The sequence below is a fragment of the Phasianus colchicus genome, chromosome 5 (genome assembly GCF_987193195.1).
Source record: "Phasianus colchicus chromosome 5, bPhaCol1.hap1.1, whole genome shotgun sequence".
NCBI lineage: Eukaryota > Metazoa > Chordata > Aves > Galliformes > Phasianidae > Phasianus > Phasianus colchicus.
In genome coordinates, this window is record NC_143440.1 from 15,899,228 (window position 1) to 15,971,316 (window position 72,089).

Here is a 72,089-nt window from a genome sequence, read left to right on the forward strand (position 1 = left end):
AAATTGCTCAAGCAGCTAAAACGTCTGCCTTACCTGCATGCTCTGAAGGTATTGCTGAGCTATTTTGACCCCTGTCCAGATAAAATACCGTCACAAACACCCTGTCTCATGGAACATGCTATCTGGGAGTAAATTGCTTGTAACACAAATCACAGTTGTGCTGTGGAGCAGTGGATCAGAACATCGGCCTCTCGCACCAGACACACAGGTTGGAGTTTGATGTTGGCTAATAATGAAAAAATAGCAAGAGGATGTGATTGTATTAATATTGTAGTGTACACTTAAAGCATGTTTTTACACTCCTGATGTAGTGCTTGCTGTGTAGAAGTTAAAAGGCACCTTGCTTTTCTCCAGTGACCTTGATTTTGTTGCCAGAGTAGGCCTGGGACCCCTGGGGAGCAGATCACCAACGTGTCCCTGCACTGAGACCTGCATTTCCAACTGAACCACCCCCGTGGAAGTGATTAATGTTCCCCTTCTGAGGAAAATCAGTTGAAGCATCTCATCATGATTTTGTAATGTCCACTTTCTTCAGGCAGGACTTTTGAAAGGCATGCACTTTCTCCAGAGTGCCTTGTGATAACCTTGGTTTATACACCACTATGGGATTAAAGCCATTAGCTACCTTGCCCCTTTAGCAGCATCGTTGAAACAAGAGAACAAGTTCTCTTTGAAATGCAGTTTATTCTACAAACATTTAGAGCAAAATCTTCAGCTAATTTCCATAACTGCATATAATATCAGAAAGAAAAGGCACAGGAGAGAAGTACAGTCACTTGAAGGTTACTCACAGCTGTTTTCTAAACTACCCGCTTGCTAGAGAAACATGAAACAGGAGTTGAAATGTATCCTTCAGTTTATGCTCATGTTCTTCTCTTTGGACATTTGGTTTCCACACATCCACATTCATCCACGTGCACATATGTGAATTTGAGTGTCTTATGCTCAGAGCAAACCAGTTCCACCTTCTCTACGTGACTCTTTTTTTCATGGCAGCAAATGCATTTATGTTCCATTTCATTGTTCTCAAAGGAATACCTATAGAAATGGGATTTGCACATTAGTCCACCTAGAAAACCAGTCCACTGGTTTTCTTCCTAAACCAGTCTGTATTTGCCACTCTGAACAGAGATACTTCTAATGAGCAAAGGAACAAAATTTACTATTTATTTTTCTGCTTATTCATAACAAGCTTTCCCCAGGATGCTGCTAGCCATGCAGAGCCAGATCCTCTGAAATCAGTGAGGAAAATACCAAAAACTTGGGGGATTTGGGATTTAAGCCCATTGTGGCAACATAGAAATGAACAATTCATGCAGAGGAGACCAAAGAACAGGAAGAAACTCCATCAAAGCCCAGAGCCATGAAAAAAATGAGTAAGGATGGGAAATGAATAAATTAAATGGCCTCTTTTCAGAGGGGCCTATTTTCGTGACTAAGATAAGGCACTGCTATCGCACCAAGGACATTTTGTCACGTTGCTAACAGCAGCTGCTCTGCACACCCAGTTTCCCAACCAGGAAACTTCTTTAAACAAGAAGCCAGGAAGACACAGAAAAAGGTTTCTTACTTACACAGAATAGGTACTGCACGTCCCTTCACAGAAGGGCACTGGGACCGGAGCAGCAGACTTACAGTGCTTGTGAACAATGTACTGCTCTTTCACGCTGCGTTTGCATTTATGTGGCAAGTCAATACCTGTGGGGGAGAACATTGCTGTTAGACTTCTTCAGATGGTGGGGTAAAAAAAAATTTGGAAAGACATCTGCTGGGAAGCCAAGGGCAGATTGTTCTACTAAAATCTCTTGTAGTTTAAATGCAAAACGTAACAAAACAAAACACAACACGCAACACACACGCACAAAAACAAAAAACAACACAAGGAAAAACAAAGAGAATGCAAAGAGGCACCAATTCAGCAAAGCAATTCCCCATTTGTCTAGACTCTTCTCTGGTGACTGGCTCAAATAAATACTTATGATGAAGTTCATATAAGGTGCTGCCAAACGAAGACAAGGAGACATGAAGTGTTCTGTTAGCTAGTTAGTTAGTTTGTATTTATAACTGCTGTAAGTGATGCTTGTTAACATTTATTCTATGACAACCTCTAGTTTTATGGTGGATGCTATGGTGTCCTCATTGCAAGAACGAAGTAAGCTTTGAGCCTCCACAATGAGGCTCTGCTGATAAATGAACAGCCTTCCATTCTATGGAAAGTGCAAGCTCTCAGTGCATGCAGAAGGGCTACAAGCAGTGGAGAACCTAGCCATATTTGAGTAGGGAATCAATGATTTAACATACTCACAAGTCTTACAACAGCCATCTGAAGTCACATCAATAGTCCCCTGTATTGAAAGTAAAAAAAGAGAAGTTTGGATACTCATGTCTAGCTTGCACATATTGTTAAGCATCTGGTAAAAACAGGGGGAGTTCAAAAACATGCCCTCATCCTTAACCAGCACACCAACTCCTCATCAGACCTATTTGTGTACCAGTTTTATGCAGAACAACTTTAAAAAAAATCCATCAGGGAGTATCTTTTCTTTAAATCTACTCACAAGCTACGTGGGATGTCCCATAACACATGCCTGACCTTACCTAGGTTCTGTTGAAGCCAGCACAAAAGAGGCAAATTTGAAGCCAAAGGAAGACACCTGCCCCTGAAATTGAACAGCCTGACTTACACAAAACCTACCTCAAAGGTCAATGCCTGTCAGTTGATGAAAAATCCTGCTTTGTCATTGTCCCATGACTCCCCTCTTTCAAGTTCTAATGCTTTACTTCACAAAAACTGTGCACACTGCTCACAAATACTTTTGTTATGCTTCCAGGGACAGTCCACCCAGAATTGAAAAAGCACATTTCCTTCAAATAGGATGGTCAACTCAGAAAGGTCAAGAAAAAGTGAAGTGACCCATTCAAAAGAGTAAAGAAATCTCCTATAGCAATGGCATGGCTCATTTCAGGAGGCTTTTTTCCTAGTTCTAAAATACTTACTGGGACACAGTTTGATTCCTCAAATGGTAGGCAGACCTTTACTGTACTAGTCAAGGAGAACTGGCCCCCTGATTCAGTGCACGTGTACTGAGTACAGTTATCATATGGTGCTTTATAACTCTTTCCAACCTGAAAAACAACAGGAAGAATAAATAAATCATAACATAGTGTGACAATACAAACAGAATAATGCAATAGTAATACAGTCCCTGGCAGAAGGGCTGGGATGTTCAAATCAATCTGATAGTGCTGAGATGTAGAGTCTGGTAGTGAGTGAAATCAACAAAATCCGTTTTCTGGTCACCTACATGGAAAGAAGCACAAGCTGGTGGCAGAATAAATATAGACGTATGAACAGAAATGCTAAGAGATACCACGATGTATATCTGGTAATATGGGTGGGATGAATTATAAACAAAAGTAATTCTACAGGATTTCAGCTGTTTTTTAATAGATGGAAGAAAAGCAAATAGTTTGAAAGAGGAAAATAATCTTCATAATAGAGTTTAATGGATAAAACCTCCTCATGGTAACCACCTTTTAAGTGGAAGCATAAAATTTCTATATTGTCACAAGAGAAGCCAATTGCAACATAAATTTTCAAGGAAAGAAAGGATGAAACAAAAAAAATGCAGAGCTCAAGAGCTACCAGAGGAGAAATATCACATAAGACAATAGCCCCTGGGAGAGACAGCGTCATTAACTGTTCACAGCAATAGCAGGAGGTAATAAAAGCAAACAGCCAGCCTGAGGCTCAGCTCACATCTACGCAACACTAAGCTGAAAAGACGTAGTGTATTACCTGGCTGTGTTACTGAGGTGCATTACATACACTATAGCAGCTATGACACTTTCAATTTCTGCCCCAGCAAATTTGTAACAAGTGTTAGTACAGTTACATGGCTTGCTCAAACTATTCAGCCCTGTATCTTCAGGGCAAGCTAATGACTCTGTTTCCAGTACTGGAGCAATATAATGTGAATCCAGCTCACTTATCTCTGCAAAAGCAGTATTACACGATCTCACCATCCCCTACAAATTCCTTCTCTCTGCTGCATGCCAGGAAGAGGGAGTGGCATGATTTCCTTTCCTGACAGAGATAAATTATTTTCAAAACAGCAGTGTCTGCAAGATGCACACAGCAAAGAGAGCAGTCATATAGACTCTGATACATACTTTGGAAATACAGATACTCTCTAATCTCCGAAAGGTCTTCCCAGCCTCAAAATGTATGGCACTACTTCTAAAAGCATTGAAGTCAATTCAGCTCGGCATGCAAAGCAAGGGAGCACTCACCTCGATGGTCACACTGCCAAATGGAAAGTTTGCCACACAAGCCACTTGCTGACACTGGCTGCAGCACTGACCCTCCTTTTCCACATAGCGGAAACCCTGTGGGAATAAGATCACCATTTAGCTGTGTTACCTTGTTCATGAAACACCTTTGGATCAAAGCCACACTGGAGATAGCAGCAGAAATGAGCCCACCTCTGTTTTCCTTTAGAAAACTGTTGAAACCACTTTAAGCCTGACAATTAAAGCTGGCAATTTCTTTCCAGTCTTTAATAGTGACCTCTGGGGCACTTCACTTACCATGTAGACCCTGCTTTCAGCTACTCTTCTTTTTGCTAACACACAAGTTAGAACAAATAAATTAATTCATCATAAGATTATTTGCAAAGTCTACCACCAGTGCTTGATATGATTATTCACCAGAGTCGTCACTGTCAAACACATGAAGATCATGCATAAATTATTTCCTTCCCTGTGCTTTATGTATCCATCAGTCTTTTCATGGGTGTTGCTGGCTTCAAGATAAAAGATAATGGTTTTATCCATTTTTTAGGATGTGTAGAGAGTCTAGCCTTATCTGGATGTGAAAGAGAAGGAACCATTCTTTGCTTATGTTCAGAAATAGACTGAGCAGTTTTTGTTCAGACTCTCAACTATGAGTACTGAGTAATGTCTGGAAACACATACACAGGTGTGTGGTTTCTCAGTAATCTAATTTTTGAGCCGAAAACAACACCAACAGAATGGCATAAAGATCATCTTTCAGCAGTAAGACTTCTCCGTAGTAGCTCTGCAGCCATTCATCTTCAAGGCATCTCTCCAAGGGTAATAATTTCTTCTGTTTGCTAGAGCAAAAATGGCCAGCACTGTAAAAAGGACTTTACAAAAATTGAAAAAAAGATTATATCCTCCTATCCTTCAGGAAGACAGCACTTGTACTACCCCAGATTTACAGTACACTCCCTCAGCAGCCATTGTTGGTGGCGGGGACTGCGTGCAGCACTGACCTGCTGGCAGGTGGTTTGGCATTTCACTGGGATGCATTGGATGCGGTTGGTTTGCGTCAGAGCATCCTGCTCATCTGTGCACACACAGTCTTCACAAGAGCTTTTTGGCACCACTGCCCCAGGCTGAAAAGATAAAGGAAATCAGAGAGAAAACAGGCAATGGCAAGAAATTGGTGGGTGTGAAGAAACATATGTCCCCCGGACTATTGAAAAATAATGATCAGACTCAGTATTTATTTTTGGCAGAACTTCCTGGAAATAATGTCTCAGATCTTTAATTGTGAAACTGACGCTGTCGATATCACAAATTTTGCATGAGGTTGACACACCCAAATGCACTGAACATATTGTGTGAGTTGTTACGTTATCTCATAAACTCCGTACTTCATTTTTTCCTCAGTTTGATCTAGTTATTAATCTCACAGCATCTAATAAGCTTTTAAATTTGTGTTCCATCACAGTTCTGACTTTTACTCTCTAAAGCCTAAGAATCTCTAATTATCTCATTTTACTAATGAAGCTACTGATCTCTAGGATTACCCTTTCATTAATATTTCCAGTAACACATAAGGTTACTGGCAGGGAACAGCTATGGACCACTTTAATCTTGTTTCTTACATGATTGTTGACAATAACAAGTTCATAAAAATCTGATTCAGGCTGCATTAACCCGTGGAAAGAAGTGTCTGGAAGAAGACCTACCTTAAATTCAACTCCTTCAGAAACACATACACCTTTTGGTACTGTAAGAAAAAGAAAATGAAAAGGATGTGCTAGGAATGATATAACCGTTACAGTACTCAGCTCTGAATTCTTGGTGTTTTAGAGAAGGCAGAGAGTAGGACTGAATTTATTTGCTAAGCCTCTATAGCCTGCACAATGGAAGGAAAAGCATAGCTAGTACACATTGCTAACTGTCATTCTGAGCTCACGTGAAACATCTGCTCAAATATTATGCACAAGTTTGCGGTAATTCTGTGTCCTGGTATTTTCCATATGGCAAAACTAATTTACTTCACATAGTTTTAACCATACTTGAAATTAGTTGAGCTTTCCTTTATTGTTAGTCACCTTGCTAGTTACTATGTAAAGGGGAAGCTGGGTGAGGTATGCAATTCCAGAAACAAGATTTGGCAGCAGCACTTCTAGACAGGTTCACTGTAATACAAATTCAGTATTTGATCAATCACACACTGATATTTCACTGAATATTATCTATGGAGAACTTACAGCACTTATTCTTGCACCACAAAACGTACCAGGGAGGGAAGGAGAGAGGCTACTTCTTGTGATTTTCACTCATTTAGAAAAACTGAAATAGTTCAAGGAATTAAAAATCATAATATCATAGAATCCTAGAATGGCTTGGCTTGGAAGGAACTTCAAAGATCACCCAGTTCCAACCCCCTCCCGTGGGCAGGGCTGCTGATCACCAGATCAGGCTGCCCAGGGCCTCATCCAGCCTGGCCCTAAGTGCCTCCAGGGATGTGGCATCTGCAGCTTCTCTGGGCAGCATGTGCCTCACCGCACTCTCAGTGAAAGATTTCAAAGGAGCATGTGAGGGAAACATGGTACTTACTACAGGAGAAGATAGGACAACAACCATCCTCAGATATAGCTACCACTGGCTGGAAACCTAAGTCGCATGCTGTTTTGTTGATAATGCAGGTTTTTATATCACATTCTGCAATGGACAAATGGAGATAAAGTAAGTCAGATCATCCTGTCCAGCAGGTTTACTCGCAGCCTAAAGCTCGAACATCCAGAAAATAGATGATTCTCAAACCAAACATCTTTCAAGGTTGGGTTTTGTTCAGGTTAAGTTTCTTGAAGCTTGACCTACTGTAAAGCTCTTTCTTTACTGTAAAGCATGTAGTTCTAGTCCATGTTTCTCCTTCTGTTCCCCTACTGGATGTCATCTCTAACAAAATATACATGCTCATCAGAGAAAAAGTTATATGACACAGAAAAGTGTTGGGTTAAAAGCAAATGAGTTAGAGTGGAAAAAATGAAGAGGTATTGGTTGAGGGTCAGAGACATAGAAGTAGGGAGATGCAAGGCAGAGCGCCCTGCTCTGAGCAGTGCCCACAGGACATCCAAAGGAGCCCAATATATCTTTGTTTGGGAGTATGAAGTAATGAGGAAGATGAAAACATCCCAATGCTGCCAGGATCCCTTGTCCTGCAGCATCCTATGGATGTTAGGAATGAATGTCTGGGGCCTGAGTAGACTATAAGGAGAAGATACCTACTAGATCATAGCAGCAGTTTAGAATACAAGTTGAACTAGAGGAGGTCTCTTTTGACAGCAAGAATAAATGACTACTTCAGTATGCTTGTTTGAATCTGCTAGCTGTTGGGTCACCATGAGGCAAATGATGCTACTTGATGACATGATGGCACATGAATCATTGACGTACCACACACTGTCTCTGTGCAGCATGGATCATCCAGTTGTGGTTTTATTTTGAGTACAAAGCCCTCTTTAGTGCAGTTGATAGGTGGGGATTTAGCACAAGGGCGGGGGAAGCAAGAGATATTGAAGGTCTCTTCATCACAAGTACAGTATTGACAGTCATGCTCCCAAGCCTCTCTAGGCTGTAAAAACAGTAAAGGTAGTCATTAGACAACAAAAAACTAGAATCATTAGATTAATGGATGCCTGCCTGCTATGATGCACAGGTCTGGATTACCCTATTTCACATGTCGAAAAATTGGAGTTCAAATTCCAGAGGAAGAGAAGAAAAAATGCTCTCTGCCACTTTCCTTTGTAGGTTTACGTGTTACCAGAAGGGAAATGTGGCACTTCTATCAGAAAAGTGATTCCCACAAACAGCTAATTCTGTTTCCATATCTCTAGTAATTAATAAAGTTCTAGAGTTAACAAAATCTGCTGTCTTCTTCCCCACTGTCATCACAGTTCACTGGTATTTAAGCTTAGAATTAGAAGAAGAAATTCGTGCAGTTAATTTTACAGTAGGTCACAGCACCCAGCTTGTATCAAGTCAGAGTATAAAGTTAGCATTTTCCTTTTCCTTACCTGTTTCACCGATCCATCTTGTGCAGTGCAACCTACAAAACAAATTAGATTCCATTAGTGATAACTGAGTGGGGGAAAACAACAGAAGTAGCAGGACAGAAATAAGAGACTCTTGAAATCTGAGAAATGGACACAAAGATTGTGTGAAAATTCACACAGGTTATGTAGCCAAAATATCTTATATTAGCTTAATAGTTTAAATATCCCTATCTTTGATCTTGCTAAAGTTTCACTTTATATGTAAAAGTAGTAGGAAACTGTCAGTCAGAAGATTTCCAGCCTACCTAGAAAGGGTCCGTATGAAGACCTCCATCATTCCCTCTGTACCTAGAACATCTCCCTTATGTGCACTTCTACATAGGGCCTTATCATCCCACCTCATCCCAATTTTTACATTATTTCTTACCACAGACAGAAACACAGATGCCATCATGTTCATTCAGCAGAATATTTCCATCAGGGCAGTAACATCCCTCAACAAACACTGGTGTGTTGTTTTGCGAGGGGAGGGTGTCCATAACAACTTCTCTGCACAATTAATATAAAAACAGAAATGAATGAGAGGCAGAAATGAGCACAGGGACAAGCAGACACCTAAAACCAAGGGGAATGTTATCTTTGAGCCTTCCTTGGCACTTCTCAAGTTATGGACCTTTGCCATAGGAAATGACTCACCTGCTGAAGCAAGTGTTTCTTTTTGCTTCCCCACATGGCTTGTAGACCTGATCCCGAGCACAGGTGGCCTCTGTAGAGCATCACAACACAGGAGTTAGAAAGCCCAGGACCACTTGTACCCTTCAGTGCATGATGGACAAGCAGCCAACACAGCCTAAGCTCCTGCCCAGCAAGGGGTCCCTGCATCTTCAGCAAGAAGAACTTCATGCATTCCGCAAGTGTTTGCAGCAGTACCAGCAGTGCTTAAACAGAATCAAAGGCCCCTGCACAAGCAGTGAGAAGAGATTGCCATCTAGTGATGAAGTTGTAGCCAACATGAAGAGGAGAAAAATGAGAAATGTCCCAACCCACTCCTTTGCGAGCTTCTCAGGAGCCCATGGACCTGTTTCCCACTTGTTTTGCACCATTTCTAAACTGCAACTTTTTCATTTTTTATTTTTTATCTTTTATTTGTTACCGTTTTCCTCGGTTCTTGAGCAGCTAAAGAAATACTGATGCAGAAGAATAAAAATGCTTGTGTACGTTATGAAAGAGCTGATCAGAGCCACTTCTGCAGCAGGTCTTTGCCAGGCTTACCGCACTGCCCCTTCGTCTGCCCCCTCCAGTCCACACAGACCCCGTGGAGCCCGCACAAGGCTGCGTATGTCTGCATGCTCTGGCACTCAGTGCTGGGGTGCTGCTGCGAGCACCTGCTGGCCACACACGCCTCATAGTAGGGCTGCGGGGGGACCACGTGGTGGCACTCAGTCAGGTTCCTTTGCAAAGAAAGGAAACAAGGAAACAGATATAGCAGTTTACTTCCTTGAGCTACTTGGGTTAGAATTCAACTCACAGCTGAACTGATCCCCACTCAGAGGAAGCATCAAGGCAGAAATACAAAGTCAAGTTGCTGTGATTGGCCGTACGCCCACTGAATGTATTGGGGTGCTGGCACAGGCTGTCCAGGGAGGTGGTGGAGTCATCATCCCTGGAGGAGTTCAAGAACTGTGGAGATGTGGCACTGAGGGACGTGGCCCAGTGAGCAATGTTGGCAGTAGGTAGATAGTTGGAACTGATGATCTTAGAGATCTTTTCCAACCATAGTGATTCTATGGTTTAATTAAGAATGAGCTTTGCCTCCTGTTCTTTACAATGCTTTGAAACAAAGCAATTTTACATTGGAATGACATGCAAAGATGAGTCTTCTGAGCAGTTCACGACTGTAATTCTATACACTGACACTGTAAGGTCAACATGGTTGGCAGTCCTATTTTAAACAACATTGTTTAAAAAACAGACATACACATTTGCTTGCTATATTCTGACTGTACTCTTTTTCATTCACAGCATTCAGATAGATGCTGAGTGATTGCCAGTTTCTGCTAAACTTATCAAGAAACCACAGGCAGAGGGAGTGCCAAGCAGCACACACAGTTAAGGGAGGTCTGATCTGCTGCAGCTGAAAAACACCTGCCAAAACTTGGGAACATTCACACATCAGTTCACTGCTCACTTTTGCAAGGTATGCTAGAACTCACATTTTTATTGTGTCCTATAAGCAAAGTCATATAGTTAAGCACAAAATTATCTTGTGGACTTATTATTTGGCCTCCATGGAAGTTATCTTACCAGATGACTTTACACAGCTCAGAAGGCTCACAATGCTGATAATTTTCAATCTTAGCTGTTTCTGAGATGCCTGGATTACAGTATCTGTTGGTAGAAACTGGGACTTTCCAATCCAATGCCATCTCTTTGAAGGACTCAATGACCTCACCATTCCTCTTCCTAGCATCATCGGACTTTTGGTTGGTACATGTACCTGGTTGCAAAATATAAGCAAAGAGACAATGCTGATAAAGCTGTTTTTACATAACACAGCAATACCTGGTGGGAAGTTCTTGTGGGAAAGAAATGACACACAGTGTCCTGAGTGAGCTCAAAAGAGCTTTGTAGGAGAAGGCTAGAGGGAATAGTTTGCCATGAAGATCAGAGCTAAGGTGTTGCCTAGTGCATTCCTATGGATGGCTAAAGCAACTGAGATGGCTCTGACTAGTTGAAGACCCCCCATAATGAGTAGGTATGATCAAAAGTAAGAGCTTAGAAAGAGCATGTCTCCAGCAAATGTACAGAGTGGAAGGAAGTGACTCAAAACATTGTCTTCTGAGACTGTCTTTCTATCAAAAAGAGATGCATTTGTAACATAGCAGTCATTGGAGTTGCAAGAATTTGGAAATGTTTGCAAGGGGAGAAGAGAAAGGAGGAGGAAAATTCTGCATTCTTTATTGTCAGCTCATGAACACACTCACCACACAGTCCCATGGTATTGTTATAATACTTTCCAAAAGGGAGTTTTATGTAAAATGCAAGTCGACTGTAAGAGACATAAACTTCTAATTCAGGTATTTCAACTATAATGTAAAGGCCAGAACTGGCTATCCTGATACCATTCTTGGAAATGTCTGGAACAACTTTCTTATCATTAAACAAAACCTAAAAAGAAGAGAAACAAAAGGTCTCTATGGACATTCTTCTGTTCAATAATATATACAGTTCATGTAACTCAGAAGAGCTACTTCTCAGCTCTCAGGTGCACAAAATGAAATCTGAGAAGGCAGTCATTTAGGCAGTTCCTGATTATTCCTTTTTAATATGTTGTAATTTACACCTAAATACTTACATTAAGAAGAAAAACGCAATAAATTGTGTGATGATTTCAAGCTTTTGGAATATACAAAGTTTTGCTGACACAGAGAAAAAAGTTCTACAGTTCTATTTTTCTCAAGCTTCACCTTCAACATGGCAAAGCATTTGGCAGTAGAGTAATGGAACTACAGCAAAGTAACGAGAGCTCATTTTAACAAAATACTTTACCAGGTTTGTTTCTTTTCCATGTTCCTTCGCTTGTGTCAGAATAACAAGAGAATTGGAGTGAAAAATGAGTAGGGACATTGAGCAAATTGCTCCATCGGTGGCATCACAGTAGTAGTTGTCTATGTGAATCCAGAACTTTTGAGAGCTGGGCTGAATTAACTCCACGAGGACATACGTGCAGTTTTCTTTGAAGTGATAATATGTTCCATCGAAAGTCACATAATGCTCATTTCCCCACCCACTGCAAATACCTGGAAAACACACTTCAAGTTCAGTTTCTCAGCTTCAAACTGGTTTTAATTCTTTTAATCTTTTTCAGTGAGATCTGAAAAGGCTAGTTTGGTGAAGAAAAGCTAGCTTTGTAAACACATTTTTATCTGCTCTTAATACTTAATGTTTTATGTGGGAATTCTACTCTATTTCACCTTACTGAATCAATACAAACATAATACAGATGTTGTAGATTCATAACAAAAATTTCACAAATTCACTTGCCACAGTACTTACACTGGCACTCAAAGACTTCACAGCAACCACTTTCATCATGGTGTTTCATGAATGGGAAACCATTGACACAGAGTTTCAGCTGCTGAGGAGGGCAAGTGATGCTGGACAGTTTAATATTATTTTCTTCTCCCAGGCAAGTGGCAATCTGGCAGTTTCCAAAGTTCCATGATTCATTGAACTATTGACAGATTGAAAGAGATGGAGAGGAACATAGCAAAGTAATGTAACAATCTCATGTGCCAACGACACTCCACTCAGATCCCTATCTGGTATGGCATTATTTACTACTTACTCTCTGCAAGCCAGAAAATATGAAGTATATAGCAATCAATGCAGCTTTGATATCTTCTTCTGTTCTACAACATTTTGTGCACGTCTCAGGAATAAGATCTTGACTGCTTCTGCAGGTGTGACATGGCTAGATGTGGTTTCCTAGCTGTTCTTCAGCTCAGGTAATTCTGCCTGCCTACAGTGCTCTAGCTAAAGAACCATATCTTCGTTCAAGTCTCTCACCTTTCTGGGAGGAAAGAGCCCAAGACAGTCGCTCACAGGAGCCAACATGGTAGCAGGAACTAGGCTTGTTGCATTGGGAGCAGCGGTTGGTGGACAGGCTTCAGAGTTTGGTTCACAGGTCTCAATGGCCTCAGTTTGAACAACTTTACACTCTGCCCAGATTAATTCAATCTGGCACGATGCATTGCAAATGGAGTAAGCACAATGACCTGATATATTCATTGGCAGAGAAACATTTTCTCCTGTAAGGCCAAAACCAAACAGTTAGTACTGAATTGCCCCTGAAACTGGTAAATGTTTGCTATGAACTCTCAAGGACTATGCCTGCTGATCTCTGAATCTATTGACTGAATAAGATCTCAATTCATCCAAATGAGAAAGGCTCAGGGAGAGCCACAGGTGGCAGATCTGCATTTCATCAGCTCATCAGTAAGTACACTGGTGGGAATTGAGTATGTGTCCAAAGAAGAGAATACTGAATGTATCACTGAGTGCTTCACAAAGACCATGATATACATGTTCAGGAGCTACTAAGAGATAAAGAAAAGCCTTCTCTCCTGTAACTTTGGAATAGGAATGTGGATTATGAAACTGTGTTTACGTTATGAGATTCAGGGGTTGTGCTGGAGTACATTAAAGTTAACGTCTGATATAAGCTTTCTTACACCAGGGGTATCCAAACCAGGACTATGTTACAGGATGCAGGTGAAAAGCAGTTTTGGAGGTGTTAGTTACAGTTCAGAGATGTAACAACTTCTGGTAATGTGTAATTGCAGCAGTCTGAATCATCACTTGCTGGAGCACATTTATCTAACAGTACATCTTCCCACATCAGTGGTGCAGAAAAAGTAAATTGCTTGGTTTCTCACCCATTTGTATCAATTGTCCATTGTCAGTGCAGAAACAGGGAGTGGCTACTGTTGATAACGGTGGTGTGGATGTTACAGGTTGCATAAGTTGTTCTGCAGAAAATTAAACCAATTAATATCCAAAGCTTTTGCTACTCTATATTCAAGCTCAATGACATCTATCACATTCTCTACATTTGCAAGAAGAGGAACAAAGTCATTATTACACATCTCCACATTCTGTACAGGTTCACACTAAAAACATTCCCTATATTTTAATAACCCCCATATGCACACGCTCTATGCTACCAGAGTAATGCACCCACTCCTCCAGGTGTGTGCATCAGGTATTTTTATACAGAAGACAATAAACCTCCCTTCCACTGTCTCTTATTTTATTCCCAACTAAGGTCTTCTTGACTTTCTAATCCCATAGGACTTCACCTGACTTTGGAGAGGTGACTTCCAGTGGCAAACCATTTTGTTCTGTAAAGCCTAGTTGTGAAGAAGTTGGTTGATTTAAATACAGATGGGTCATTTAGAAATTTAATGAGGCAACCCTGTACTCTGCTTTAAATAGCCTCTCCTTTCCTAGCTATTACGGCATTATATGTCTTATTCCAGCTGTTACCAAATGTAGTAAACAGGAAACAAATAAGCTTACCATCAAGTCTTCAGTTCATCCACTCACTTGAATAGAGAAGCTGTTAGTTTTGATTGTCTTATTTTGTACAATTTGCTACCAAAGGATATATTTTTAAATCACTGATTTTTTTTTTCCGTAATCATGGCACAGCTTCATCTTTTCTTTTGATCTTTTTCTTTCTATTTTCTGTTTATTCTGTCCCCTTTGCCCTGCAACTTCTATTTTATGAAGAGATTAAACCACAAGGTAGCTTTATTTTCTTGTTCCAGTGAGTCATTTGAGACTGACTTAATCCAATGTAGAAGGGTACAGTAAGAAGAATAGGGTGAAATAATAGGTGATGAGAAGGAGAAAAACAAGGTTTAGAACTATGGAATTTTGAGAATAACAACAGCAGAGCGTCAGCTGTGGAAGGCCCAAAGATACTGGAAAAGACATGTTGAAAAATGGCTAAAACTCTCTATGCGATCTTTACACCGACCATAAGGATTTTAAAAATTACTCAAAATTACAGATTTGATAGTACCTTGTGCTGGTGCGAGTGGTGTACTGCAGGGGATGAATGTTTTAATGACCACTCCGTTAGGGCCACAGAAAGCGTCACCACACTTAGTCCCATCGGTCTGGCTGTATATAGTTTCATTTAATGAGTAGGTCTTCCCATTGTAGCAACAAAGGCAATCTGAAGCAATAAAAGAGTAAATACCACGGTACCAGAGAACACTGCCTCATAATATAAATATGAATGAGAAGAAAATCAAACTCTGATTATATACGCACATATACGCAAAAATTAATTACCTGTCTGAAAAACATTATCAGTTTCTACTTGAGAAGTTGCACTGGGAGTCTACCTCATTTTTTTTTTTAAATGAGTTGGATTTTTTTTTCTTGCTGGTTCTTCTTGGAGTCAGCTTATTGGCTGGTGAAAGTATCAAAACTAACACAGTCCTTGTCCAGTATAGAGCACAGGGATATTCTCTCTTGGCAGGTAATATGGATGGGACTACTGCTTTCATGACTGTTAAGACCCTGGCGCTTCCATTACCACTAATGACAAATGTGCAGCAATAAACAGCTTCCTTTAAGTATATAAGAAGTGCTGCAATTTTTTGAGAATGTGTATTCAGGAAACACAAAGAGATGTATCTATATTACTGTAAAAAAATCAGCACAATTGAAGAAGTGTTGTTGACTGAGTCACCCTGCATTTTGAGGATGTGGCTTCTCCTGTATAATGGGAATGAACAAGCAAGTGTGTCCCTGAAGCACATAGGGCAGCTCTTAAGCCTAACTGTCTAAGTATCTTATGTAGTTAGAGGACAGAAAGTAGCACCTCTAGAAGATTTATCAACATGTGATGTTGGGTGTTCCAGTCTCATTGTCACTCAATGAAAGGTGGTCAAATGTTACCTTTGGAGTCTTCAGTACACAGCTTCTCTTCAGGATTGCTGAAGACAAAGAAGAGGAGAGAAAACTTGTTTTACTGACTTGAATCAGTATGTGGAAATATGTGTGCAATGGTGTCTGTCTGCAGACATATCTATTTCTACAAAAAAGCCTGCTCCTTCAGGTTTTAATGATTGTTGCTGCCAGCATTTCCTGTGAACATAAACGATATGGGGCATAGCTCTCCAGTGCTACTGTATCTCCCTTACCATCAACTGACCTACCATGAAGTACAGTCAGTGAGGGAGATGCACTCCCTCCTCTCCTCATCAAAATACGGCTTGTCAGGGCTACACTCTGGGTAACAGCCTGGAAAGTTAAAGTAAACAAAACGTCTTTAGCTTGCTTTACGTAGATTCAAGGCAATCACATAAACACCTCTAACAGATGCAGATTTTATCCCAGTACGAATATGATTCAATGTAATTGTTATTCATTTTCCCATTTTCCATGTCCTCTTTTTCTCTCTCCTCTGAAAGTTTTAATGAACTCTGTCAACAGATGATTATTCTTCACAAATTTAGACTCAGTGACCTTGTATCTCTGCCCAGTTTAAAAGTAACACGCAAATTCTGCTTCAAATGGTACTATGGCAGAGAGATTTAGCCTCAGGCAAGGCATGGTCAGTGAGTTTCTAGGGCAAATGAGATATTCCTCAAGGTAAGACAGCAGTCCTGCTGCTTAAGGCATTTAAAATCAGACAAATCTTCAACAAACTGCATCAAAGTCAAGGAAGAATTACCTTCTAAACTGTACAGTATGTTTCCACATTTTCCTTGTGGGTTCCTGCAGGTCTTTAGACAAGGTGCTCCACAGGGTTTATAGAACCACTCATGTTTGTCAGGTGGATTGTAGTAATCACAGAACACAGCTGGGACAGAAGGAAAAACAAAAACAAGAAATCCTCCAAGTCTCAGAGACTGGGAAGGATTTGCTTTCTAATTCTTGCAAACAAGATCCTATTAAGTCACAAACATGTTGAGGTACCAGAATTCTGCTCTTCATTCTCCCCCATGTGCCCAAACACATGGAGCACCTCTTCTCTGCGTGCATTTGCAGAGCAATACTCACGGCAGATGGCTGGCGTTCTCCAGTTGATACAGACACCAGCTGTGCTACAGCTTCTTGCATAAGCAGCCACCGAGGTACAAAAGCACTCACAGTCTCCCACACTGTCACAGCCACAGAAGTCAGAAACACAAGATTCATAATATGGTATTGGATTCACCTATCAAAATACCAACAGATGTGTTATCACAGCTGTACCTCTTGCTCTACATTTTAATGAAAGGGCTCTGAATTTCTGCCATCACTGGCAGTTTCTTCAGCAGAACTGTCTGTGACATTCTGGGCTTCTCATGACATAGCTAGGATGTTTTACAAGAGGTACTTTTCTATTTTCACCTGTCTGGTAGATGTGGACTTTTAATCTTTTTTTTCTTATTGGTGTACTGGCATTTACAATCAAGTATCTTTCCAAGCATAATTTCTGCAGAATTAAACTACCTGGCTTTGGGTTAGCACAACTATGTAGTGCCTGTGCTTTCTAATTGATGGATAGGGATGGAGTATAAAATGAAATAATATTTTCCATTGAATTTCATATTTCTTGTATTTTAACCCGTGTCAGCATGAGCTAACCAAGGAAATTAGGCCAAGTTCCTTCTTTAAGTGACTTACTAATTTGCACTGAAGCCCCACATAGGCATTCTCATTAAAAATTAGCAGCTCTGTTTCAGTTTAAATTAATTTGATATGTCTAAAATAAACAAAATAACTTCTTTCTTTTGGTAATTTGAATAAACTTTCCCAAGGATACTCATAAAAACAGCCCTATAACAGCTGTTATCTCTAGATGTTACAAACTGATACCCAGCTTTTTATGTCTGGTAGCCAACTATTATCCTCTTTGTCCTTGGTTACTCAAAACAGGCACCACTGTTTCCCCAGTGCCAAACAGCAGGATTTAACTGCCATAGCAGTAAGGAAAGGTATTGAGAGAGGTAGCCCCTGTTCTCAAGGATGTTGTGTAATAGCCTTTAATAGTAACAATTTGTGCACAAATGTGTTGTATAATAGCAGCTAATACCTGGTGTGAAAGTACTGATGATGGGAGAGTAGGATTACCTTACTGTGGCACGCTTCAAAGACACTACTCTTAATGATGCTGCAGTGCTTCTGTCCCAAGGCAGACTTGAAAGGCTGATCAGCACACAGGTCCGTCATGTTGATATTGGAGCAGGTGCTTGTTATTTTCCAGCTGTTTCCAAACTCCTGGATGCTCATCTCCACAGACTGCCCTCTGGTTGTGAAGTCATTCCTTGAACGGCCATCGAAGTTCCCACAAAGGCCGCAGACTTTTCCCTGAGTAATTTGTGTAGGCGCAGTAAGTGGTTTGGTTATTTTAAGTGTAGCCCACTCTTTGACAGAAATAAACTACAGAACAAGCCAAGGAAAAATAGCTGCGAATTTCTAAACAGCCATCAAAATATGTTTTAGAAGAAGCTGTACTGGAAGTGACAAGATCACTCTTTTAGCCTACCAATACTCAAAATATCTGGCTTTACTTCTTGCTCCCAATATTTTGGAGCATTCCATACCAACTGGACAATGAAACAAAACACGAAGCACGGCCCACTCACTGCTTCTTGCCCATGGGACTGAACACTTCTCCAATCCCTGAATTTCAAACTGGGGTTTCAGCTTTGAGTTTGAAATTGTAACTCTGTCTGTTCTGCACCTACCTGGAAAGATGGTGTCACGTGAACAACAACTGTCGTCTTCTGGTCCCACATGAAGCTCATCCCTTGAGTTGTTTCAATCACAATATAACCTCCTCTGAGATCCACCTTATAATTCTTCTCAGCTCCTGGATCAGTGGCTATCTCCTGAATTCTTCCTTCCAAAAGCCTGATTTCACTGCTCTACAAGGAACAAATATATTGCAAGGAAAGAAACCAAACAGAGTAACAGCTCTGGTATTGTCTTTTGTCCTTCATCTCATTTTTCTGTAGTTGTTGCACTACATCTTGGCCTATCCTATGAGTGAAAGACAAGACCCACTGAGTTCAATGGGAAACATCTGCCCATGCATGACAAGTCTTACTTCACGGTCACATAAATTGTCCTCATTCTAGATGAAATCTATTCTGCTGGCACAACAGCTCCGGAGTGCATGGGTAATTGGGCATGCCGGAACACTCCTTGTAACGCCACTTTGTTTCACCCTACCCTCACCTCCCACTCTGGGATACATTTCTTTGTTCTTTTGTGTTCGCTTTGGGGAAATGCTAAAGCTGAGCTGGAAAGAAGAAACTCTTCCCTCTGTGGTTGACATCTGCCCTGTGCACAAACCATGGTACAGAAATATGCAACGTGGTCCTCTAAATTTTTTTTTTTCCACCCATGCACCACTAATATCACAGATGCACAGATGCACACATATATACACAGAGTGCTGTTGACCACCTGCACCTTCCCCCTTCCCTGCAGAAGTATCCAGCCCTGGTAACACCAACTACCTACACCTTTATCAGCTTGCTTGCCTTTGCTTTCCAGCTATTTGATTAACACAGGTACTCTATAGCAACAACAGAGCTGGAATATAAGGAGAAAGTATATTTAACTGCTGCAAAATCAAGACTACAGTTCCTCAGTTAGGAATGATTCTACACAAACCTCAAAAATCAGTGTGATCTTCAGGGAGCAGATGGAGAGTGACTTCCCACAGGCATTGTTCTGAATTACAATTCGGAAGGTGCCAGCATTCATGTTACTGGGACAAAAATCCTTAGAAAAATAAGATAACATTGTATTAGATTTTTTCATGTAATTACTCCGGTCTTAAACATTTTCAAGAGCTCTAAATACATCAACCTGACTTCTGCTTTTTTATCACGAGTTCACCAAAACTCCAGGCATTTTAGAAGTAGTTGCTGAACTGCTCATACTTATTTGGCCAGGAATTACAAAGAGAAAAGCTGAGGTAAAAAAAATGAGCCTCTCATAACACCAGTCCTGCACGGCCAATAGGTTTTAAATACATTTTTCTCAATATTAGCAAAAACAACTGTGATTTCGAGATGAGAAAGTGTATCATTCAGTACTACCTTATTACATGTAATTGCTGTACATACGTGAGATCCATATGCTAACTTCTACATGCTTTTGATGAAAAAAATAAAAATAAAAAAAAAATAGAATCACAGAATCATTTGAATTGGAAGGGACCCTTAAAGGCCATCTGGTCCAACTCCCCTGCAGTGAACAGGGACACCTACAGCTAGGTCAGGATGCTCTATCAACCTGCTGTCCCTACTGTCACTCTTGAATGATCCAGAGAAACATTAATTTTCAATGCCACATCAATCCCCTCCTTTGCAGATGGTGGATTTACACCAGGAAAGGGCAGCCCAGCCCAGGAGTTAATCATTTAGGATCACACAGTGCCCTCTTGTGTCATTTCTGAGGGTTAATTGCTTTGGTTTTGTATGGAAGATATGTATCTGCTCTGAGTACAAGAGCAGGGGGGTTCAACTCAGCTCACAAGGTTCATTACTTTACATGAGACAGCCTTTATAGAATCATAGAATCATTTGAGCTGGAAGGGACCCTTAAAGGCCATCTGGTTCAACTACCCTGCAATGAACAGGGACACCTGCACGAGATCAGGTGCTTAGAGCCCCTCCAGTCTGACCTTGGGTGCCTCCAGGGATGGGGCACCCACTGCCTCTCTGGACAGTTTGTTCCTGTGTCTCACTGACCTCATTGTGAAACACTTCTTCCTCAAATCCAGTCTAAATATCCCCTCCTTTAGTTTGAAACCACTTTTCCTTGTCTAGTCAAATCATTTCTCAAATGGAACCCTGCAGTGTAAGCTGTAAAGAGCACGTGGATAAGAATACAAAAAGTGAAATACCTGAGCTAGGATATAATCACAGTCTCCCAGGAAATCAAACTTCTCCCCATCAAAGCTCATGTAGTGCCCGTTGCCATACACAGTGCAGGTTCCTTTGCAGGGATTGTCTGTGCACTTCCACTGCCTTTTGTTACAGGTGCTGGGGGTTGAAATGCAAAGGTTCACCATCTTTGTACGAGCTGTGTTTTTTCCTTAGCTCCAAACACAGGCTGAATAACTGAAATTTGAATCCTCTGCAGTGCTTCAAAGTAATCTACTCTGAGACCATGCCATATAATGGACTGCTAATTACAAAATTCATGTTTTCTACCCAGACACATTGTGTATTTTGATTCTTTTTTTTTCTTTCTTCTTTAAATAGCACTGAAATCATTAAGGCCTGACAGCAGACAGTGGGGGTTTAAAACCTAAGTTCAAGATGAAGAACTGGATAATTCAACCATATTTAGCATACCTTGCAGCCAGTTCTGTTCCTTATCACGGTGTACAAACCAACACTACCTCCCACTCTCCCCTGGCAGACTTCACCTCCAGCTGAGGGGCAGCACAGACAGAAAATTTTTGTTGTCGTTCCCTTAGCACAGATACTCTGCAGTTATTTTCCCTGTGTGCAATCTGTTCTCATAAGAAAACAAAGACCTCACTGCAATAAAACCTCTTAATGGCCTCCGGGAGAACAACAACTGCTTATCAGGGTTTGGCCTCACATGTTAAACGTATTGCTTGTACTAGTGATAATCAAAGCAGTGTTTCTGGCTGTTATCTTCTCTTATTTTCTCACTAAATAATGGGTAAGGATTCAAAGAATTTTACCCACCACGATAAATAATATCTATGAGAACTATAGCAGCATTATACCAGCAGTTGGAACAACTGGAGCATTCATCTGTCTTACTGGGAGATCTGTGCACCCAGAAGAATTCCAGGTTGCTGCAAGATCACTGTGGTTCCTCCTTCCTCTACATTTAACCCTTTTCTGGGGGTGAGCTGAGTCCCACAGTGACAGACTCCATTCTTATACAATGAGCGGCCACAAACCAGCTTGCATGTGGCTGGGATTTCTAAAGCTGGAGTGGAAGCAGTTTGTAAAAAACAATAGAAATTCTTCGACATTTGGTACCCATTCCCTTAAATACAGGCTCATGCACTGTGGTGCAGAGAGGGAATGCTCCCTTTTTTTTAATTTTTGCTAGATGTTTGATGGTTCTGATGGTGAAGAGAAAGGTTTCAAAGGCATCCATGGATGTACTGTGCACTATTTTTAACAGCCTTTGTTACAGAACGAAACTCCCTGGAATAACATACCACGTGTTGCAGTCAACCCTGATGGTTTCGCCAGGTTTATAAAAGTGCCCTCCATGGACACATGGGCATTGGTCTTTGGGAATACATCCTCCATTGCCATCCAACACCAGCCCATCAGGACACATGCAGCCAGAGACACATTCTGTGGCATACTGCATATATAAAAACATGATACAAGGCAATATATCAATGCACGGAACATACGGGGAACCAGAAGAAGTGAACTTCAAACTTTTTAGATTGCCTTTTCAAAATGTTACATGCCAGTAAGTTAGTAACATTCAGGCTACAGGCGTCACAACTAGGTGAGCAGCTGCAGCTGCTGTGTTATCAGTGGAGCGACTGGTCTTGTGAACAGTGTAATCTGTTACTGCCAGCGTTTGTTCAGGACAATCACACATGCACAATCGTTGTCCCACACTCGTGACAGAAGGTGAAGCCCTTACACAGTGCATGTCCTGCGTCTTACAGCTCTTCTGACACTCTGAACCAATGGCACCAGGACCCGCCAAGCTGCAGTTGAAGTAATACATGGGAGCTGGGCAATCTATGGGGTAAAGAACATTGTAGGAGGGTCATTTGGTGAAAGTGATAAGGATGTTATCAGCCTCTCTGTGTGACTGAGTAGAGCATTTCAGAGGACAGCATATGTCTCTCATTTACAGTTCTCATTAGATTTCCATTCAGTCTACCAACAAAATGAAGGAGGCAGAGAGCCTCTGAGCTTGGGAAAACATCATCTTTTAAAGAATTCAGCAACTCTGGTGACATTCTTATAAAGACAACTGTTACCAATAACTCGCACATTATAGGGAGAAAGTAAAAAATGTGCAAAAGACTAAAATGCTACAGAAAGCAAGAGATGTACAGAGAAACATTACAAACACTAGCTGACACTATAATGCTATTATTTAACAAAATCTCACCTTTTACCAGGACAGTTTCTCCAATGCAGTCTAATCTTCCTTGAATGCATTTGCTAAAGAGATTCCATAAAATGAAACACATCAGCTCTTCACATTTGTCTCTCTTACTAGAGAGAAAGCCTCTGCAAAGCTTTGCTAGTAACACAAATAACAAATTCCCAGCAAAATTAGTATTTGGTACAGATGTGAATTGCCATCCCCAGAAAGAAGATCTAAACACAAAATTATTTCCTTTCATGTGCCACTAGTATAGTGTATGCCTTTCCTAAATCAAGAGTTTCCTCAGCATTTCTCTTCCATTCTGTGAGATGGGAGTAATACCTTCTTAAGTAAGAGGCCTCCTAAATTTCTAAGCGAATTTGTATCTACAAAGCAGTCAATAATTTTCAGAGAAAAATCCAAGAGTTGGAAGAGAGAGAGAGAAAACAGACATCTAAAGATAAAAATACATTGTTTGCATAATTCAGCCCTTTCCTGATATTTGTTTGCATTTATTTGCTACCCTGAGCTGGTTGAAAATGAGGAAAAGGCAGTTGTTTTGCACTGGAGATGCAAGAGAATTACCTTACCTTTAGTATTCACCCCCCTAGTTTTCTCCTTATGTTTAAAAACTGAGATTTTGCTTTTTTCCCTTGGGCAACATTTTTTTTTAACAGCCTGCAGGACGATGGTAGGGGGATGTTTTTGACTCCTTTTCGTCACAAAGCCAGAAAGTCCCCTCTCAAATCCCCTATCCTGCTGCTGCTGTAAGCGAATATTTTTTTATACAACAGTGAATTATGCATAGAGATAGGTCACAAACACTACATGTTTTAAGGTTCTTGTTTGCTAACAGGAATATAGAATCTTAATCTTCACTGTGGCTGCCAGTCCTGCCAGGGGATCACTTGCGTTGGTAAAATCAAGCAGAAATTAATCATGGTTCCTTACAGTAAAATGAGCACATTCAAGGATTAGAGCAGGGACTTCCCCAGCAAGCCCAGGTATTCAACCTTTGCATCATTAGTGCAGCTTACCAAAACAGTTTGTCTTCCTGAAAAGAGTTGCCAGGCTGAACAATCTTGCCTTTGTAGTAGCAGGGACAGTCATCTGGAGTCACACATTCCTCCTCATCATTGAGGTAGGTCCCTTCTGGGCAACCGCAGCCCTCCATAGGAGCAATCTGAACTTTACACAGCGGATCAGCTTCATCCAGCGAGCGGCAAGACTGGTTGCAGTACTTCACGCTGTAGTTATAAACCATAGTCTCAGGACACTCCTCTGAGGGATCTTTGCAAGAGAAATAAAATGGATGTATGGCCTTCTATGTGCAGTCATCATTCATGCTGTTAATGCAGCTCTCTGCAGGTCGAGATCCATAAATGTACACTTTCCTAACCAGAACACCTTGTCTTCCATTGGTCTGGGAGAAGCCTGCTCACATAAGTCTGCATAAAACTAGGTGAGATTGAATTCTGAAATACCCAAGAGGGTGTATCTTGACTGAATAAGAGTCAGTGTCATTTTCTATTTGTAAAATTTACAGTTCCATCTTACAATTCAATCATGTCAAGAATTGAAGCCAGTAACTTCTCACTTCTCCATGTAGATAAAAATGAGTTTTTTCTCCCTAACTAATGATTTATTTGGGTAGGAAAAAAAAATGGAAGAATTGAGCTATTTTATAGGGTTAACTTTGGGCATTAAATGGGCAGTGATAAGGAACTCTTCTAATCATTTGATGTTACCTCTTCTTTTTATCCTTTAAAGAAATGAGAAACCAAATTTTTAAGCACCCCGTAGGGTAGATCAAACGGTTAAATACTAAAAATCTATAGATCTCAATTAAACCTGTAAGACAGTGAAAAGCTGATTAATCTTTGTGCACTAACAAAAAGTATTACCTTTAAAACTCTGCCATAAAATCTGCAGTAGGGATCAGTAGGATCAAGTTGTGTAAGGAAATATCAGGAATGTGACTTTCAATAAAGGCTGGCATCCAGATTCCTCTGAAATTCAATGAGAACTGGGGACCTAGTTCTCTTGGACCTCTTTTTGACTCAGATCCCCAAAGATATGACCCATTGCTTTGTTTTTCAGGCATGCACGGAGGTACCAGAAGGTACAGGAGGGTTGCTTATGGGGAACTGCGCTAATCTTTGCAGCAGTATTATCACCATATCAGCCATAGGCTCCATGCTTAAACAAAGCTCTGTATGGTTTTCCAGTCAATGACCATTGTATGCTTTCTTAGATTAGTTTGTGTGCTAGGTGTGCGTACACATGGAAAACCACCTCCACCAACAAAAGCCAGTTGGTTTCCTGCTCTCAGCTGGAGCAGGCATGATATCCCATGTGTCAGTTAGGCAGGCCATATTTTCATATTTTATAGGAGTGCTATGAGGATGCAGCAACTGGTATATTTAAATCACAGTAGGTCAAGTAAGAAAGATATTAATAAAGTCCTTGAACTCCAGTTTATATCACAATCCATCTGATACACCAAAAGATTTATCTGAATGGGTGTTTCAATTATTAATTATTAATAACAGCATTTCTAACAAATGTGTCTCCTTTCTCCTTTTAATTATTTGGTGGGAAAAGGCCAATTTTGGTAAAGCTAGGTCTGGTAAGAAAAAGGTTATTTGTTCACAGTACCCACAGTCACAGATTTGTAATCTTAGCTTATGTGGGTATCACAACTGGAGACATAAGTGAACAGCACACGAGCATACCAAAGATAGTTTCAAGGCAGCTTGCACAAGGAGAACAGTGATGTGATTTAGAAGAGACTACTAATCCCAGAAACGAGTAGCTCAGCTAATGGTTTGTATTTTCACTAAGGACTGCCATATATATGAAGTGCCTTCCATTAGCTAGTGGTGTTTTCTTTTTCATACGCTCTACTGACTGCGCTGCAGCCACCCTGTGCAACATAACCTGTCTCAGATGGTGCCTGCAGTGCAGCACAGCTGCACACAGCTGCAGGAGCTGAAAGACCCTTCCTACCTGCCATCAGGGGACAGAGCACTGAGAGTGACTGTTCTGGCCCATTTACTTCTTCACTCCTGAATAGCACAACCTTCAATCTTATCACAGGCATGTTCCCAAAAGATTATTTCCTAAAATGGGCTAAAATGATCATGATGATTAAGCCATTAGAAATTTTCTCAAGGTTACTGCACTGTTTGAGTTAATATTGCCTATTGTGTCATGAGTCAGGTTTCAGACCCATGTAGCAGAATTGTCTTGCTTTGGTGTGCAGTGTGTCAGTAATTCTGTCTTGACAACAGATCTCTCCATAGACAGGGACTGGCTAGTGCATAAGTCTGCATGACTCTAGGATAACATGCTGTAGACTGCACTGTGTTCCCTTATAATTATTTCAACACAAGCTTGTTAAATTGTTCTTACTCCAATCTTCCATGCCTTCTACAAAGCGCCAGCTGCATTGTTTCTATTAAACATTCCACCTAGCCTCTAACTCAGGTAACAAAATATATATCATAGCTGTATAAAAATCATTCTTCTTATCTTTCTTACTCAGATAAGTTATTAAGAAACCCATACATTTATTTTTGTACTGAAGCAGTCAAATCTCATTTGAACTATATGGTTATTAACAGAAAAATGGAAAAATTCATACTAAAATTCAGAAACTACAACTCATGAATTTTACTCTCAGCTCTGATAGTATCCCATAATAAATTCTGACAGTATCATATAAATAGATATTTGTTTGTGGACCTAGCATTTACTGACTATATATATGTTCAAATATACACTTAGATTGCAAGAAACTTGTATTTATTCTTAGATAGTGCTGAGATGAATATACTTTTCAACACTTTCATGTTCTCAGAAAAAAAAGCAACATGTATTTATTAAAAGACAAGTTATACCTTAAAAAAATAGTGAATGAGAACAATACCATGTGCATGGCCAATGCCTGAGACAGAAAAGTTGAGTAGTACTGTAAAAAATCTGTCAGAATGACAATGCACTGGGAGGCCCATGGATCCAAAACTAATCTGTGACTCCTTGTTGTGATTCAATACAGAACTCACCTGATGTGATACACAAGGAGCATGCATCCTAAGAGCCTCTTCATGAAGTTATATTGGCAGGTAGAGGTTTCTAAAGAGCTTATATATGCTTATTCTATTTTTCAAAGATCTATGAGCTTGACTGAGCTCAGAAGCTACAAGCTGCCACAGACTGCAGTTTGAAGATGTTCCCCTATGTCCCCACTCAAGACATTACAGGATGCATACCACAGATCCCCTGCCTCCAGCCCTTAAGGGTCATGCCTGCTGCAGCACAGTCTCTGGAGTAAGTAGAGAGCACGCTACACAGTGCAACTTCACTCTTCTCAGCATTACAGGTGTCGTACATACATCTCTAGGGGACAGAAAAGGACATGAGTATTATGCCTGGTTCACAGAAAGAGCAAGAAAATATTCAGCAATTTAATGGGGTAAAGGGTAAGCCACAGTTATCTGACTTACAGGTATCTGAAGACACATTAAATCTTCAAACCTGCAAAATTTCAGGCTCAGATATTTTCTCAGTAAGCTGTATCTCACACAAACCCTACATTAATTTTCTGCAGTTTTTGCAGGAACTGCTTTACTATGCATAGAAATGTGGGAACTTGCTAACTCATCAGTAATATTATACAGCTGAGCACCATGAGCTGTTATGGGCAGCTTCCTGCATTTTAAATACAAATAGAGTAACATCTTTCCACAGTAATAAACAGAATATGAACATTGTAAAAGTAGTGTATATTCTCCCACTGGATGTGAATTTTAAGTGAAATCATGAGATCAAAACCTCTTGGCTCGATTCCAAACAGAAACACTGATTTATCTTTTCAAAGACTGAACAGTTTTCAAAAGCAGCAAACCCCATTTTACTTATTTTTCTTCAGGATCATGCAACAGGACTGTCAGTGATGGCAGTGCTGCTCATGGAAGACAGTCACTTAATCAGTATTTTCAGGACAGCAGGCAAAAAGACCCACTGTATCTTGCATAAACTCTCCCTTTATTTTTCTCATCAGCATCAGTGAAGTTCTTTGCAAACTCACATTACTATGATCCATTTAACTTCCAAAGACCAGATCACCTCCCTGGCAGATCAGCTTCTGGATGAGAACAAACCACTGATTTAGACTGCTGCCTTACCTTGATGTACACAGAAGGGTCTACAACAGAATGGCAGGCAGCAAATGTACTGCTTCTATTAGACAGAAGAGCACACCAATGTTGGGCAAATTTTTCTGAATGGGAAAAAATATTGTCCATAGTTACTTAAACCAAGTTACTACTTGAATTTGTTTTCTTACAAGTTATCACACTCCTAGAATGTCCTGAATTGTTCCAATGATGCTGGAAGGAAATAGTGGACATAAACAGAGTGAACAGTCATATATAATAAAGGCTTCATCCTTCTGAATACTAACACTATTACAATGGCTGGATTTACAAAGCATCTGACAAGAAACCTCCCCATTTTCACTGTTTTCCATTAAACTTGTCTGATCTTCATGAAATACAGTCAAGGAGTTACATACAGCATATCATAATAAGTGAGATTTTACTATATATGATAATACCTAGGAGACTATGTAAATCTTATATATATTCAAATCCAGTCAAAATGAGAAGCTGGACAGGCACCTGGTACAGTACAGTGCCTGCTGAAGTCAGTAGTGGTGATAACTTATTAAGCCCAGCACAGCTGTAGCAACCCAGGTTGGAAGATTGGGCCCAATACTGACAACCAATTATGCACTGCCTTAAGCCTAAATTGCTCTCATTGATGCTGTGTGTGCTTTTCAAGTCATCAGCAAAGAAGGTGCTGGCCCTTTTTCCAGAACTGTATATTTTGTTTTGTTTTGTTTTAAAAAAAGCAAAGCTGTCACCTTAGAGGTTCACAGAAAGCAACGTGTTCTCTCTAGAAATAGCCTCAAAGGCAGAGACAGTTGATGTTTATGAGACTTCTAAAGCTTTTTCAGTTATTTATCACATGAAAATTATTTAGCACTGATAATTCAGGGATGAAAAGCCTGCTACCTTTATCCACACTGTTTGAACAAGGATCTTCAAAGCTGTCCTCAACATCAAAACAGCTGGCTCTGGTTTTCCAAGAGTTACCAAAAGCAGCAGCTGAATCTTCTACAGCTCCAGTGGCTGTTCTGAAATCGTCAGTCTGGATGTTATTGAAATTGCCGCAAAGACCTTGAGCGGGTGGCAGTAGGGATAAAAAAAAAAAAAGAGGAAGAAGAAGAGGGGGAAGAAGAAATCATAATACAAGTGGGAAAAGCAATGACTTCAAAATAAACACCTTATCTCTATAATGGTGCTTGCCTGAAAGAAGCTCATTTTCCTGATGTCCCCATGAATCAGACAGGCCCATGTCTTTAGTGAATAATTGTTATTTCCTGTATTACAGTAGCACTTAGTGAGAGCACAGAAATTGGAAACTGCATAAATATGCTTCAGTAATCACTAGCAGACAGAGAAGTCCTTTCTCCAAAATTTACAGTCAAAGAAAATGGCAAAAGCAAGCCAAAATGAGTTGGAGGGATCAGATGTTATCCAATCACACAGATAGGAAACAGAGAGACAAAAAGTTTAAATAATGTTAACAGGAGACTGGAGGCAAAACTGCCTGCATCTGACAAGACTCTGATGATAGCACACTTTTACTGATAGAGTCCAAAAGATCTGCTAAATCACACACTAAACATCACAGAGTTTATCTTCAGCAAATTGAAGCTTTTGGCCAATCTTTTGTTGCAGAAAGGTATAGATTTAATCATGGGGTCTAACATAAAAAAGTCAATATAAAATCAAATATTTTGTTTGCTTAAAGTTATAGATAAGTAGCTACAAGTTGTTAAAGAGTGAACTGAAAGGATATGATAGTTCCTACCAGATGTGCGATTCTGATAAGAATGATCAACTGTTATGGAGAGCTGCATCACAGGTTTCATTTGCACTTGAATCTGTACTCCAGCTGAGCTCAAGATTTTGATGAAAAATGTTGAGGGTCTGAAGATGGTGATGCCATCTAGAGAGGAAAAAAGTGAAATGAAAAAAAGTACTTCACAAACCTTTACCAGGCTGAGAAAACAGGAACTCCCTTTTATCAGCACATTCAGTGTAAAACAGGAATCCCCCACGGAGTCCCAGACTGTGTCCACCTAAATCAGTGACCTTATAATGAGCAGGATCGGGCTCTTCAGAGGGAGGAGCAGGAATCAAACCGTAAATTGATGTAGGCTATTCTGAGAGAGTTGTGGAAAAAGACATTTACCTTTGCTTACCGGAAGCTTCACAATGAAATTATTCATGTAGATATTTCCACAGGAACAGATTTTTATAGTCTGTAGAGAAAAAGAAAAAAGCCCGTGGAAATGGATGCACATGAGACAGACAATAACAACCTGACAAGCTTCTTTAAGCATTAAGAAGCAATGTCTTCAGAATATGGTTACCTCTGGGGCAAATATAACTCAATGTCTGGATTCCATGCAGTGGCGCAGAACAAATCTGTAGACTATAACAAAATGAAAAACCCTCTCCACAGGTAACAGCCTTAGATAATTGCTCTTGCATATCTAAGAAGTTAGCTGTCTTTCTGAGAATTGCTCTCAAGTTGCTACTTGTGGGTTCCGATCCATCTCACTGGATATGTGACATACCCAATACTTAATTTCTTGCATTGGGGAAAACCTCAGGAATCCAAATTTTTGTAAAAACTACTTGGGTCCTGTAGAAATCTCCATCCTTCAAAAAGAAGTGAATGAAAAGTTTGAAGTTATGGAAAAATGGGAAAAACTGACAAGGGTAATTTTGAGCCATTCACCTCCAAAGAAAATGAAAAAGCCAGAATCCAAAAAAACTGTGAAGAAGATAACTCCTGTAGAACAAAATTAATGAACACATGCACTGCATCATCTGTTGCTATTAATCTTGCAGTCCCAGGACTGCAGCAGACCAAAAAGAGTCCACAGTATTAGAGAAGAACATAAATGAACGCTGTGAACCTAAATAAAAGTGACATTCTGTGTACCAGCTAAAGCAAGTTACTTACTGTTCTTCCTAGTGTGACTAAGACATTCTTTAAGCAAGTCATTGTCTTTGATGTCCCACACTGGATGATCTCTCCAATCACCACAAATGTGTCATTGGAGTTCTGAAAAGAGGTGAGAAAAGGGATGTGCAGAAATCATTAGCATGCTGTAAAAAAAGGAAAAAAATACATCTCTGAAAGGCTAAAATGTAAGAATGAAAGATCTGGGGCATTTAATTTCTAACTGCAAGTTGCTGAATTTCACTTCCAAACCCAATAATGTTCATTGCCTTTCCCCTTTACTCTTTCCTTGCATCAACCTGTGTGGATAGTGTATGTGCAGGGTCACATAATAGTCAATTTTTTGTGAAGGAATCAGCTCATCCACTTCATTTCTACAGTCATACATGAAGAAAGCTTCAAGAGAAATGCTTTAATCTACATTAATATATCCAGTAAGAAAACGAATTCGTCAAAAAGAGGGATGTAGAGCTGTGTTGAAAATGCAAAAGCTTGATGCTTAGCATCGCAGTTAGACTGTAGTCCACTGCAAATAGAAAAATGTGTGTGGTTTAACACTGAGTGTGTACTGAAGTGCATTGCTGGACTGAGGCCATTTAATCAAACGAAGTCATACTGAGCTCCAGAACAGCTTAATGCTTCATGTTACTCTAGAGATTCAGGAGTGAAATGGGAGATTGTTCGTACCTTAGCTAAGACATAATGGCAGTTACCATGAAAACTGAACCTCTTATTATCAAATGTTGTTATGTGGAATCCTCCATCTATACTGCAGCTTCCAGAACAAGGCAGAGAGATACAGCTCCAGTGGCCCCCTTTGCAAGTACTGTACAAAACACAAAAATGAGTAGTTAGAATAAGTACAGCTGCAAAAGAGCAAAGGTTGAGATCTATATCTGATCGATTCCTCTTTCTTCGTCTCATCAGCTGCTTGTTTTTCAGCTGCTTATTAAATCCCTGAGGGAGAAAGATTTTATATTAAGACCCCTACTTGTCTGTCAGTGTGAGTTAATTGCACTGGGCTTCATGCTATCTCCTTCAGAGACACTGAGTAGGTCAAATAAGAAATATTTTCCAGGGCCTAAACTGCTTACTTAACTTTTTAAAAGAAATAACTTCTTCAAACAGGATCTTGTATCACTTGATGATTCAGCAAGTTGCTGTTGCAACTTTTCAGAGGCTGAATTAACGAGCAGATGTAAAAATTAGAGTTGTTAATGCAAGAGGAGAACAGCCAGGTCATGTTAGTTCAGGTTTTGTGAAGGCTGAGGCTGCACCTACTTGGGAACCACTCAGAGCATTTCAAAACTCAGGTTTTGGGGAGTATTTCCTGTCTTTGAGAATGGGGTAGGAAATAGTTAATCCAAAGGGATTCGCAGAACTTCTCCACCCAGCCATGTACCACAGAGTAATTCTTTGAGAACCAAGCTTTGGAACAGCCCTTTAGAGATCTAGCAGTGGTTGGAAAATTACTCGTTAGCATGGAATTGCTACACTTTAGATGCCAATGCTTCTAAACTAATAGCAAAGAGTCTCATTTTTCTGCATTTTGGTATCCCAGGCTTAATACTTGCTGGCAACTCCAAGTGAGGGTGATAGCAATGTGTGGTTGAGAGTTGCCTCAAAGTTTTTCCAAATGCTGTTGCTACTCAGATCCCAGTTTTTGCCTTAGTGACATGATTACTTAGGATGTTAGGAACAGAATGCAACTAATCTATGCTCTCCAATAACTGTCTCTATCTTGTTAGTGCAGTCAAGTTCACAAGAGTACCAGTTTTGGCAAGGAGTGGAGTATGTCCCTCCAGATGAGTAGACTTTGCCTTGAAACATACAGGGACAGCTGTCTCTGGGAACACATTTTTTGCCACCGAGGTCATCAAGGATAGTTCCTGTTCAGACACATTGGTTGGTTAATACTTCTTAGTAAGTCTGGGAAGCACCATGAAGGAAGATAAAAACAAAGAAAAAAACCTTGTATCATTTCTACAGATAAATGACTGGGGCATGTTTTATCAAAAGTAACACACCAGGCCCTCTCAGGCATTAACTGATGTGAAAGAATTCTCACTAGAGCTCAGATGAAAGCAACATAAGATAAAATATCCCAAAGAATATCCCTGTGAGTTACTGGAGTTCTACACAGTGAGCAGGATTACCAAGTGCCAGTGAGCCAGTTTCCGTCCATTTCTAATAGTGAAACTAACAGATCAAACCTCAACTTCTTCATGTGCAGGATTGCTCATGAATGAACGTGCCAGTGCATTTATTTTACATATGACATAATCTACAGCAAGCCTTATTCTCCACTAGGCTTCACATACACCTAGACTTGTAACTGGGAGGCAGTTCATCAGACATCCTCACCTATACCTCTACTAACTAGAAAAAACTCATCTCCTTTTTCCACATCTTTTGAAAAAATGTTCTTTCTGTCCCCTTCTCCAGCATCAGGATCTTGAATCTTTAGAGATTTGGTTCTTCCAAATACAGCTGGACACTTTCCTGTGCCACCTACTGTAGGGAACTTGCTTTAGCAGGGGCTTGGACTCGATGATTGCTGGAGGTCCCTTTCAACCCCTATGATTCCGTGGTTCTATGATTCTGAAGGAAGTTGTTGTATACTAGAAGAAACAGTTTATTCACTGATTTTAGTGTAGAATCATAAAGGAAAAAAAAAAAAAAAAAAAAAAACAACCCACTAACTGAAAGGAAATATTCTTCTTCTTTGTCCCTTGTTGTGTGACCTATTGGAAGAAGCAAACTGCCTTACCAGGAGGACAGAAGCAACCATCTGTACATGGAGCTTTGCATATCTTGCTCCTTTCTGGGTCAGCGCAAGTGTCAGCACAGGAGTTTCCACATTCCATGTACTCCATGTTGCTTGGGCATTCCTGATCTGCAAAACCAAAGAAAAATGTGGTATGTTAATGATGAATTTATGAACACTTAAAAATCATTGCATCACTGCCTGACTCCTTCTTCTTCCCTTCCCCCAAATCTTGGTTGCAAAACTTTCTATCCAGATGTGTCATGTCTTGTTACTCTCTAAAGGAATGTCTTATGATTGCTTTTACTTCATCTTTGGAAAAAATAATAATAATGTTGGGAAATATTATTACATTTCATAAGTTATGAAACATTATTTAACTAACTCAAGGTTGGCTGAAGTCATGATACCAACAAAAGACACCAGGAGTTGCAATAACTTATCTTCGCTTCAAGCAACTCTCATTCTGGCATTAATTTTCCACCCTAGTCCACAACAGCTGTTTGGAAGAACTACTTGTAGTCTTCACCTCAGATTGGCAGGGATTTCCTGCTCAGTAGCTGCAACTACTGAGTTACTTCTTTAGTAGCTTCTGTGTTACTTCTTTAGACTAGATATCAAAATTTTAAACAACGTTAGTAATAAATTAAATGAGCATGGCAAAACTCAAAAAAGAACTGAAAAAAAAGGAGAAGAGAGAAGATGCTAAGATACTAATTGTTGAGCAAAATCAAGTTAAATTTGTTAAAGCTTTTCCATTAACAACATTTCCATTAAACATTTTCCATTAACAAGTCAAAGTTCTTCTACAGATTGAGTCAATGTAGTTGAAGGAGCTCCTATCTTTGCTCTGCTGGTATTAGGATTCATGCATACATGTCCAACATCCTAACCTCCAGAGCAATACTACTTACAGCAAAGCTCTTTGGTTCTCCATTCTCCAGGGTCTCCCTTGCTGAGGACACAGTCTCGAGAGTATTGGTTTAAAGTGCTGCATATGCAGCTGGAAACCAAATCAGAATGAGAAGAATTAACCACACAGTTGCACATATCCTCAGTGCAGGTAGCTACATAATCATCAAAAGCAACCACTTTGGGGCAGTTTCCAAATCGAGACAGAAGTTTCTTGCACTTTTTTTTCTGAGGGGGAAAAAAAAAAAAAAAAGAGGAGGAAAAGAAAAGCAATAATTGACATTTTAGCAACTTTCAGGCTGATGGGTGTGAATCCTAACCTCTGATGATACAAGTCCATGATCACATGGACCTCCAGAGGCCATCCAGTCTAACTTTCTGTTAGGTTCTTTTTCTTGGACTGGACACGGTCATAAAATTGCATATTTTCCCATTTATCTATTTCTTTATCACTATAGTAGGACAGTCCTTCAAGTACAAGATAACATTCTGTTCTCTAAATAGCCCTTGTTTCAACACAGTCACTCCAGGACTGTAATAGTTCAGGAGGGCTTATACTTCTTAGCCACACATACTTACATATTTACTGCATCTACTGTCGTCCTCTGTAGGATGTCTTCCAGTGTGGTCATCTGGCCTCACATCAGGACACTTTTCTGATGGATCCTCAACTTTGTGAAAGTTCCCAAACTGCCTTGGGTGCATTTTATATCCTGCAAAATCCCCAGATTCATCTGAATAACTGCCTACAATCCTTTAGATCAGTTATTTTGCTATAAATATGTCCCTCATCTTTACCAAATCTTTACCAAATGCCCCAATTTAATCATAACACAGTATATAACTTCCTGGTGTAACTTTCATTCAGGTTAGGATCAGGAATCTGGCATATTTCTATCAAGAACTGCTGACAGTCTTGGCAATGATAATCACATGAGACAATGAGATTACATCTCATTACTTTCAAAGACTTTGGTTCTTTATGAGTACATATGATCTTACAGAATTTTGTATTTGTATTTGTAATGGTCATACAGATCAGTTTGAATTATACTATTGCAACCTAAAGCATGTGTAGTCATCCAGTAACTTGCTGCTTTGTATAGGCTAAGGAAGATGGGAAGACAGGCACACAGCGTATCTATTACATTGAGTATAGGGACATATTTTCCCAAAGCATTACCAGACAGTTGATCCTAGATCTGAGAAATCTAGGTTTGTGACAGAGTTTGAAATTTAATTATTCTTTCTGAATGGCAGGTGACAATATTTTTTTTTGTGATTTAAAAAGCCCAGATATTACACAAAAGGATGGCGTTAAAATTTTGGCTTCAGTCCTGCAGCAAGTACAATAGAATGCAAGCTTCTTGCCACCCATATCCTGCTGCAGGACTGCAGCCTCAGCTGTTTGCTGTGCTGCCCTCCTTCCAGCTCAGAACTGCATCTGAAGGTGTCAGTGGATGGCACTGTGGTTTCTGCAAAGATGCTCAGTGAAATCTGCCTGGGTCACCCATGGCACTTTCATTTCATTATATAGCCAAAATATAATCACACCTGATACCCAACTGTAAAGTGATGAAAGCAGAAGGGCAGAAGTGCAACCATGCCTCATGTGAGACTGCAAATGCCTTAAAGTTTGATACAATCAGAGGGAAACTTGGCAATATTGCTGCATGACGAGTGGCAAATTAAATTGGGTCAGCAAGGTTTGAGAGACACTCGCAAGCAGCAGAGAATCTCAAATGATCCAACAAACCTTTAAATTGTTCCATCTATGGAAATGTTTGGGTATTTCAAGATGTCTGTCCAGAAATCTGAAACCCCACATAGAGGAAAAAGATGCCAAGTTTCATGTGATGTATAACACACTCCTACATTCAGCATGCTGTGTTCATGGCCTACCGTCCAAAATTAAATCATTCTTCTTATTGCCATCATAGTTCCCACACAGACCACATATTTTCTCTCTATATGTTTCTTCCAGGTCCAGCTAAGAAAGAAAAGCAAAGAGGAAACTCAGGGTTTAAAGGTTTCTTCTCCCATCAGCAGCATATTACCATATGTCTCGCCACACAAAAGCATAGTGGCAGAAATTCTCGTTACCTGTTTGTAGCAGTTACATTTTCCATTACAATCCTGCTATAAAACCTACTGACAGACAAGCTAATTTAAACAGGAAGATGATTTTTCAACAACTGGCAGCCCTACCTATCAAACAGCCCACTGAAGCATTCTGAATACTGGACTGATACTTGGTCCAGTGCCTCGCAGTACAGACTACTGGATAGATGTGTCCTGATGCTGAAAGCTACAAAGAATCAGTTTCTTTTCAGCTTTTAGCAGTATCTATTTTTTTTTCTAGTTCATAGGCTAAATGGGAAACTTCATAGAATCTCTATGGAGGGATCTGCCCAGCATAACTTGTTCTGCCCATACACAAAGGCGGTAGGGACAGGTTAACACAGTATGGCTTTTCTAGATAGAACTATTGCAACTTATCCCTCTTACACACTTGGAGGGTAATACTGGCATTGCTCAGGTCTAGCTATAAATGGCAATCTTTTCCTATAGGTGTGTCAAGCTAAAACTGTGTCTATTCCATAGGTGGTGCCTGTGATAGGTATAAAATAGTACAAGGGGGGGATGACAAATACTTCATTAAATTATATCCTGAATTACCTCCCGATTGCTTCCACTCTGTTCACCATCCACTTATTTTCTGTCTCTCAGGACTGCAAAACAACTTCTGTTTATTTAATCTCATTCCTGACTGAGGAGGACAAATGCTCACACTCAGAAGTGTAAATACACCACCACTGCAGAGGGTATTTTGGACTGAAAGTGTATAGGGGAACTGCCCCATAGCAATGCCTTGGAATGAGAGATGCCAAAGTCTTCTCAAATGACCACATAGATTAGTTTTCCACAAAAGATGTGCATTGGAAAAGAGCTGGGGTCACTAGCTGTACCCCATGTAGGAAGCAGATAACTACAGAGATGCTGTCTCCAGCATTAACAGTGGTACATTTTGTCGTGTAAAATTGCTTAGGGAGGCCTGGGCATTGCAAACCCACTCCCTTGTCTTCTGAAATCATTACCTACTGTGGTAGGCCCCGTCAACATGTGAATACTGTGATACTTGCCCACCACCACTGCCCCTCAGTTTCTTATATTAACATCGTGCCTGCTTTTTGTCACTGATGAGGTTCACTAAGAGAAAAACAACTAACTGGCTGTTCATACTAGGAGAGTGTCAGCCCAGTTCCACTTCAGCGTCAGACCCAGCTTGGAGGTGACTTGGAAGTAAGTACAGGTGTCCTCAATCAGGACGCTCTTCAAGCTGAAGGGCAGAGGGATCCTGGAAATTGGAGGGAACAAAACAGATTACATTGGGAAAAAAAGAACAAAATAATTGTTTTTTAAAAAATCAAAGCTTCCCAGAGATACAGGAAAAAAGAGTCAAAAGGAGGCACATAAGCCATGAAGGTCAGCCTACACCCACACTAATGCATTAAGTTTTACTGTTATCACCTTGTCTACTGTGACATTCTAATAACCCACAACACAATTTTGGTCATGAGCATGTCAACATTACAGTAGCTACTCTGCTGATACCAAAATGGCTTCTCTGCTTTATACGAATTGAGGATCTAATGCAGAGTGTTACAGGGAGCAAGATCCCAATACTGGGATATTGCTCTCCATGTAAGGATCCACAGTTTCTCACAATCTCTCCAGGCTTTTCCTTGTCACTTGGAAGTTACAGTGATATTTTTGTCTGTTTTGCTACCAGTGCATTGATGTGACTCAGACCTGTGTTACTTTTTGATCTTACCAAGCCAATTACTTCTCACTTTCCTGAAGCCTGAAAAATAGATCAGAAAATGGCTAGAACATGTGAGATTTTTGCCCCTTCTATTTAGGGGCATCTGAGTGATGTTATTATATATTTGGTTGTTTCTGGATGGATATAAATAGAAGGCAGTACATAATGCATGTGATTTTCTCTCCTACAATATTGTGAGGGTTCCTCCCAGAGCCAACGCCTGCCTCAGCCCATCATACCCAAATGCTGGGAGTAGGACACTGTAATATTCATGAAGTACTTTTAACCTTTTTTATTTTATTTTCAGATCACTTTCTGATTTATTTCAGATTGAAATTAAAGATGTGAATTTTGATTTCTGGAAATTCTGCTCTTTGTGTAGAAGACCCCATGGCAAGCTGTGATCTGCAAAAGAGGGCCATTTCTGCACAATCTGGAAATGGTAAACTTTTTCTAAAAGGATGATCTGTTCCTGGATAGCAACAAACAATGCTAAGGTTAGTATCACAGAAATAATGTTTTGGAAAAAAAATACAGATTTTCTACAAAATCAATTTTATAATTAAAGCATTGATTTTATCTTTCCCCTCTCCTACCCTTGAATAAAGCAGCATCAAGGAAATCTACACTTTTTGCTTTGTTACATACACATTGCCTTTTCTAAACATGCTGTTGTTGACCTCGGGAGCTGTCATTTATGTTCTTCTTGCCATCTCCACCACAATGGGCTGGACTCTTCACAGTACACTGTTCAATGTTCTGTTAACATCCACAGCTCTCTTTGCTCTCTGCATGGTGGGATACCTTTTCAGACAGATCACTTCTTGCTAATGTCTAGCAAACCACAATGCTAGAAAGCAGCAGCAGTATCTTTACTTACTGGTTCCCATTCACTGTGATGCCTGTCTCTTTCACCTCCAAGATCACTCCATCAGTAGTGACAGTGAAGTAGATCAGGTGACTGTTTTTGTCACTGCGTCTGATTTTGATGTTGAAGTCCTGGTAGCTGTCATTGCAGTGAGAAGCAAAGACGTATGTACAGGTTCCAGGAAAAGTGAATTTAACGTGGTCAAATGTATGAAAGTGGAAATTGCCCCAGGTGGTACACTCGCTCCTACCAACAGTGGAGACCTGGACTAAAGAAAGATTCAGAGCATTGAGATTAATGATTCACCTTGCATGAGCTGCTCTGTTTTTTCTGTTGCTGCTGTTTAAAATTGTAAATGGAAAGATTTCTGAATTCAGAAGATGTAAAGTCCAGGAAGATGCCAGGATGCACCACAGGCCACCCTGTGACAAAATGGCAGCCTTCCTCAGCGGCTGAGGTTGCCACCAGCTCCAAAAATCAGCTCACAGCTGCTTGTTTTTCATCTCAGACAAACTTATTTCTTAGAGCTGAGTTGTATCTCTGTCAATGGTGTTGATAGGAAGGCTTGTCCAAAAGTAATGCCTCCTATTTTATTGGCCCACAATGTCAGAAGAGGATGTTGGTGGTACAGTAGTAGAGGTTGAACCTTCCCACCAATATTCCCATGTTACATATTATTGCTGTGTAACAGATGGCAGCAAATGGGCACTCTGACAAAATGGCATCTGACATGGAAGTGCACATGAAGCAAAGATGTGCCACTGAATGTGGAAAAAAATAGGAAGCATTGCTTTTGGAGGAACCTGGATACTTGAAGTGCATATAAGACATCACTGAAGAAAGTAATTTCTATACCGTTGATGCGTAAAGCAAATAGGAATCAAGGAAAGCTACATATAGAATTAAATAAGATATTCTTGCTACATTGTGCTTTTGACATCTCTTTTGGGCCTATCTGAATAGCAAAGAAAATGAGCAAATTTCTTTGCATTGTTGACACATCACACTTAGGAATATCAACACACAACGTCCTTAAAGATCAAATTAGAATCAGCCACTGGTATATTCAGAGTGTTATAAGATGTTCAAATCTAAGAAGCAGCGTCTTGAAGTCAGAACCATGCAACAAAAGTTCAAGTGCCAAAAGGCTCTTACAGGAACAACTTGTTTAAGAGACTGCAATTTGCTATAGGAGTTCAGAGCAGTGAAGTGGAATGGTGTAATTCAGCACTTTTTTACACAATAATGAAAGGAAATGAGAAATTTTCACTCTTTCTTGGAAGTGTAATTGCTAGAATTACTAAGGCAGCAGTAGCAGTCACATCAATTGTTTGTGTATCAAGTGATTAGAAAAGTATAAGACATTCAAAGCCAAACCAGGAGGTAACAGTGCAAGAGAGCACAACAATGTGGTTACTCCCAATGGAGTAATTCACACTGCCCAACCAAGCCTAGGAGGTATTATATAAAAAATGTATGCAAAATGTGTTAAAAAGGGCGTCACTTTTTTATGATGCAAATTACATGCAGAGAGTCTGCTTTTTTAAGATTAGTCACTTAGGACATAAAACAATTGATACACCACCCAGTGTTGGAGAAAAAAAATAGTGAAACAGCAATAAATGATTTAAATAACTTAAATTAAATATGAGAAGGCAAGATGCAGTATCTGGCATGCCTACAGCTCTTACATGAATATGTTACATCTTTTCATTTAACAACTCCATTTATGAACTCTGGAGATCAATATGTGAAGAAAGAATCTTAGATTTTTTCCTTACCTATCTGAACTGGTTCTTTCCCCTTGCAAAAACTCCAAATGAGGCAGAAAATCCAAAATGACCTCCCCTTTTTTATTTCCATCTTGCCATGAAGTGGTAACTTGAAAATCCTTCGAGGGAAGTGTTTTTTTCTTGGCTTATAGGCAGATTTTTATAGTCCAGGAATTTGGCGTGAGAACAAAACATTGATGGCAGAGTACCTGAAAGGTGGAGCTTCATTCATTTTTCTTTCAGTTGTCCATGTTCAGCACCCAACAACCTTCTGTCTTTTGGAAAAGACAAGTATCCATTTCTCTCTGTGGGGATGGAGACTTGTCCTTTTCTTATCTCCTTTCTTTAAAATGCTTGTTTTCACTTTCATTACAGAGTTGCTTTTTCTTTGACTAACAGCTTTTTCTTTTTTTTCATAGCACTGGGTTAGTAATAAGCAATCATTGCCATTTTTTATAGTTTTTCTCTGGTTTGCACATCAGCACAGTCCTCCAGCTCAAGGAAGTGTTTGTCGCTTCTGCTGTCTTGATGGCTGTATTTCTAAAGGTTACAACTAAAGATACTATAAGGTCAAGCATTATGTACAGTCATAAAGAGTCATAACCATAAAACATCCAGAGGATTAGGTCATGATATCTAAATCAAAATCTTCCCTCTTCTAGTTTGAAACTATTTCCCCTTGTCCTATCACAAAGATCCTGCCAAGGATTCTGTCCCCTTCTTTCTTACAGCTCCCCTTTAGGTACTGAATAACTGCTATCAGGTCTCCCTGGAGACATGACAAGGAGAAATGATTTCAAACTAGAAGATTTAGATTGGATACAAGGAAGAAGTTTTTTACAATAAGGGTGGTGAGGCACGGGCACAGGTTTCCCAGAGAGGCAGTGGATATCCCATCCCTGGAGACACCCCAGGTCAGGCAGGACGGGGCTCTGAGCACCTGATCTAGTGTAGGTGTCCCTGTTCGTTGCAGGGGAGTTGGACCAGATGGCCTTTAAGGATCCCTTCCAGCTCAAACAATTCTATGATTCTATGATCTGAGTCTTCAAGTCTTCAGGCCAGAGCAGCCCATGGACTTTTATCTTGGTGGCAGGCAGTGAGCCAGCCTTGAGAACTGTGCCTAGCTCACCGCTTCACCAAGCTTTCTGGTGTGAACAAAGTTAAATGTCTTAAAACTGCCCCCCAGTTCTTGCAGTTGTTCCCTCACACATTTCTGAGCCACTTACTCAGGTGCAAACATCTGCCAGGCAAAGATTTGTGGCTGCTGCTGCTCTTAAGAAAGTCCCGCAGTAGCAGGTGAGAGCATTGTGCAGTGCATGAAACATGAGTTCACGTTACCCCTTTCCCACTGTCTGTGGCTCATTAATTCCATTGTCAGTCGCACTCGAGGCAGGGCACTACTGGAAAGTAAAGTCTGTTCTTGAAGCCATGCCATTTTGGCTGCTGTACAAACTGATAGACTTCACAGCACCAGAGATGGAAGTAATAGATTTCTGATTCTTTTCCTTTTAATTGTCCTTCCCACTCTTCTCTACCCTAACAGTTATGATGTAAACTGCAGGATACCTAGAAAATAACATAAATTGTGAGAACATGACATTGTAGTTATGAGGATGATCTGAAATCCCACACGGTGCAACAATAACACCCAGTGTCAGCAGACTCTTAACATAACTTTCAGATTGAGTTTTGATTGAAGGAGCCTCCTTCTCGATTTTCTCACATCAAGGCTAGATTCAAAATCTGAAAATAGAACTCTGTTAAGATATAGCTCTTCTTTTTTAAATCATGATCCTCTTCCTTTCTAATTCCCACAAAGGCAATCAATACATCTATTTCATTCCCATTGATATGACAGCAGAAAAAAAAACAAGAACCCAGAGATCTGATTCCTGACTTCAGAACAAAATGCCATTATTCCTGATGGCTAGCACAAAAGCAGCAGGAGCCACATATGAAACAATTGCCAAAGATAACCATCAGATTACAGTGGCCCTTACATGACGAAGACATAGTGAGACTGACCACCACAACTCCCAGCCCTTTGTCTCTTACACGTGGTTCAGGGCATGACAGAGTGGGCGGGAGGGATGAGCTAAAGCATGACTTTCCCCTGCAAGCTCCAGTTAGCACATACAGACCTGGGAGGAACATCAGCAGCACGTTAAAATGGTGACCAAGGGACAGACAGAATAAAACAAACAGTTCATAGAACTTCCATCCACTTCTCCATTCAGAAGAAAAAGTAGCATCAGACACCTGGCTGATCTCTCCTGCAAAACAACAAGGAGAGCCAGGAGATCCAATCCTTTTGCCACGTATCATTTCTTACCTCTGCTTGTCTGCTTTGTCAAATTTGCCATTCCTCTGCCATTTCTTGGTGAGCACAGATCCTGCCTGTGACTAACCAGGGTTCCTGCTGCCAGGTTCTCTGCTGAGAACATGAGCTACATTTCTTGGAAATCACGGAATGCTCCAGTACACTGTAATCATTTCAGAGCGACTGATAGGTGGAGGATATACGCATTTTTCAAATGAAATTTTTGTAGGCAAATGTGGCAACACTGAGGGTTTCGGAAAGAATATATGGTAGCTTTTTGGAAGGAAATTCAGACCAACAGGTGATTTATGAATATATTGGTCTGTTACCATGGAATTGTTGCTAAGGCAGGCATGCAAGTTATAACTAATCCCCCTGCAGTGTAACACTGGGAAAATATCTCTTTGCCTTACTGGGCCCTCCAGCTCACGAGGCCTTCACTCAGCTGCAGCTGTACTATCAAAAAGAACAATTCCTTTTGGCCCCTTTACAGCCCATTTCATGGATCATTTGCCATAAGGGGTATGTGATTTTAGTAAATGCAATTGGCAAATATTAACTCAGCTTCTTTATCGCCACTGACTCACTGGAGATAAACCGTCATGAAGGTAATGTAATACATCAGTGACTCACATCCCATGCAAGCTTCGTAAAGGGACAATCAAACTGGAGGCATCTTAGGGGTCAACACTGCTCATACCCAGCAACAAGTCTGGCAGTTGCATTTGAATTGCAACCTCTGTTAAAGGGTAATCCCATATGTACTGTAACTGTCAAAGCTACCAAGACGTTTGTAATTCTCTGTCCTGGGTGAACACAAGTGCTGGAGGATTTGGCCTGGAAATTCTCTAGTATTCCAGGCCTTTTCAGGCAAAAGTAACTATATTATTTCTTACAATGTGTATCCAGTGTGAAATAATGTTTTACCAGCATGGACTAAATGATAACTAGAGAAATGCTATTTACGTCATTAAAAAGGTAAAGTTAGCTAGGAAAACAACTAATTAGGAATTGGTATCAAACCCTGTTGTGCTGACATGATAACATCTGAAATAAATTTGGCAAACTATTTTGCATAATCAATGATTACAACACTGTTTTGCACCCTCCTAATTGCCAAAATAATTCAGCATGGATTATGTTCCTATCCTTGGTATAATCCCATAAAATTTAGGGAATTTATTTCAAAGATTTATTTGGTTCATTAAGTTTGCATCCACCACACAGTTTGAATTGTCTGGGGGCATAAGATGAGCTCTAACAGGCAAAGTTGGTTGTCTATCAAAGCACATGAAGAATGCCTTTGATATTTCAATTTTGGTAGGAGATGGGTGGGTGTTTTCTTACATTTTTGCCTTAAAACAAACAAACTCCTTAACCTCTCATCTCGTCATAAGGTTCCTTGACCTTTCCAGAACTAATCAAGGACATAAGTTACCCCATTTACAAGGAATCAGTACAGCTGCTCCTTTTCTGTTTTTTCAAGATGTAGATCTTTCAAAATTCATACCCATGGATTGCAATGACATGGCCAATTGGTGTTTGCGCACACAGGTCTCACTGACCTATTGGCACAGAAGGCCATCAGGAGCCATTGGGCTTGCTCTACCCGGAAGATTTTTCTTTAAATAATCTTCCTACTGAAAAAATGTGGAGTAGCAGAATAAAGGAAACCCTGACCCAATTTGAGGGAGGATATGAAAATTCTGCTTTAAAAATTACAGCTTCATGGGTTTCAGGCTAGAGCAGATGCTACCCCCTCCCTTTTGTAAAAGCAATTTCTTCCTTCACGGATGCCAAGGCGATACAGAAAAGGCCACTGCATACTTAATACTGATGTCAGTATAACTGTGAAATTACATGAAATTACACATGCAGTCACCATCTCCACCACAATGAAAGTTACTAGAAACCCAAAGAAACACAGGATTTGACTTACTACATTCCTATTCAAGGCCCTCAGGCTGCCTGTGTTTTTAAGAGGGAGCAGGAGAGTACAGCTCACACAGATACTGCAAACAAAGAGCAAGGAGTCCTCAGCTATACTAGTGCAAAGAGACAGGCTATTGAAATGTCACTGCTGTGCCAGGTCACAGGCACTGTGCAAAGCCGTATTCCTCAATCAGAGTTCCTGTTGCTTTTGTTACTGCTTAAAAGAGAGCTGTGTGAAGCAACATCAACCCCAGCTATACTTGATTTCTGCCAAGTAGAGTAGTTAGATATATATTGCTTCACTTATGTAAGAAGAAAGAGCTTTCTTCTCCACCTCCCTCCCCACATGCTTGCAATTCTTGCCAGAATGTGAAAATCCGTGATGCTTCTCTTGTCATTAAGTCAGACAGAGATTAGCTGCCTGTTTCTCTGCTGCTTCTACGAGTGAAATCAGCATATGTGTGGCTGACTGATGACTAGTCCTTCTTTTTAGCCTTCAAAGCAAATGAGAATGTTTTACCTGCCAAAATATACCACATAGTTCAAGAAACATGTAGATGTGGTACTTAGGGACATGATTTAGTGGGCAATATTGGTGGTAGGTGGACTAGATGATCTTAGAGGTCTTTTCCAACCTTAGTGATTCTATGATTCTACAGTATGTCTAGGAATAAATTTCCAGGATAATTCTTAGAAGATATTCTTTGTCTACTACATAAACGAAAACAGAATCCTCCCAGAAATAATTTGTGTTGAAGTGGAATTTCTTCTCACTGGAAAATCTGTAATCTCATGGAACTAAGGAAAATTGGCAGCATTTGGGAGAACACATTTCTTTATCAAATTTGGAGAGGGGGGCTAGCCAGAAGCATAGCAAAATGTGACACATTGCTTTCTGTCTTTATATCAATCTGCAACGGAAACATGTTTCAATAAGGAAGTTGTTGCACTGAAGAAACATCAAAAATACGTTGAGTTCTACAATTTTTTGTGACTTTTCTCAAAGTTTAAGTCTTGAAATAAGAAAAAAGTGCAAGTAGTTTTTTTTTTTTTGCTGTTCTAGAGACAAGTTTGTAAAAGGAATTCAAGTATTCTTACATATGAATGCTGAAAAACTGAAATGTTATAGGAAGTCCAGTTTAAACATGCCATGTGCTGAAAAAAGAATGTATCATGATTTTCTATATTGCTGATGGGAATATGGCTTATATGGTTACCTGATTGGAAGGTAACCTGTGAGGCTGTTAAGAGCACAAAGTTTTACAGTAGCCTGAAAAGACTGAGTTAATTTAGGAAATCTGGCTTAGGAAGGGGGCTGCTTAATTAGAACTTGTTTTCCATTAAAATACCTCCCACTCTCCAAAACTGCTGCCAGAAGATGAAATATAAGAAACTGCTCAACAGTATCTCAGCTTTTTGTGGGACCTAAAGTTCACTACAATTTTCTTTCCTATGACTTTAGAGTTTGTCAATCTATCTCTGCCTTCTCTTTTCACAGTATCTGAGTTTGCTTTGCTACACAAGCTCAAACAGTGTATAACAAGCACCGTAACTACATGATTATTTACTCAGGGCTTTGCCTCTGCTGAAGTCCTTTGATTGGGGTTTATGTGCAGAGTTTCATGTGCTTAGTTCGGTGAAGTTTGGTTTAGCAAAGTACAGTTCAACAGTAAACACATGGAAAATTCTACCTTGCTATTCCTCTCCCATAGCATAAAATGATGATGTCCTAATATTAAATTACATCATTAAACAAGATAGCAATTAGATCAGAAATCTCTTCTTTGTGTTCCTTTGTGTGGGGTTGTTCTTCTTTTGCATGGGGTTTTTTCCTCCACTTCTGAATCCCATCCACCTCACCTCAGATAGTAGCAGTGATTTTTTACATGTTGCTATCAAGCATTTGCCTTTCTGGCCTTGGAGCTCTGGAAACAGTTGTCCAGCAATGGTTCACGACAGAACTGTGTTCACTTTAAAAGAAAATATTCTGAGAAGTTCTCCATCTATTAACGATAGATTCGTATGAACAGCAGTGAGTTTTCAGAGCAGCTCCAGATAATTGGGAAGAGACTGTCCAAGATTGAAACTACCTCAGAAAAGACACCACATGAAAATAAAAACCCATGTACTTCCAGACATGGTGCATACCACAATTACCTTGCTTCCAGGGAAGCATGTAACCTATTGTGAAAGAAGACTTGGGGTGCATCTCAGGGAATACTTGTGTGCAACCTCAGCTTATTAGAGAAGCCAAGTGTTTCAGAGCTGGTCCCCAGCTGCAGTGCTCTTTATTTGTGTTACAATGGCACCTGCTCTGAGCTAGCCACTCAGGTTTGCTTCAGCATACTGCAGTGGTCTCCTTTGCTGTTGCTGCCTAGGAAGGATTTGCTTGAGCTTTAGATCACCTCAGAAGAGCCTACATCTGAGGCAGGGATTCAAAACCACAACCTCTAGAGAGCAAGGCAATGATCTTCCTGTGGATAAATTGTAGCTCTACCTGTCCTTGGGATACTTCAGCCTACCACTATCTGCCCTTCCTTTCTTTAGACTGTATGTGGCAGGGGGGGGTTGAACTTGATGATCCTTGAAGTCCCTTCCAACCCAGGCCATTCTGTGATTCTATGACTGATTTTGTGATTAGGGAAGGCGACAATAGAGTGATGCTTTTTTTGTTTTGTTCACCAGAATGGCCATGCAGGCTCAAGTGCTATAACGAAGGCTTTGGGTACAAATTCAAACCCCATGCTTAAAGGAATTTCACTTGTCTCTGACTTAGGGATGGTATGCCAAAATGAGGCCAAAACAAGCAGCTCTTGTAGAGCAAGAGCTAAGGCTCTGCTTTCAGTGCCTTCAAAGGTGATGTAGCTAGAAGTTCCACTTGCATACCAAGAATGCTTCCTCCTTTTTCAAGGCAAAACTGCTAAGCAACTGGAGATTAATAAAAGTAAGAAACAAACCTAATGGAAGCTTTCTGCCACCAACTGAAGTGGAAAACTAGACAGAAAGTATAGGAGGAGAGGAATACAGGTCTCAGGTATGGAGACCTGCCAGTGTTTCAGCCAATCTGCCACCCAGATGAACTCTGCTGGAGCTTTTGCTGCTGTTCCTTTTTGCTAGACTCTGGAGGACTACAAAATTCCTGGAGAACAGAGAAATTCTTGGAGGCCAGTTCATCCTCTTCCAGTACCAATGCTTTTTGTGAAGTCAGTTCCCTTTTATGTCTTGCTTGGGATCAGAAGATTATACTACCTCCTCTTTAGGCCCTTAAGGGGTTATTAAAGCTTTGTGAGAGATTTCTTCAGTTAGTCTCCTGCATTTTCCAAATAAGTCTGAGATTGTATCCTGCAGATGCAACTTCTTGCTTAAGAAGTTAAATATTTTGTGGGTCAGGAACGGAAAGTCTCCATTTGCTTTCAAGGGGATTGTGGGAAGGACCAAAATCACTGCTCACTGCCATTACTATACTCTTCGGAGGTATGCAAAATTAATGCTTCATTCCTTCCTCTCCCTCAAAGAGACTATTTGTGGATTTCTCTGCTAGAAGAGGTTTTAACTGTTCAAGATTTGATTTTGTCACCCAGTTCAACACAGGTGTGAATTGAACCACAAAGTTCCAAGGTGACGAAGAGTGCAGAAAGGAGGTTTGACATGTACAGTTTGACCTGGAACTGCAAAGCACTTATAAGTAAGAATTTTCTGACAATGCCTCCTCTTGGGAACCTACTTATACACAGCAAAACCAAAGGTGCTGCTGTATTCCTAAGCACTGTAAAGAACACCATGTTGTGCATATGTATCAATTCCTGCCAGAAGAATTTATTTTAATGCTTACTAAAAGCATACAAATCCAGTGGGGAAATAACAGCATCTGCTATTTTCAGAAGTAAAACTCTTTACCTGGTAAAATACAAACTCCCTGTTGTAGGCAGCAGGCTTTATATTGCCTCTAAAGTCATTTTACATTCTTAGCCTCACACTGCCCTGTAGTGGCAAAGCCAAAATCTGCAGGGATACTGTTTACACAGGATCTTTTAACTTCTGTAATTAGAATTAGTTTTCCCATTACTACGAGGGACAGAAAGAAAACCCTGCAGTGGCATCAAAATGGCATAGTTTATCTTTTTCATAGGAAACAAGACAAATCTGTTCATGCCATGAATCTGTTTGTCTCCAAAAACTATTGGCTGACTCCAACCAAATTTAGCTGCAAAAATGAAGATCTCAAAGATGGCCAGACATCATCAGATTTTTTAAAAAAGTGGTCTTAAAAAGAACTCATGGAAGAGAATGTATGTATTGTCAGAACAGAAGCTGCTAGAAAACAAAGAAAAAACAGAGAAAGTGAACTGATAAATGCCCCAGAACAAAAGTCTCAGTCATATCTCACAATGAACCAACAGTCAGAAATACTTAGAATCCCATGCTGAAGTAGAAATCAGGCTTCATTAGTCTTGGAGCTTGCTACTTAAAGTGAGTAAACTTCCTTCTTAGATCTGCTCTCTCTTCCCCCCCAGCTCTCTAAAGACAGTATTCCGAAGATAAAAAATGGCTGGTGCTTTATTTTCTGTACATTCCTACTGGTTTCTGTCTTTCAAGCTGTAACACATTTGGCAGGGCTCATAGCAGCATAGAATGGGCTCAAAAGTTCTAGTACTTCAGGTAGCAAAAATGCATGTATTCAAGTTGACGGCACAGGAAGTGTTACTTTTAGCTCTCAGAAGATTAAGACAACTACTGTTCATCAACAGAGGCAAAAATAACACAAAATAAAATGTTCGCACACAGCAAGTATGTGTTACTGTAATTGTCCTTCAGCTGTTTTCAGGAGAGACTTCTGGCTCTCAGCTAATGCCCTTCAGCTTCCTTTGCAATGAGATCAGATAAAGAGGCACTTCAGAATGCAATTCAGTTAATCTCCTTTGGATATCTCCTTTGGTATGAGATGAATGAATGTTGAAAATGGCTGTGCCAGTCCATTTTCTGTAGGGAAAGCCTAGATATGGGCATCTTTTTTGTGAAAGTTGAAATTTGAAGACCTCCTACTATAGCACTAATTATTCATCTCTCAAAGTTCAAACAATGTGAATGAATTCTCAAAGCCAAAGGACTACCATCTTTGTGAAAACTGTGATGAACTGAGACTGTTCTAACAATGCTAAAATGAGACCTGGTGCCAAACTTGACTGAAAGTTTCTCAGAGTCTCTTGAATCATTTTATGATGCATTATTCTTCAGATTCAGCAGGCATAATCAACTTTTGGCCCCAGATAGTATCCTCCAGGCAAGATCTTCTAATACTTCAGTTTTTAGTGAAATGCAAATTGATATTGCAGAAGTTTGGGAAATAGATCAACAAACTTCCTCTGACTTGAAAAAAAAAACAACACTTCCATTCTCTTTTAAAACTCAAGCTCATCTAGGTGGTATATGAATAAGCACAAAACCCATGTTTTTTTTAAATGTGCTTTTTAATCATTTGAGAAAATAAGTTGATTATAAAATGATCCAGAGGGGTATGCAACTTGGAAGAAAGTTCACTGTAATTTTGTACACAAATAAATAGAGCATTGTTAAAAATAACTAGAGAACATACAGTACAGATACAGTAGCGGGGAAAAGCTAAGTTCAAAACCTGTCAAGAAAGATCAGAGTGGTGCATAGTTCCTTTACTTGAGTGCTGTTAGCTTTTTCTGCTTCATTTTGATGTTAAGCTGATGGCTCTTCTATGATTTTGAGTGCTCTCATCATTTTCTTCTGTGCTCTGAGATTCACTAGATTCTGGGACTACGCACTGAGTGTCCTGACAGCCGCAGCTTTCCACATACACGTATTTATGTGTAATTGACTTCCCAGAGGGACATTTCAGTTCCACTTCCTTCATGCTAGTTTCTACTTCTTTGCAGCAGGAACAACTGTGCTCCATAGAACTGGCCTCAACAGAGTACCTGTTAAGATGGAGAAAGGCCGCATCATTTTGTGCTAGAAACCAGAATACAAAGGAGAGAGTGCAGATAGGTACAGAATTTCTGCAAGAAGTTTTGTTTTGTATGCAAATGAGACATATTTAGGGCTAATTAATTGTCCTGAACTCATCTGACAGGGCAGTAGTTTTAACAATGCGCATTTAAAATTCGGTGCATTTGGATGAGATTTTCTTCTTGTAAAAAAAAATTGTCTAGGTCCTACTAAAGAAATGCAATGAGTTCTTGGAGTTCTGTTTCCTTATATTTCTCTCATTATCCCAGCACAGACAGATTTTAAACATGCTGGATCAAACAACTAAGGGCAGATGCAGCCCTGAGCTGAGAAAGAAAACTGCTGAGCCTTGTGGCTACAATGCCACCTATAATGACATCACATCAATTGGTTACAAGAACTACAGTTGTATCAGATGAATCCAAGTGTGTATTCCAAAACAAGCAGCTTTAACAAGAAAAAGAACCAGAAGACCAGCTCCTTCTGTTGCTGTCTCACAATAGGGTCTTTTTTTGCAGCATTGTATCCATCACCTTCCCAAATACCAATGCTGACATGCAGAATCTGTCAATATCAGCCCATAAACTCTGTCAAGAGCCATCTTTTTCTTATGCTTGGATGCAGAGGCAGCTCCAGCAGGACTGTAAGATTGTGAGGTATTTGAAAATGCTAATAAAACCCTCTGGCTAACTAGAGTTCAATCTCAGAATAAAAGCCAGTTTTCTTTCATGTAAGGTACCCAACAGTACATGCAGCAACAGGCAGCAAATGACAGTTTATTTGGAAATCTAGAATTATATTATTCTAATGTGTTTTAATGGCTTGATATCATGTGTCGAACTAGCCACTTTCTTGTAGATTTTCAGGGAGTAACATATAATTAAATTACTCTACCAATACGACTCCTAAGGCATTCGTTTTGTCACTTTATTGTATAAAAATTGTGCATGTTTGAAAAGATACGTGCTTATTTCATTTTCTATGTTAATGTATGTGTTTATATGCTAACTCCTGAAAGGCAGCTTTTCAGCTTATGAACATCAAGACTGGCTACTCTCTGGTCTCATTCACATTACAGGAAATAATCCATGTTCTCTTGCAGTGACTTCTATCCAAGACAGTCTGATACAAATGAAAGATGAGTCATCTCTTAACATAGATAGAACTTGCCACAGGTATCTGAATCCCAATGCAATCCAGTACCCTTTTCTGCTTTGTGTTAAATTGAATCAACTGCTGTGTCGGAGATTTCATGATTTTGTGCCCATGAGTTTGGGAACTGATAGTTTTAAGTCTTCTGCTACTCTGTAGCCCACCAATTTTTTGTTCCTTTTACATAAACAATGTCAGTTGCAGAATTCAAATCTCATTGTCCAATCAGTTTACTCACAGTGAGAAAGTTCCACATGTTCCTTCACATTCAGTCAGGACAACTCTCTCCAGAGAACGGCAGTTCTTATAGACAATAAAGTCTTTTCTCTCACGGACAGAGCATGGTGTGGGGCTATCCAGAGGTACACCTAAAGGAAAAGATCAGAAAATACTTTCAGTGAAATAGCTCAATTTTTTCCCTGAAGTTCAGTACACTTGGCTTTGCTAGCGCACAGGAAGAATTGTCTTGAGAGGTCTTTCTGCTTCAGTTTAAACCCTCCCATACAGATTGGACACTGAATGCTTGGAGTAACAAACATAAACACAGGTTTATCTATTTAAATACAAACATATCAGCCTTTGCATAATAAAATGGGCTGATTTAAGAAAATACATCTTCTGTACTGTTAATTCAAGTACACCAACATACTTACAGGTTTTGCAACAACCGTTAGGTAAGAATGTAACAGTTCCCTAAAAGAACAAAAAAAGACAGGAAAAATAGTATTATTTTATTTCTCTGTATTAAAGATGTTTTAGTTCAATAACAGAGGAATGCTATTCTTCAATGGCTAGAAATTACTAGCTAAAACTCTAGCACTTATCAGAATAAACAAACATAATGGTCTATACAACAGACTTGAAATCTATCAGTTTTTACTGAGGACTGTGGAAATACAGATGAAGTTTTGAAAGAAGTCTACAATAACCATCAAATCATCACTCAAAAAAAATTCACAAAATATTTTCTCAGAGACTTCTTTTCTATATTTGTATGGTACATGGTGTTACTGCCTACTGACTGGACAGCTGTCTGTGACATTCAAAAAAATATGGTTCTTTTTTAGGCACGACCTCTCACAAAGTAATCAGCAAATACTTCTATCTGAATTCTGACCAGTTTTTTTGGCTACTAATAGAGAGTTGACAGAAGAATCTTAAACTCTCAGTCACGTATCTTATTTAATACACTCTGTAGGTCTGCACATAGATGAAGCAGAAATCTGTGCCATCGGGACAGAGAAACTTTGGAGAATGATCATCAAAATCAATGAGACATTGTTTAATTAGGTGAATGAACTCACTGAAGTAGTTTATACATTAAGTAAAGGGTACGTTTTCCATATGTACTTACAGGTTTGCAGCTCTCCTCGCTGAATGCAGGACACGTAATTTCAGATGTGGAAGATATAAGCTGGTTCTTGAGACTTGTACAACTGTAAATGGTGCAGTTGTTGTAAGGATCATTTGTAAACTCTCCAGGCTGCAAGTGAAATACAAAATGTAATACAAAAAGGTGAAGGGAGCTCATAGTGAAATGTTCCTCTTCTCTGAAAATGACTTTCACATTGTTTCTCAGTTAGGCTAACAGCAATTTTGAATACAGAATTTTGTGTACATTGCAGTATGCCACAAGTGGAGAGAATCTTCAGTTTTACGTGGGATTTCCCTTGAAAAAAAAGCACTTAGAGCACTTAAAACACATTAACAATACTAACAAAGTCATTCATGTCTATGGATTTTGCCTAGGGAAAGCTAAATAGGGACAATAAAATTGTTTCATATGCAGGCTTTTCTAACATTCTTCAATACACAGAAACTAAATAATAGAGAAAATTTCAAGCTTCTAATCACCAATAAATAAATAAATAAATAAATAAACAATACAAAAACCTTTCCATGATATTACTGGCTTGTCATTCCAGAAAAAGCCTTTCAGAAAATTTGATTTCATTAATCCTGCAGGCCAAAATACTGTTGATTGTTTTAGGTATGTTGTTGACATTTCAGATGCAAAGTTACACAAAGCCTTATCTTTGAAAAGAAAAAGTTCACAAATTTGGTAGAGAAGTAACATGTAGAGCATACTTACATTCAGTATGAGACTGGAACCGTGTGATGTATGTATAATACACTTTGTCTGCACACATTTTCCACAACATTCACCTTCTACTTGTTTCCGTTCATATCCCTACATATTAAAATTAGATAAAAATGACAGCACTGATAGATGCACTGTGGAAAAATAAGGGAAAACATACTAACCCATGAATTGCTTATGCCTTGAAGCATACTCTAGAATGGTGCCTTTCTGTGCTAGACTCCACCAAACAGAAGTAAAAAAAAAAAAGGCTACCGATGGAATAAACTAAAGACTATGGTAAGTATGCCTAAAAAATAAGTATCATTCCATTAAGTGCACTACTACAGACATTTCTTAGCTAACCCTCCCAAGGTGAACTGTTGGTTATACTATCAAGCTACACAAAATAGATAGCTCAAGGACGGTCAGTGTCCATGCTGTAGCTGGATTCTCACTTTCTACTCCCATACACAAAAGATGCAACTCATTGATCACAATGTTTTTTATGGACATGGATATTATGTTTGTTTGTTAATTTTGTCGGTTTTACATTCGTCACTTACTGGTTCACAATATGTGTTGCATGGAATATGTTCACAGGAGATGACATTCAGTTGAGTGCTGATGTTAACTTCATTAGTGCAGAAGCAATCGTGACACTTATCAACAAAGACTGAGGAATTAGGCTATAAATTTAAAGAAACAAAGGTTCGTATATTAATGAGATACGGCATGTGACAGACATTTTTTAATTCCCAAAAAACTCTAAACCAAACCATGGAATAGGAATCTAACATGAACATCACTGGAAATATATTTGTCTAGTTATTTATGAAGACAATATAAATAATATTGAATTAAACGTCACATGTGTTTATTGAACTCCTATATAGCAAAGATAAACTCAGATATTAAAAGCTAAGGAGTCATATAAACATATGTAAGAAAATAGTAACTAGACCTTAAAGAAATTATTAGGGACCTATGTCTGCTCAGAATAATCTTCTTTACAAATCATTTCTGAAAGCATTAAAATTAAAACTGAAATGAAGTGCTGACAGTAAGCATGGATTGACTTTTCCAAAATGCATAAACACCTCACTCTAAAGCCAAATCTCTCTCTGATATTGACAATTAAAAACAACTCTCTATTCACAACAACCTTTTCAAAAAATATCTAAACATTGTTGAGCTGATAAATCCCTGAAAAAAATTGAAAATTTCTAAAATATTGCTGGATAAACTTCCTTATAGCACTTTTGTTACAGTATGCTGAATGGTCTTTTAAGCATTTTCAGAAGACTGTTGAAATATTAACTTACCAAGAACTCAGCATTCTGATGTACACAAACATTCTTGGGAACTGTTAACAAGAAAGGAGTTAGGCAGTTACATCAAAGAAAAAAAGTCCTTACTCCACTATAGTCACACTCATTTCTTCCACAGTGAATTGCAACACTTATGTTCAAATACATTGGTTATTCCACTTTTCTGGTAGCAGATGTGGTGTATGTAAAGTAAAAGAACAAATACTGAATGTGCAACAAGAGAGGAAGCTTTAACCCAATTCACATAGTCCAGTTCCTAGTCAAGAATGTCTATGTAACAGTTACAAAAAGTTCCCTGTATCAATTATCAACAATCTATCTTTTCCTGGATACATTAACAAGGACATTTTGCTAGGTGAAGCTGAGACCACAATCTCAATTAATTCTGTAACAGTTTCTACAGGCATCTACAAGCAGGAAAAATGCACTTGAGCTACATGAACTCTATCTAATTTCACAGTTGTAATACCACAATATTAGTAAAAAAAACATTAATAGTAACCAATTCATGGAATCTGACTGCATTCATTAGGGCACTCTCACTAAATCTAATACTAAATTACATAATATATAATGCTAGTCATTTAAAACATATTTCCAAAGGACTTACCACACTGGTACACAGGACAGCACTCATCACTGGGAATATAAGACTGAACTTCAAATCCCAGTGTACATTTGGGGGGTTTAGTTGTGCACAAACTTGTGTTGCATTCTGAAAAAAAAGAAATAACCCAGAAAGTACATTAAATCACAGGTAGGAAAAGGTATCTCTCAGAATTCGCATTTAAGCAGTATTTCCTTGCTAGGAAATATTCCAGACCCTCCCCAAAGAAACAAATTACACCTGGAAGATGCATTTTTCCTAGTGAATCCAGGCACCAGGCACTGGATGGGGAACTGCGCTCTTGTTTTTTTTTTTTTCTAGTACGTATTTACCAAGTGTAGAAGAGAGAAGTATCACAACTTTTTGCTAAGAAATCATGCGTAACTATTACACTACACTCTCTCTCTCCAAGACGGTAGGCAATTGTTGCAAAATGAAAACCATACAGCCATAGAGAATTCTGCGATCCAGCTGAATTTTACTTGAAAAAAATCTGTTTCTAAATTCAAGAACTGTAGATGAAGTTATCTTGAATCCCAGAATAGAAAATTCCATTATGTTGTGTCACAGCATTATTAAGTTCTTTTATTTGTTTATTTATTTATTTAACACTGGACAAACAGATTTAAGAAAACATATTTCTTGGCTCCCTACTTCTTTGATGCTTAACTAGCTCTTTTCCTTTCTGTTCCTAAAGAATAGAAAAAGACTAGAAACAAAAGCATTAACTCACTGCAAGTGACAATGGGGCAGCAGGGATCTTCAGAGTTGACTTCAGTGACTTCATAGAAGCCTTTCCCAGAACAACTCCTCTTATTTTGTTCAGGACATTTGTGAGGTTCACATACAATGCCATTTCCACCTTCCAGGCAAACACAGTCCTGGCAGTCTGCTGTAAACTTTTCTCCAAACTGTCATTAAAGAAAATAAAGTGAATGACTGCATAGAGAACATCAGTGAAAACAGCAATGAAAAGCTGGGGAATCACAAAACTGCACCAGACTACTTTCTTCTCCCCATACCCAACCTCGCCTTGAAATACAAAAGCAAATGGCAGCATACCTCTCTTGGTATCATATCCAATCCAACACAGCCTGTGAAAATATCAAAATAAATTTCCATTACTACTCAAATAGCAGTAGACATCTTCACTATATGTTGTATAAATACCACATACTATGATCTATGTTGAATGCATCAGAACGAAACAAAGAGGAAACAAATAAGTACCCAACTGAAGTAGTAAAACTCACCACAGGTGTTTACACAGACATCCACACCAGAGTCATACAGCATTGTACCATTAGGACAGAAACAGCCTTCCACTTGTTTAACTGAAGTTTCATTATATGGACTGTATGAGACAAAATGTTCAGAGGAAGACCTTTACTATCACAGGCACACAGAGGAAAGTTAAGCTGAATAACTATTAACTGAAAATACAGGTGCAAATAATTTGTACTTCTGAGATTTAGAAGTTGTCAGTGTTTGCATTTGGTTCAGTTGAACAACATAAAAAGTACAGGCATCTGTATTTGGATCAAGAGAATAGTGGTAACAAATGAAATAGTCAATGACAGGAGGTTGGTTGATTTCTCTCAGCAACATATGCTTCAAATAGCTGAACACTTGTAAGAGATGTAACTAACACTGGAGGAATTCTTTACCTTGACTTGCAGGTTGTCTCTTGAATAGGACCACATGCTCTATATTCTTTATGTTTGGGACATTCATAAGCTGGGAGAATAAAAAAGAGGAAGAGCTCAGTAAGAATATCATACAAAGTTCTCATGACCTTATGGCAAGGAATTAAACATGAAATGCTCATTTTCCTATGTACGCTTGACAACCTTAAGAAGCAAAGATGTTAAATAGATATCAGACTCATGCAATTTTGCCACACAGCACCACTGTTTATATTCAAGGACATAAAGTCAGGAAACTATATCTTGATTACAATTTTGTCATAAAGTAGGTCTCTTTTGTATAAGTTCTTAAAGGGACATGTATTCCTACCCTCCCATTCTCTTTTGATTACACTAAATATGAGGCATCTGCCAATATCTGCAAAATACAGAGTTGACTATGTGAAAAAAAGAGACATATCTACTAAACAGATCTTTATGATACAGTAAATGGGTGTGCATTGTTGGAGGCTCATTTAGTACTTCTATTATTAAAAATACACCTGTAAATAACTTGAAGAAATTTTTTACTGGTGTGATTTATTCATGTCTTAATTGCTCAGAAAGAAATATAACCTATGATTAAGACATTATTATAGAATGGTTTGGGTTGGAGGGACCCTTTAAGATTATGTAGTCCAATTCCCTGACATGGGCAGGTACATTTTTCACTAGATCACATTGTCCTATTAAACACAGCTTTGAAGACTTTCAACAATAGTACAACCACAACTTTTCTGGGTAGCCTTATCCATTGTCTCACCATACTAATCATTAAACATTTCTTCCTTATATTCACTCTACAGCTACCCTCTTTCAGTTTAAAATTATTGTCCCTTGTCCTGTTATTACAGGCCTTGGTAGAAAGTCTTTCCCCATCTTGCTTATTCACTCTCTTTATTTATTGAAAGGCTGCAATAAGGTCTCCCCACTGCCTTCTTCTTCTGGCTGAACAACCCCAGTTCTCTCAAACTCTCCACACAAAAGAGGTGCTCCAACCCTCTGATCATTTTTGCAGCCTTCCCTGGGATGCACTTTACCATACCCATGTCTTTCACATACAAGGCACTCCAGAACTGGACACAGTACTCCAGGTGCAGCATTCCATCACCTAGTCTGTAGTAATATTGGCGATTTTGTTCTGACCCAGGTACAGGACATTGCACTTGGCCTCAGTAAATTTCATGGGCCCACAGTTCAAGCAAGTTAGGGTCCATCTGGATGGCATCCCTTCCCTCTGGCATATCAGTTGCATCACTCAGTTTGGTATCACCTGCAAACTTACTAGGGGTTCACTCAATCCCACTGTCTGTGCCATCAATTAGCATTGGTCCTTTTCCTAACTATGATGACTTTTCAGATCTGATGGAGTTTGGTTTAGCAGCTACATCAGCAAGTTCCCTTTGCGATACTCTTTGTCAGGTCTCATGGACTTGTATATGTTCCAGTTCATCAGATGGTCTCACACCTGCTCTTCTTTCACAATGGGAAGGACTTTGAGATCCCAGTCCCTGCTTGACTGGACTTGAGATATGTGGCAAGTATGATTACCAGAGAAAAGTGAGTCTTTTTCTGACTAGCAATACCTATAGAAGCCCATCTTATCATTTTTCTCATTCCTTGCTAAATTCAGCTCTAATTATCCCTTAGCTTTCCTGATTCCATCCAGGCACTGTCCCTGTGCCTTCTTCCCAGGACATATGACATCAGTTCCACTGCCTATGCATTTCCTACTTACATATCAGTTCAATAAAAAGACAGACATCCCAAAAGATGCCAGTCACTCACCCAAAAGATGTTGGAAAGCCTTGGTTGTTGGAGCTCCATAGTGGCTGGTTCTATGCAGATCCCTGTGAACTGACAGCTGGGACAGCCAGTGCTCCCACACTCTCACTTGGCCCTCTCCTTAGACCTGCTGTGTGCCAGCCAGCCTCTCCACGCACACAGCCCAAGGAGGGCAGTGATTTGGAAAGCTCCTCAGGTGCCCCCTGGGCACCTTGCAAGCTTCAGCAGCTACTACTGCTGTTAGCACCAGCTTCCCATGGTTTAAACTGAAATAGCTGAAATATAAGTTCAATATAAGATTCCCTTAACAGTTCAAGATAAATGGCCAAATACTTACAGCAAACACCATTGGTATGACTTCTCCAGTCAATGCAGACATTTTGATCGGCACAGACAGCTGCATAGATCTGCAGACTTGAGCATTCCAGGTCTAAGTCGGGAAGCATACAGCTATCAAAAACGCAAGCTGCATAGTACTTATCAGGCTTAACAACTTCATGGCACTTCTCAAACACACTAAAAATAGAAAGATACATCATTATTAGTTACTGAATTATACATAATTTCTCCAATGTGCTAAGCATGTTATATTGTGGTAAAAGTGACACTTCAGGAAATGTGAACAAGGATTATTATTGACAGATTTTCACTAAGAGCATTTGACAAGACTGCAACCTTCCAACGTATTTTACAATATTCTCCTCTCATCTACAATACACCCACACACCAATATTTTCATTCTAGGAGCTACATGAATATTATGAAGTGTAGTCATTAGCTATTTTTCACTTTTTAATTCTGACACTAGGTTCAAAAAAATAAGTTTTTTTTCAGTTGGTCTCTCTTTGCTGCTAAGAGAACATGGACTAAGAGCACAGAGTAGGACAGCGGAAGGTAGATAGCACAAAAGAATATAAGAGCATCAAGTAAGGCTAATGTAGCAGCCAAAGGGTTGTGAGTAAAATCTATCAGCAAAGGATGACATCTTAAAACAGCAAAAGAAACAGAAGAAAGCCAAGAAACCCACAGTAGTTAGAAACATTTTTATTGAGAAATGAACCCCAAAACTGTCATCACACTTGAAAATGAAATGCTTATAAACACCAGAAGAATGCATGCCTACCTTCCCCAAAGAAGCTCACAGAGGGAAGATTCTTTGCAAGGCTGCCCTGGTGTTGTGCTAGGTGCTTTTGTAGGAACTAGACCTGGAGAACACTGTGGTTTGGATGGATCAACAACTTGCCAATGATCTGCCATGGTTTCGCAGTTTTCTGCAATATCTCCATTTGGCAACCTGCAGTCATCTGCCATGTCGTTATTGCAAGTGCCTAAAATGGGTAAGAGGAAAAAGAATTAGCTACAGATTCATTATCAAATGCCATTCATCTTTGTGGCAGGGCTATGATTTACCTGTTTGTAGTTTACTGAAAGTACAAAAAAACATAAGAATAAGCCTTACCACACTGTCCTTGAGTGTTGTTTCCAAACAGGCTGTAGGGCATTCTGATAGAAAATGACAAGCCATTGAAGGTCACATTCATTTTAAGCTCAGGAATTTCCACTACACGATTTATGCCTGACTCATAGATCCTCAAGCCAAATTTCTTATAAGGCAAAGCCACAGCCTGTTTGTTTACAGTCACCTAGTAAATAAAAGAAAACAAAACAGAGACATACATTTTCATTAGAAAACAATCAACTGTTCATTACTTTGCATTGAAGATAAATTTGTAAAGACTTTTAGTTTATAAGAAATGTCCCTGTTTTTCCTTACATGATACTGGAAAGCCAAACTTGCCCTCTCCAAGTCAGAAAGTCCTATCAGCCATTAATAAATCACAATATACTTAGGAGTTTAAACACTCTACAGATTTCTTAGGGTGACTAGGGCATTAAGTACTGCCTAATGCCATCCAGGAGACTAATAACCTTCTTTTGTGATGCATTTACATCAAACTAATTTGTGATATTCCTATACAGTAATGTTCAATGAAAACTGGACAAGTCAAGTCTAAAAACAAACATTTCTCTCTCAATTTTGAATCCCCAAAGTTGTGAACAAGATTTATCAGTTAAACACGTAAGAGTCTCTTCTCTGAAAAATTTAAGAAGTAATACCAATCAAAGCGAGTAACAATCATTTTTTTAAATGGTTAAGCCCAGTTCTTTAATTCCAATGTCTAGTTTATATTGTATGCTCCCATTCAAAATCTAATCTTTTCCTTTCTTACACAAATAGCAATTGTAAATTAATTTATTTTATAGCCTTAACTCTTAGCCATTCATCCATATTTATGCATTTGTGAGAGAGAACACACTGCAAAGATTTATAATAAGAAAGGAAAGGAGTTGTTGAAACTTTTCCCAGTATTCAGATTCAGAAAAGCATCCCTTCAATGCAGTACTAGTTAATAATCCCAAACGTTTTAAAATCTGAAGCACATAGTCAATTTCTAATTTTCTCCTAATGCTGTGAATATAATTACAAGGTTGATGACTTATTAATATTTCTGTCAAGAAATGAAAGGTAACTTCCTCCAATACCTCTACTTCCAGGGTATTTGGTTTCACTGTTACAATGCGCACTTCCTGAGTCTCATGTCTCACAATGAGTGCTCGTGGACAGGAAACAACATCCCGTGCGTCACAATGGTAGTTATCGATGTAGACACCAAAGTTGTCAACTGTTTTTTCAATCTCTTCCACAAGAACATATGTGCAATTCCCTTGATAGCTGTAGTACAATCCATCAAAAGTCAAATAATGCGGGTCTCCCCAGCCAGTGCAGTAACCTGTGAAAACATACAGCCAGGTTAGTTACTTATGGTAACATGCAGAATCCAATCAGACTACAAATAAAATCTGTAGATGTGAGATTCATCTACTCTGACTTAAAGAATTTAAATATTTAAAGTGTATCTGTCAATGCATGAGCACTTTTCTAGAACTCACCCAGAACAGAAAAGAATCCTGTCATGGTTTTGTGATTTTGGGGACCTACAAGGCACTGTTTATCTAACTTACTTCTGAACGACAGCAGAGAATAGGACTAATTGTGCCCTAGAAGTACCTGTACAGACTGCCTAAACAACTAACTTATATGCAGATTTGCAGTGTATAGATGTCTGCATCTTGACATTTAAAACCTATCTTAGGAGAACAATTTGTTCTAGTGGCAAAACATTTATGTAGAAATGATGGAAATCAAAGTAAAATTCCCCAGTTAGCCAAAAAGAACCAATGAAGCATTCTAAACAGACCAACATTGGAAGTCTTAGAGCACATCTTGCACAGTATTTGTCCCCAATAAACAATGCTGCTCTTTACATTTGTATTGTTCCCCAGGAAATAAAATATTACAAAGAATATTATACTTACAATCACACTCCCAATGCCAACAGCACTGATTATCATCAATGACTTGTACAGGAGCGAGCCCATTGGAACAGGTGGGTTTAGGAGGTGGCTCACAGATTATTGGAACAATCACAACAGTGTTGTTTTCTAAACATGTAGCATTGATGCAGTCACACAGCCACCACGACTCACCTGGCTGTATTTGGAAAGAAGTTTAAAAAAAAAAAAAAAAGCCTTATGAAGCAGTCAGTTTGAGTCAGACTACTAACATTTAAACCTGAATACCTTCTACAAAGTTTTAAAGCGCCACGTGTTTAATGGCAATTTTATTTCCACCAGAAGTCTGAAACTGGGAAAGAACAACAGCATTCATCACCATTAAGGCCTGAAAGCTAGATTTATTCAAAGTCGCTGAGTAAAAGGCATTATTATAACAACTAAGCCAGTAAACAAAAAGGGGAATTGCTTTTTTCAAGTTTAATTTGTCTAGAAGTTAGATATCTAATTTCATCACCTAAACTCCCCTCTAGATCGACAGGGAAAGAGAGGATATGATCAACTCTGTTCCACAGATGTCTACGGAAGCGACGGTGAAAACAAGCTACTTGGAGTGTAATGTATTAGATCACTATATGCATGCATTGTGAATGTAGGCATTTTTTTCCATCTTGTTTGAGTTTCTGAGCCACTCAATAAATTTTATCCCTGCATAACTAGAACTTTCCAAAAACCTTAGAATAGGAGTGAAAAAATCATTAAATGTGGTATTCTGTTTCAAAGTTAGCTCTTGAAATCAGTCTACAACCAAGACAGACTTAGTTCAGCCCTCAATTTCCTTGGGCTTTACTGTAAATACAACAAACTTCTCATCACGCACTGGACCTATTCAAAAGTAGAAAAACGCAAAGAGAGTTTACTGCCTCTTAGCCCTTGGTTTCCTCCTCAGAAAAGTTTTTGATGAGAAAGAGAAGGATTGAGCTGCAATCTAACACCTTGAAGAAAGATTTTTTAAAACTATTATTGAAGAACTAATGCCAGCATAAACACTATAAAATAAGAATTCACTAGAAGTCAAGCTGATACCCAACAGAACGGGGACAAACAAAATGGACTAATAGTCGATTTCTATCCAGATTAATCCATACATTCTAAGCATGTACCTAGACTCCTACCAAAGCACAATGATAAAAATAACCATAATTAAATTCACTAACCGCGTAAGTTTCATTAGGTGAAATCGTACAATTGGGGCTGGAACTGGCAGTTGAACTTAAGGTACTGAGTGTAGTAATTGTGCTATATGTAGAGCTTCCTGAAACAGTGACTGTACTTGATACAGGAGTTGTCCCAGAAGTACTAGCTGAACCAGAGGAAACAATTTCCGAGGTGGTAATGGTGGTGGCAGTAACAGTACTAAAAGAACTAGAGGTTGTTCCTGAAGTGGTGGTAAAAGGCTTTGTAGGAGTTGTTCCGGATGTTGTGACTGTTGATGGGACTGTTGAAACTGAAGGTGGTGACATACTGCCAGATGGAGTCAGCAATGGAGAGGATGCTCCTGTAGTTTGTGTGCTAATGGGTGTAGAAACTGAAGCTGCTGAAGAGCTCTCAGACACAGTGGTTGTACCTTCGGTGCTAAAAGAACCTGTAAGAATCGTAGTGCTGTACGAAGAAGTTCCTGAGAAAACAAACACTTTAACAGTTAGTACCTGTTCTGATGACATACAAAAAGCACAAAGTAAGGGAGCTCATGGAAAATGACATCTCCCCTTGAAAGGGGGAAAGTCACAAGAAAAAGCACACTTCCTTTGTGCAACAGGCCTACAAAGCAAGATATTCTCTTCAGCTAAAGGATGAGACCTCACAGTATAAACAGTAATAATAAACATCACAGCTGACTCTGATTGAAAATCTGCCAAAAAAACTCGACTACATGAGCAGTAAATGAAAAAAAAAGCTTCTCCTGATAATAAAAGCACTCTCATCTCCTTCAAACACTAAGATTAAAAACAACATTTGAAATCCTGATCCTTTAAGGAATACGAAGAAATAGCTTAAACAAATCTCGAATCACACTGAAAACATAAATTCAGGTGCTAACACATCGAAACTCTCATAACAAAAAAATGCAGAAGCTGAAATAAAGACAAAAAAATTACCTAAAGTAGTTGACAATGGAGATGTAAGGGAGGTGGTGGGAGTTGGCCTGGGTGTTGGAGTTGGCCCTCAGCCCATACACAAAGCCTAAGTTCAGGCGCTCACAGGCCTTCACCTCTCCCTCTACAAGGGAACGCGGGACAGCATGGCCAGACATTACCTTCCGTTGTCGTGGGTGTAGTCGTTACGGAGGTGGTGGGAGTTGGCCTGGGTGTGGATGTGCTGACTGAAGTCGGGACGGATGAGGGCGTGCCAGTAACAGGCGTGGTGCTCACGGTGCTGCCGCTGGTGCTGCTGGAGAGCGTCGTGCCAGAGGTGGTAGTGGGGGCAGACCCGGTTGTTGTTGGCGGGGCACTGCTACTTGACACGCTTGTACTCGACACGCTCGTACTCGTGGTGCTCTGGGAAGTGGGACCTGGGATAACCAAGGGATTCATCATTGCAGAAACACAAATTGTATTTCCTCGTTAACTCCCTGTTTCTCTACTGAGGTCATCAAAATCCACAACCAGAAACCCACGAAATTCAGAGAACTGGAATGCAGAACATCTTACTAGCACTATTAATTTCGTTCAGCAATTACACACCAAGGTTTTGTACAACCTCCATGGGAGACGCATGTAAACACTGTACTTAAGACCAATACTGCATTGATACACCGTGTGCACAGGGAAAACAATGCTCAGACTAGAAGAACTCCGCAGCCCCTAAGCCAGCTGAATGCAATCCAGTCATTTTTAGGCTTCATTCCTCCTGCACTATTGCTGTCACGTTCTATTCCATGGAGACACCACTGTTCCCAGGGCAGGAAACCCGTCCCCACCACAACTACTTTCCTTCCAAGCTATGTGGCCCTACAACAAGTAAGCGAAGTCTACTCTGTACTCCAGTCATGACTTGAAAACCATTCTACCGCATTTTTTCTTGCCATGCCATTTATCAACATCTGCAGGTCTTTCTGCAGAAGACAAACAAATTCTTATCACGGTAAAAGAGAAAGCATGAGAACTAGCATGGGGCACACGTTCATTAAGCAAAGCTGCAGCTGGGAAAGCCCACAAGAAAAAACATAACGCGATGACCAGACATTACCTTCCGTTGTCGTGGGTGTAGTCGTTACGGAGGTGGTGGGAGTTGGCCTGGGTGTGGATGTGCTGACTGAAGTCGGGACGGATGAGGGCGTGCCAGTAACAGGCGTGGTGCTCACGGTGCTGCCGCTGGTGCTGCTGGAGAGCGTCGTGCCAGAGGTGGTAGTGGGGGCAGACCCGGTTGTTGTTGGCGGGGCACTGCTACTTGACACGCTTGTACTCGACATGCTCGTACTCGACACACTTGTACTCGTGGTGCTCTGGGAAGTGGGACCTGAGAAAACACAGGGTTTCATCATTGCAAGCAGGCAAAATGCATTTCCTCCTTCATTCCTCATTTCTCTACTGAGTTCATCAAGCTCCACAAGCCCGGGAACTTCAGAGTGTAGGAAAGGAGACAGTCTCATTAGTAGTATTTGTGTCATTCAGGACTTATAACTGCAAGGTTTCCAAAAACCTGCTTCAGAGACACATGCAAACACCACACCTATGACCAACATCCAACCACCGCGTGCACGGTGAAAACAATGCTCGGGCTACAAGAACTCCACAGCCCTGCCCTTAAGCCAGCTGAATGCGCTCCGATCATCCTCAGGCTTCGTTCTTCCTTAGCTATTCCTGTCACGTTCCGTTCCATGGAAACACCACCGTTCCCAATGCAGGAAACTCTCAGGCCTGTATTCCCTCCACGACTAACTTCCTGCCAGCTCACTTGGGGCTCCAGTACAACTACTGAAACTCTTCTCTATACCCCTCTCACGGCTTGAAAACCGTTCTACCGCATTGTCCCGTGCCATGCCATCTAGCTCCAACTGCTTTCCTACGGTACTCGGCTGCCCACGCCACAGGCCAGAAGGCTGCCTCCTTCCATCTGCTCTCAACAAGCATTTTAGAAACACCCCATGGTACAGAAACGTCTGCCTTCCAATCAAACACTTATGCTCCATCAGCAGGACGTGAACATGCACACGACCCACAGAGAATCACTGCAGGAACTAAAAAGAATTGAACACTAACGCAGGAGAAGAAAGGGCAGAAGGTCTGAACGTCCGTGACCTACAAGCACCAGAAACCACAGCACCCACAACAAAAGCCCACAGCCCCTACACGGGACGCCTCATAAGGGAATGTTCCCTCTAGATGGAACAGCAAAACAAAGACTTCCAGTCAGACCACTGGCGGCCTAAGACAACCAGCTGCTGCTAGCTGCCAAAACCTTTTCCTAGGACACGCGGTGTGAGGGAACAAGGGACCTTCTGCCCGGGACAAAGGCACTCACCTAGCCTCCAAACACGAAGATGCACGACTACCTTTGGCCTCCTGCTCCATTAAGGAACGTTCAGCAATAACTCCCGGCCCTCAGCCCATACACAAAGCCTAAGTTCAGGCGCTCACAGGCCTTCACCTCTCCCTCTACAAGGGAACGCGGGACAGCATGGCCAGACAATTACCTTCCGTTGTCGTGGGTGTAGTCGTTACGGAGGTGGTGGGAGTTGGCCTGGGTGTGGATGTGCTGACTGAAGTCGGGACGGATGAGGGCGTGCCAGTAACAGGCGTGGTGCTCACGGTGCTACCGCTGGTGCTGCTGGAGAGCGTCGTGCCAGAGGTGGTAGTGGGGGCAGACCCGGTTGTTGTTGGCGGGGCACTGCTACTTGACACGCTTGTACTCGACACGCTCGTACTCGACACACTTGTACTCGTGGTGCTCTGGGAAGTGGGACCTGGGATAACCAAGGGATTCATCATTGCAGAAACACAAATTGTATTTCCTCCCTGTTAACTCCCTGTTTCTCTACTGAGGTCATCAAAATCCACAACCAGAAACCCACGAAATTCAGAGAACTGGAATGCAGAACATCTTACTAGCACTATTAATTTCGTTCAGCAATTACACACCAAGGTTTCGTACAACCTCCATGGGAGACACATATAAACACTGTACTTAAGACCAATACTGCATTGATACTCCGTGTGCACAGGGAAAACAATGCTCAGACTAGAAGAACTCCGCAGCCCCTAAGCCAGCTGAATGCAATCCAATCATCCTTAGGCTTCATTCCTCCTGCACTATTGCTGTCACATTCTATTCCATGGAGACACCACTGTTCCCAGGGCAGGAAACCCGTTCCCACCACAACTACTTTCCTTCCAAGCTATGTGGCCCTACAACAAGTAAGCGAAGTCTACTCTGTACTCCAGTCATGACTTGAAAACCATTCTACCGCATTTTTTCTTGCCATGCCATTTATCAACATCTGCAGGTCTTTCTGCAGAAGACAAACAAATTCTTATCACGGTAAAAGAGAAAGCATGAGAACTAGCATGGGGCACACGTTCATTAAGCAAAGCTGCAGCTGGGAAAGCCCACAAGAAAAAACATAACGCGATGACCAGACATTACCTTCCGTTGTCGTGGGTGTAGTCGTTACGGAGGTGGTGGGAGTTGGCCTGGGTGTGGATGTGCTGACTGAAGTCGGGACGGATGAGGGCGTGCCAGTAACAGGCGTGGTGCTCACGGTGCTGCCGCTGGTGCTGCTGGAGAGCGTCGTGCCAGAGGTGGTAGTGGGGGCAGACCCGGTTGTTGTTGGCGGGGCACTGCTACTTGACACGCTTGTACTCGACACGCTCGTACTCGACACACTTGTACTCGTGGTGCTCTGGGAAGTGGGACCTGGGATAACCAAGGGATTCATCATTGCAGAAACACAAATTGTATTTCCTCCCTGTTAACTCCCTGTTTCTCTACTGAGGTCATCAAAATCCACAACCAGAAACCCACGAAATCCAGAGAACTGGAATGCAGAACATCTTACTAGCACTATTAATTTCGTTCAGCAATTACACACCAAGGTTTCGTACAACCTCCATGGGAGACACATATAAACACTGTTCTTAAGACCAATACTGCATTGATACACCGTGTGCACAGGGAAAACAATGCTCAGACTAGAAGAACTCCGCAGCCCCTAAGCCAGCTGAATGCAATCCAATCATCCTTAGGCTTCATTCCTCCTGCACTATTGCTGTCACATTCTATTCCATGGAGACACCACTGTTCCCAGGGCAGGAAACCCGTTCCCACCACAACTACTTTCCTTCCAAGCTATGTGGCCCTACAACAAGTAAGCGAAGTCTACTCTGTACTCCAGTCATGACTTGAAAACCATTCTACCGCATTTTTTCTTGCCATGCCATTTATCAACATCTGCAGGTCTTTCTGCAGAAGACAAACAAATTCTTATCACGGTAAAAGAGAAAGCATGAGAACTAGCATGGGGCACACGTTCATTAAGCAAAGCTGCAGCTGGGAAAGCCCACAAGAAAAAACATAACGCGATGACCAGACATTACCTTCCGTTGTCGTGGGTGTAGTCGTTACGGAGGTGGTGGGAGTTGGCCTGGGTGTGGATGTGCTGACTGAAGTCGGGACGGATGAGGGCGTGCCAGTAACAGGCGTGGTGCTCACGGTGCTGCCGCTGGTGCTGCTGGAGAGCGTCGTGCCAGAGGTGGTAGTGGGGGCAGACCCGGTTGTTGTTGGCGGGGCACTGCTACTTGACACGCTTGTACTCGACACGCTCGTACTCGACACACTTGTACTCGTGGTGCTCTGGGAAGTGGGACCTGGGATAACCAAGGGATTCATCATTGCAGAAACACAAATTGTATTTCCTCCCTGTTAACTCCCTGTTTCTCTACTGAGGTCATCAAAATCCACAACCAGAAACCCACGAAATCCAGAGAACTGGAATGCAGAACATCTTACTAGCACTATTAATTTCGTTCAGCAATTACACACCAAGGTTTCGTACAACTTCCATGGGAGACACATATAAACACTGTTCTTAAGACCAATACTGCATTGATACACCGTGTGCACAGGGAAAACAATGCTCAGACTAGAAGAACTCCGCAGCCCCTAAGCCAGCTGAATGCAATCCAGTCATCCTTAGGCTTCATTCCTCCTGCACTATTGCTGTCACGTTCTATTCCATGGAGACACCACTGTTCCCAGGGCAGGAAACCCGTCCCCACCACAACTACTTTCCTTCCAAGCTATGTGGCCCTACAACAAGTAAGCGAAGTCTACTCTGTACTCCAGTCATGACTTGAAAACCATTCTACCGCATTTTTTCTTGCCATGCCATTTATCAACATCTGCAGGTCTTTCTGCAGAAGACAAACAAATTCTTATCACGGTAAAAGAGAAAGCATGAGAACTAGCATGGGGCACACGTTCATTAAGCAAAGCTGCAGCTGGGAAAGCCCACAAGAAAAAACATAACGCGATGACCAGACATTACCTTCCGTTGTCGTGGGTGTAGTCGTTACGGAGGTGGTGGGAGTTGGCCTGGGTGTGGATGTGCTGACTGAAGTCGGGACGGATGAGGGCGTGCCAGTAACAGGCGTGGTGCTCACGGTGCTGCCGCTGGTGCTGCTGGAGAGCGTCGTGCCAGAGGTGGTAGTGGGGGCGGACCCGGTTGTTGTCGGCGGGGCACTGCTACTTGACACGCTTGTACTCGACACGCTCGTACTCGACACACTTGTACTCGTGGTGCTCTGGGAAGTGGGACCTGGGATAACCAAGGGATTCATCATTGCAGAAACACAAATTGTATTTCCTCGTTAACTCCCTGTTTCTCTACTGAGGTCATCAAAATCCACAACCAGAAACCCACGAAATCCAGAGAACTGGAATGCAGAACATCTTACTAGCACTATTAATTTCGTTCAGCAATTACACACCAAGGTTTCGTACAACCTCCAGGGGGGACACATATAAACACTGTACTTAAGACCAATACTGCATTGATACTCCGTGTGCACAGGGAAAACAATGCTCAGACTGGAAGAACTCCGCAGCCCCTAAGCCAGCTGAATGCAATCCAATCATCCTTAGGCTTCATTCCTCCTGCACTATTGCTGTCACATTCTATTCCATGGAGACACCACTGTTCCCAGGGCAGGAAACCCGTCCCCACCACAACTACTTTCCTTCCAAGCTATGTGGCCCTACAACAAGTAAGCGAAGTCTACTCTGTACTCCAGTCATGACTTGAAAACCATTCTACCGCATTTTTTCTTGCCATGCCATTTATCAACATCTGCAGGTCTTTCTGCAGAAGACAAACAAATTCTTATCACGGTAAAAGAGAAAGCATGAGAACTAGCATGGGGCACACGTTCATTAAGCAAAGCTGCAGCTGGGAAAGCCCACAAGAAAAAACATAACGCGATGACCAGACATTACCTTCCGTTGTCGTGGGTGTAGTCGTTACGGAGGTGGTGGGAGTTGGCCTGGGTGTGGATGTGCTGACTGAAGTCGGGACGGATGAGGGCGTGCCAGTAACAGGCGTGGTGCTCACGGTGCTGCCGCTGGTGCTGCTGGAGAGCGTCGTGCCAGAGGTGGTAGTGGGGG

General features: G+C 40.4%; 2 protein-coding genes across 5 annotated transcripts in view; both read right to left on the reverse strand.

The window, feature by feature from the left end:
* Positions 1-772: 772 nt before the first annotated feature.
* On the reverse strand, positions 773-41,297 carry LOC116241196 (mucin-5B). 4 transcript variants are annotated; one of them, XM_090140628.1, is made up of 49 exons: positions 41,216-41,297; positions 39,447-39,702; positions 37,984-38,098; positions 36,643-36,730; positions 35,320-35,453; positions 34,743-34,968; positions 33,832-33,957; positions 32,833-32,950; positions 31,749-31,887; positions 31,062-31,163; positions 30,282-30,351; positions 29,898-30,035; positions 29,036-29,200; positions 28,145-28,239; positions 27,230-27,356; positions 23,993-24,245; positions 22,977-23,029; positions 22,497-22,597; positions 22,051-22,202; positions 20,746-20,884; positions 19,506-19,616; positions 18,572-18,751; positions 17,955-18,191; positions 16,899-17,055; positions 16,570-16,698; positions 16,052-16,136; positions 15,792-15,829; positions 14,905-15,060; positions 14,299-14,313; positions 14,177-14,227; positions 13,754-13,846; positions 12,885-13,126; positions 12,372-12,549; positions 11,865-12,115; positions 11,300-11,483; positions 10,620-10,812; positions 9,588-9,766; positions 9,012-9,081; positions 8,743-8,864; positions 8,337-8,368; positions 7,717-7,894; positions 6,877-6,981; positions 6,000-6,040; positions 5,298-5,420; positions 4,294-4,389; positions 2,998-3,126; positions 2,306-2,345; positions 1,575-1,698; positions 773-1,038 (listed from the first exon to the last, which is right to left on the reverse strand). In XM_090140628.1, exons 1-49 carry the CDS (start codon positions 41,295-41,297, stop codon positions 864-866), a joined length of 6,393 nt encoding a protein of 2,130 aa, XP_089996754.1. In that variant the 3' UTR covers positions 773-863. The 4 variants fall into 4 exon arrangements, with proteins under 4 accessions (XP_089996754.1, XP_089996753.1, XP_089996752.1 ...); XM_090140627.1 differs by lacking the exon at positions 14,299-14,313 and adding an exon at position 14,292 and having other exon boundaries at positions 14,891-15,060; XM_090140626.1 differs by lacking the exon at positions 14,299-14,313 and having other exon boundaries at positions 14,177-14,218; positions 14,881-15,060.
* Positions 41,298-50,925: 9,628 nt separating this feature from the next.
* The window catches only part of MUC2 (mucin 2, oligomeric mucus/gel-forming), a 66,172-nt gene continuing 45,008 nt past the window's right edge, over positions 50,926-72,089 (reverse strand). Inside the window, 22 exon segments of the mRNA XM_090141996.1 lie at positions 50,926-51,403; positions 52,825-52,954; positions 53,240-53,279; positions 53,941-54,069; positions 54,679-54,777; positions 55,233-55,355; positions 55,992-56,032; positions 56,608-56,712; positions 57,338-57,515; positions 57,667-57,698; positions 57,858-57,958; positions 58,272-58,341; positions 60,412-60,590; positions 61,198-61,402; positions 61,534-61,717; positions 62,619-62,866; positions 63,453-63,627; positions 64,646-65,106; positions 65,746-66,000; positions 66,678-66,947; positions 67,371-67,549; positions 68,079-68,394. Of these exon segments, the coding sequence (XP_089998122.1) occupies positions 51,154-51,403; positions 52,825-52,954; positions 53,240-53,279; positions 53,941-54,069; positions 54,679-54,777; positions 55,233-55,355; positions 55,992-56,032; positions 56,608-56,712; positions 57,338-57,515; positions 57,667-57,698; positions 57,858-57,958; positions 58,272-58,341; positions 60,412-60,590; positions 61,198-61,402; positions 61,534-61,717; positions 62,619-62,866; positions 63,453-63,627; positions 64,646-65,106; positions 65,746-66,000; positions 66,678-66,947; positions 67,371-67,549; positions 68,079-68,394 (3,770 nt within the window). The 3' untranslated portion in view covers positions 50,926-51,153.

Bases quoted from the DNA above. Each gene is read 5' to 3' on its own strand.
- LOC116241196 (XM_090140628.1), bottom strand. From the start codon at position 41,297: ATGGAAATAAAAAAGGGGAGGTCATTTTGGATTTTCTGCCTCATTTGG. The intron at 30,352-31,061 runs GTAAGTAACTTG...TTTTCTCTACAG, and splicing joins TAGTCACACTAGGAAGAACA to ACTATAAAAATCTGTTCCTG. The intron at 29,201-29,897 runs GTAGGAACTATC...CACCCGCTCAAG, and splicing joins TTATCAGAATCGCACATCTG to GTCTTTGCGGCAATTTCAAT.